The 60,948-nt window shown below is 36.5% G+C and overlaps 1 protein-coding gene across 6 annotated transcripts; it reads left to right on the top strand.

The window, feature by feature from the left end:
• The first annotated feature begins 13,092 nt into the window (after positions 1-13,092).
• LOC126753427 (Krueppel homolog 1) lies at positions 13,093-41,438 on the top strand. 6 transcript variants are annotated; one of them, XM_050464861.1, is made up of 5 exons: positions 13,093-13,247; positions 14,825-15,050; positions 36,055-36,722; positions 36,808-38,372; positions 39,565-41,438. In XM_050464861.1, exons 3-5 carry the CDS (start codon positions 36,069-36,071, stop codon positions 39,932-39,934), a joined length of 2,589 nt encoding a protein of 862 aa, XP_050320818.1. In that variant the 5' UTR covers positions 13,093-13,247; positions 14,825-15,050; positions 36,055-36,068; the 3' UTR covers positions 39,935-41,438. The 6 variants fall into 6 exon arrangements, with proteins under 6 accessions (XP_050320818.1, XP_050320819.1, XP_050320820.1 ...); XM_050464863.1 differs by having other exon boundaries at positions 13,094-13,208; XM_050464864.1 differs by having other exon boundaries at positions 13,099-13,176.
• Positions 41,439-60,948: the final 19,510 nt, after the last annotated feature.

Genomic DNA, 60,948 nt, shown 5'->3' on the forward strand with positions numbered 1-60,948 from the left:
AAGGATCTCGCGCAGCTTTCTTCGTTACGACGTCGTTCGACCAACATCTCCGCTTTCGCAGCATCCCGGTTCTTTCCGCTAGTTACCCGCCTGTATATATTTACATATTTAACGTTTTTTAAAACCTGCTGTTTTCAACCTTTGATCATTTTATATATATGTACTATGTATATATGTATAATATGTATTTAACGTTTTTAAACTATTTCAATTTGTAATAATTCAGTTCAGTTAAACACATTTTGTTATAACAATTTTTAAGTGCATTTCGCAAAAAATAAAACCTTTATAACGATTTTATTGAATCTAGTGCGTTTTTCTTTTAAACAAAAAGTGTGAGTGGCCTATAAGGTGAGTTTTTGTACGTTAACTGTGGCATCAAAGAATTCTTCGTTAACTATGGCATCGAAGAATTCTCCGTTAACTGTGGCATAGAAGAATTCTTCGTTAACTGTGGCATCGAAGAATTCTTCGTTAACTGTGGCATCGAAGAATTCATCGTCCCTATGGTAAGCGAAAGAGGTAATCTGTTACTTTTCGTAGGACATCGCTGTGTTAATTTTCATCAGTCGGAGTAAGCGATACAATCATGCTGCATCGTTTACCTTGCTCGCTTACCAATGCCTACCATATCCCGCTGGGGTACAATTCATAAATACGAAAATTATATTTCAAATCGTAAGTAAGCATTTGTTCAAAATTCATGTTTGTAAGAATCATTTTAATACTTTATTAATTCAAAAAATAAAATACCAAGCCATAGTGCAAGTAAAATCAATTCAATTTTATGTATGTTCCCGTGTGACTTGACATAATTATCATAGCAATGCCGCGACTAAGACAATCGAATCTTTCCCGACAATACCGTAATGCAAGAAGGATATTAAAATTTTTAAATGAAAGGACTGTAGAATCACAAGAAATTGTCCGTTAAAAGCGCTGCGTTAGCATTGCTCGACTTCGGGCTTCTCAGTCATAATGCGAAATCATCGAGCGAACAACAGAGATCTACACGTGGATGATCTACGCCAGAGCCGCTCAAAATAATTCATGCCTATACTCGGAGTATAGGCAAGCAAATGCAGTCGAAACATGTACGCTATGACGCTAATTCTGCCAGCGTCAAAAATACACTCGAAATACAGGAGTTCAGTTTCAAATAAGCATATAGAGGACTTAATGAGAATCAAAACTTACGATCTTGAAGTCGATATGGAAAAAATCTTGGAAAGTTTAAAAAAATTAACAAACGTATTTGCTGTTTTTGTTGTTATTATTGTTGTTCTTAATTGCTTTTTTAATCAAAAACCATAATATTTTATTTTTTTCTAAATTTTTAATAACAAAATAAACAAATAGCACGATTTCACTCAGTGTACTAAGCAAGCGCACGCACACAATCATACGCTAGCAGATATCAAATGTGTGATTGTATGCGTTGGTAAATAAATTGCGCATTATTTTGAGCGGCTCTGATCTACGCCACACAAAAAGAGCTTTATCAAGTGCTGATTTGAATCGAGCAGCGTTTAGTTACGATTACAACACTAATTACCGCTCGTATCCTAGCAATGAAGCTTCCGGAGCATCGCCAGATTGGGCTGCCTTAGTGGAAAAATTAATTTGCCATTGTACTTACATGTCGAGATACTAGGTAGGTCAGAAGCACATCGTTCATATGACGCGTTGCAATATCCGCTGAGGTCTTGGCAAAAACAAGATTGCTTATTATTTTGATATCAAAATGATTAATCCATTATAAGTATAAATATCATAGACATGACTTACATTGTACATTGTTTGGTTTTGGTTCGTAATAAAAAACCAAGTAGGACAAATGACTGGCAACCGAATTAAAATCATTTATCTCTACCCCTATCTATCTAAAAAATTAGATACAAAATAATAAATCTCATTTTTTAATTTCGGGCAAAGAAACTACTAAAAAAACTAGCTCGATTATTACGAAAATCACATGATGATTCGCTAAAATTATTACAATTATTTGTTACGGTTTCGTCGATTGTTTCAGCAGTATTGCGTCGACATGTTCGTGAAATTAAACTAACTTTTATTAGGCTGAATCAAGCCAAACTGCGTTCTAAGGAGTATATCCATCTACATACCATCTAAGTATATCCACTAACTAGCAACAATCGTTATCCACTGTATCGGCGTGGATCACCAGATGATATTGGTCGAACTACCACAACAAAATTGAAAAGAATGGATTTCGTTGTCAAGAATAGTTGGATTGTTCCTATAGTTCTTGTTCTTATTTCCAAAACATTCAATACACATTGGGATCGGTTTTTGGCATCGAATGTTACAAAAGTTATCCGTTACTTTGCTTTACCCGGAGATGCTACGTAATTACATTTTGAATGCTTCATCGAAGAAGTTTCAATGAAGGAAGCAAGGTGAAGCGGTTCCAGGTTATCCGGATGTACTTTCTATTGATGCTCTTGGACGTATATATACAGTTCATGCTATTAATAATGAATATTTCTATTTGCGGTTGTTGTTAGTAAATAAGGGCGGCCAAAGTCATTTAAAATAGTACGGACTGTTAGTGGTATAATATTCCCAATATATCGTACTGCATATAAATAATTTAATTTACTAGAAAACGATACCCATTGGGATATGACAATCGTTGCAGAAATTATCTCTGCATCTCCAAGTCAGATAGGGACATTGTAAGCCACAATGATTTCGACATGCTTTCCATCGAAATCATATAGCCTGTGGCACAAATACAAGGATAATATGTCAGAACATATTTTACATCAAATTCGTATCACCTCCAGAAATGTATATTTTGATATTAATGAAGAGATATATAATCGGACTGCACTCTTGATCGAAGACATGTGATACGTCATGTCCAATAGTTTATTAGTCAGTTTAGGAATGCCAGCGCCAAATCGTGGAATGAATGATACATTAAATCGAAAATTGAAACTAGAACAAGAATATGAGAGCCGATTTTTAGATTTAACAGTTTAATTGAATGTATCCCTCTTGAATACCCAACAAAAGAAAGTTTATGATTATGGATGTACCATGATTCTATTGTCTAGTGATTCCCGCCAAACACTGCCAGTAATTCTATGATCAACGGGAAATAAACTGATACGCTAATATGAAGAAATTTTAACGGAAAGCAATCTTTTAAAGTTCGTGGTTTAAACCAGGAATATCCATTTAAGGGACGGAAGATCATATGCGTAGTTTATTCCTGCGCTTGATAATTAAACAGAAAATATCGTGTATTAAAACGGACTTAGCTGAAGGGTACGACCTCTACACTAGAATACATGAGCAATAAATAATCATTAAAATACTTAAATATTTTATTTGTATTTCATAAAAAAGGTCAATAAAATCCAAATCAGAGTCATGTGTAGAAGCTCCCGCAAGTGAGGAATGTTCTCTGATCGCCATTCACTTGGGAGTGGCCAGAAACAATTTTTTTACACATGGCTCAAGCAGCTCACTACTTCCGGTCTTTGACCAAGTATCCTCTGGGTAGCCTAAAAATATCCGTTTGAAGACGAGCTAAAGTGAGAAAGCGAAACATCCCCTCCACAGGGTTGTGCACCCCCAATGAAAAGGAACAAACAGCCTCGGATGAGAGACCTCCCTTTTGATGACGACCATGGCAAACGAATTAAAGATTATAATTTGAGGGCATGCACCTGAATTGTCCGGTCCTTTAATTGGGAAGGTGCCGCTGCCCAGCTGGTTGATGTCTTCGTTAGAGTGAAGTAGGTCCTTGTGACATTTACTACAATGGCCATATAAAGGAGTGAAAATTCGGTGTGGGATTCGTGGTGGGAGAGAGGCTCTGTCGCCGAGTACTGTTATTTACCCCGGTGTATGAACGTCTAGCCACAATCCGCATCAAAGCGAGCTTCTTCAACATATCGCTGATTTGCGTCCACGCCCCGACGGAAGAGAAGGACGATGTGACCAAAGATTACTTCTATGAGCGCTTGGAGCGCACTTATGAGAGCTGCCCCGCCAGGATGTCAAAATTATGCTTGGCGACTTTAATAGCAGGGTGGGGAAGGAAGGTATCTTTGGCGCAACAGACGGTAAATTCAGCCTCCACAAGGAAACATCCCCATTCGCCGGGGCCCGAAATAGTAGTATTAGTATTAGATTCCAGCATAAAAAAAATCACCAAGCTACCTGGCTGTCTCCTAACATCGACTAGGACCACTATCTTGTTGCAACCATGACTCGCACCCAGCAAATAACGCACGTCAACAAACACAAGGAAGGTTCGACGTCGAGAAGCTGCAAATACAACAGACAGCCGAACGTTTTTCTACTCGACTTGCACTCCTGCTCTCTGAGAGCATTCGACAACAACTTGGTATAAGGGAACTGTGGGACGGCATTTCAAGCTCCTTATTTACAGCTATAACCGAAACCATTGGTTCTGGGAAAATGTAAAAGAACAGCTGGTACGATGAGGAGTGTCGTTTCGCAGCGGAGAGAAAACAGACTGCTCACCTCACAACGGTGCAATTGACCACAACACGTGCGGGATGGGATAGATACCGAGAGTTGAAGAGGGAAGTGAGACGCATTTGCAGATAGAAAAAGAAAGACGCCGAAATACGTGAGTACGAAGAGCTTGATAAGCTGGCCGACGTGTGTAATGCTCGAAAATTCTACGAAAAAATGCGGCGGCTTACAGAAGGTTTCAAGACCGGAGCATACTCTTGTAGAACTCGACGATGGAGCAGACATTCCATTACCCGACCATGAAGAAGTTCGAATAGCAATTACCCGTCTGAAAAACAACAAAGCGGCGGGGGCCGAACACGGCGGCGAAAAATTGATAAAGAGCATGTATCAGCTTCTTTGTAGAATATGGTCGGACGAAAGCATGCCCAACGATTGGAATTTAAGCGTGCTCTGCCCAATCCACAAAAAAGGAGACCCCACAATCTGCGCCAACTACCGTGTAATAAGCTCCTCAACATCGCGTAGGAGGTTCTATCGAGCGCATTGTGTGAAAGATTTAAGCCCACCGTCAACGAACTGATTGGACCTTATCAGTATGGCTTTAGGCCTGTCAAATAAACAACTGTTCAGATATTCACCATGGGCCAAATCTTGGAAAAGACTCGTGAAAATAGAATGGACAATCACCACCTTTTTGTCGACTTAAAAGCTGCTTTTGACAGCACGAAAAAGAGGTGCCTATATGCAGTGATGTCTGAATTTGGTATCCCTGCAAAACTAATACGGCTGTGTAAACTAACGTTTACAATACCAAAAGCTCCGACAGGATCGGGAAGGACCTCTCCGAGCCGTTCGATACCAAACGAGGTTTCAGACGAGGCGACTCCCTATCATGCGAATTCTTCAATCTGCTCTTAGAGAAAATAATTTGAGCTGCAGAACTTAATCGGGCAGGTACACTCTTTTTTAAGAGTATACAGCTTCTGGCGTACGCCGATGATATTGACATCATTGGCCTCAATACCCGCGCCGTTAGTTCTGCTTTCTCCAGAATGAATAAGGGAGCGAAGCAAAGGGGTCTGTTGGTGAATGAGGGCAAGACGTAATATTTCCTGCCATCAAACCAACAGTCGTCGCACTCGCGACTAGGCTCTTCTAGGCTATCTTGGAACCAATATTAACAGCAACAACAATTTCAGCCTCGAAATCCAACGCAGAATAACTCTTGCTTACTTTGGACAGAGGACGCAATTGAGAAGTAAAGTCCTCTCTCGACGAACAAAAACCAAGCTCTATAAGTTACCCATTATTCCTGTCCTGCTATATGGTGGAGAGACATGGACGATGACAACATCTGACGAGTCGACGTTACAAGTTTTCGAGAGAAAAGTTCTGCGAAAGATTTGTGGCCCTTTGAGTGTTGGCGTCGGCGAATATCGCATTCGATGAAACGATGATACGAGATATACGACGACAATAACACAGTTCAGCCAATTAAAAGACAGTATGGACGAAAACACTCCTGCTCAGGAGAAGGACCTGGCTTCGCTTGGCATCTACAATTGGCGCCACCTTGCCAAAAGTAGGGCGCCTTTTGGATGTACAGGATTTGTCCGAAAAGTAATAGGACTGAGGCGTTTTAAAAAAATTTATTGAACCAATCGTTACAATTCTTTAAAAACTTTCAAAATATGCTCCTTCTGCGTCGATGCAGCGCTTCCAGCGCGATTACTAAGCACTGAATGCGTCACGGAAGGCATTATCCGGAATAGCCTTGAGAGCCGAAGTGCATGTTGCTTGAATCCCCTCTGTCCTCTCAAAATGCTTGCCTTTCATCGGCCTTTTTAAGCAAGGTAACAAAAAAAGTCCGGGGGGCCACATCTTGGCTGTAGTGCGGCTGCGGAAGCGTTGGAATACAGGCCTTGGTTAGTTAGCTGTTAACAAGAAAGGCGGTGTTAGCCAGAGCGTTATCGTGGTGCAACTTCCAATCGGCTGCGATGTCTTGTCGGACCCGATTGACCCTTCGTTTGAGTCTCTTGAGGATTCCACATAAAACTTGGCGTTAACGGTTTTTCCAGGAGGAACAAATTCATGGTGGGCGATGCCTTTGATGTCAAAAAAGACAATGAGAATCGTTTTCACTTGGGATTTGCTCATTCATCAGCGACCTCTTCCCGGCCCTCCAAAGAGGCCTGGTGCCTCCGCAACACCCCACTTCTTGCTAAAGCAATATCTGGGTAAGCCTGCTTGATAATATCAAGCGTCTCTGTTGCAGATTTACCGAGTTTCACACAGAATTTAATCGTGTACCTCTGCTTTAACGAACGCTGCATTTTCGCACTCAGAGAAACACATCGCGCGAAAATGTTTGTCCTGACTCTCCAGCTGCTCGGACACAACTGCCCAGCCGCCCGTTCATTAGCTAGAAACGCGCTCTATCGAATACAGTCGCGACGGAATAAGATCAGTCCTATTACTTTCCGGACAAACCCTATACAGGGCATGTGTAAATAAATAGTAAGATATTTTATAAGCAAATCTAATATGCAGTTACATAAGGAACTTTTTGTGGATTTCACTGGTGATTTATGGTTTTTTATTGCCTTAATAATTCAGTACAAGCTGTTGGAATTAGTGTGGGTTTTTAGGTTTCCCTATAATAAGTAGTTTTAATATCTTTCTTCTACCTACCTCACCTTACTTGCTTTTATTTTTTACATAAAAACATTTTTGATTTTTAAAAGTGGAAGTGTTTGAAAACAAATAATTAAAAATATTCCAGTATCATAAGTATTGAATGCCATAATTTTTAAGTAAAGTTAGCAAATTATTTACTTTCTCTTTTAAAAGTGAACTAGAATAGGAAGATTTCTAAGTCTTTTAAATCTAATCCACGGCATTATAATCATAAAGATTTCTGTAGTTTTTGATACAAAATTGTTTAATCTAGATATTTTCATTTGAATAGTCTCCACTAAGAGTCTTTTTTTCATTCTCTGAAAAAACTAACTATAATAATGTACATATGTACATACATAAGTATATGTATAAGTATGCCGAAAATTTTCCCAAATATAAGCGTTTTCAATAGGGCACTACAGAAGTTTAGCGATAGGGACAGCAAACGACGCCATATTCTTTCCGGCTTTTTTGACATTTCTCTTCAGTAAGGTTTGCCATTTCATCATGGAAAAATATACGATCCAACAACTGGTCAAATTATCAATATTTATTACCGAAATTCGAAGTCAGTGGCCTCAACTTTAAGAGCTACGTGCTTCGGTATGGATGGCATCATTCCAGTAGAGCTACAAAATACGCTGTGTCTATTCGGGTTGTGGCTTTTTGTTTGTTCGTGTGTGATTTTTATAGGATGCCTGTAGGTCAGTTATGTGCCGTACTCATGGAGAGAGGCTACGGTAGAAGTTTGGTCCTATTCTATGAGCAAGAAATAGTAAGACTTTGTTCATAATTTTAGCTTACTCTTCAAAATCTATGTCTTTCTCATCGAAGTATTCCCTTGGCCCCAATACACTTGTGCCCACGTTTTTTCCAATGCTTGAATCAGGTGTTAAAGTCAGTTTCTGGACGCCTTCAATACGCGTAGAGATTCTTCTTAATAGCTTGAATTGACTCAAAACGGTGAAGCAGACACTCCAATGGCGACCCTTGGACTCGTGCTTGACCTCGTCGCTGAAAACTGCGCGGCAAAATTGGCGGTGTGACTATTGGCGACATTAGAATTTACATATAGAACCTAGCTTCGTTAGTAATGGCGGTTTGGAAATATAAAAAAAAAAAATATATATATATAAAATATGGATGGAGTAAACAGATGTTAGTTGCGCGCAAAAATATATAATATTAATTGGAATATTCATTGGTCACAGTCCAGGCACGCTCCTGTAGAATGGAAATGTCTAGTATCTCTTTTGCACTTCAAACTTTGGGTGCTTCACGATATGAAATACTGGAAGATGTTTATTGTAATTCGCGACAAGTTTGGAATCCTGAAGGCTGACTACATCACATGAACAACGTAACAGCACTCAATCTGTCATTTTTAAAGACCAGAACTGGTTTATACGTGGCTCACAAACCTACCAGGCTTACCAACCTTACTTAATGTATACAAAAAGTAGATATTTCAACAAAAAGCTGGACATTTTGATGTGACAATTTCCGTTAAAAATTAGTGTTTTTCCACTATTAAGCCAAAATATGGCGAAAAAATCAAGGGAATTACATCATGTTTGGGTCATGAAAAGATTAGTTTATTCTGAAATGAAAAAATATTTTATTGTAAAAGATAAAAATAAAACTCAAAACTTGATTATTTAAGTTTTTCACAGACGTCTTCAGGTGATATGAAAATGGTGTAGATCCTTTCATAATATACAACTTTGTAATATAATTTTTGCCAATAGAACTCGTAGTTTTCTCGAAACAAAGAGTTTTTAACATTTAAAAATTCAACCACCCCTTTTCCTGTACGACCTCAAATCGGACTTTTGTCCTACCACCTGTATAATTTCTTTTTTTTTTTTGCTTTGAAGATTTTGTCTTCAAACAGGTATACACAATTCTCATTACCAAAATTACTACAAGTGAGACATAGTCAGTAAATTGGATAAAATCGGGTGAAAACTTGCCCTAGCCCTCATATAACTAATATCAGGATTTTCAAGCAACCGGTTGACTTTACACCTTATATACATACATATATGGTCAATATCTTCAATACCGATTTTCTGTTTGACGTTGTGCACAAGAACTTTGTATATAAAATCTATCCTTCTAAAATCTATTCCATCTCTCAAATATATCTCAGTTGAAGATGATTTTAATATAATTTTCGCTGAGGGCTGAGTTATATTATTATAAAATATAGTTATAATAATATAACTTTATAAAATATTAAATTCGATTGTAATTTTTTAAATAAACATATGCCAACCCCTGGAGGTATTACCCCGGCTTTAATCCTAGCTGCGAGAGTTTATGGTTATACGCGAACTTAGCCTTTCCATATTTGTTCGTAATAGGCTGGTACACTTTAAGAGCAATTTTGGTGCAAAATTTTAGTCGGAAAATATGTAGATTAAAACCCATTAGAGGGGAAGACCACGGCCATTTATTCAAGATGTTCTTCTCAGATGTGCGCCTTATAATGCAATCACCAATATACAGTTATATATCTTAATTTAATTCTTAGTTAGGGCACTTTACAGGTTTTCGATTAATGACGTTTTGTGAGAGTGGCAGAGCCCATCTACGAGCTCACTCGTACATTATTTGCTAAGACGAATACATGTGCCAAGTTTTTTCCTATATTTCAATTTTTACTCAAGTTACAGCTTTCACAGAAACAGTCGATCGTCCTGATAGCCGGACGATTTTCATAATTGGACAAATTTCATGAACACGACGTTCTCATTATTATTTTTATACAAAAACAATTTCTTCTTCCGGACATGAAAACGTTCCAATGATCGGACTTGGACCCTATTTTGGTAATATTTTGTTCAATTTATCTCTGATAACCGGGTAATGTGTAAATACAATACTCATTCATTCCTGGCTGAGATTAGCTCTCATTTATTTGCATCAATGGATTTATAGAGAGAACAGTTCGGTGAGCAGATAATTTTACGCCGATCTATTGGTTACCAAGATCGTGTGATATCACACCGTTAGACTTTTCTCTGTTGGGATATGTAAAGTCTAAAGTCCATACTGACAAACCCGCTTTGATTCAGGCTTTGGAGCAAAACATCATGTGTGTTATTCGCCAGTTACCAGTCCAAATGCTCGAACAAGTCATCGAAAGTTGGGCTCAACGGATATACCATCTGAGACATAGCCGCGGCAAACATTTGAAAGAATAAATACCAAAGAATGTTCTTTCGAATGATAATAAACATTCCCCATTAAATTTTTAGTTTAGGTGTTTTCTTTTTGAAATTAGAGAACCTCGATATGGATCACCCTTTATATATCAATATGTTGCAAGCGTATAATAAACAGTAAAATATTCGATCAAGAAACGAAATCTAAATTACGAGCCCATGTACATACATACATACAAGTAGATACTTACCCACAACTAGTGAAAATATGTATGTGTATGTATGTATGTGTATGTATGTATGTGTATATGTATATATGTATATACATACGTATATTAGTTATAAAGTACTCATAAACCCCGACATTGATCACACCCTCTTTCATTGTTCACCTTTATGCCGCCAATTGTAAATGTTTGCTGGCTGCAGCAATGTTGAAATGTAAACGAATATGTATGTACATGTGTATGTATCTAGATACTCAACCAGCCACGAACGCGTACGAGTGTGAGTTCTTTCTATAGTTCGTTTAATGCGACCGTGTCGGATGAGTATTTTTAGAATATGAAATCACTTGTCGAAAACCGTCACACTGCCTCAGCATAATATTGTGTTGAAAACTCGACACGGCCTCCACGTGCCCGAGTTCCACGCTGCTTAGCTGGCCAAGCTGCATAGCTGCAGCGCTGCCGCACCGGTCATTGGTATTTTTTCGTTGTTTGTTGCCACTGCTGTTGCATTTACTTTGGTGATGGAGTTGTTGTTTGCTTATGAGTGTGTGCAATTCGCTTTCAAAACCGACATGTGACGACGACAAATCCTGCTTCTTCTACACAAAGCAGTTGCTGTATGTTGTATCGTTTTGTTTTGTTGCAACCACTTGACATATGACTTGTGTACAAACTAGTGCTTACATCGCTTATATGTGTTTGTTTGTCTAAGACACTTTGCTAATTTCGCTTTCACTGTGGCGGTAATACAGAGTTCTTTGCTCGGCTGTGACAAACAATAGATTTTGGCAAACAAGCAGCAATGATAATGGCGGCTGTACAGACTTCGGCGTTTAAGCGACGCAACATTTAATTCAATACAGCCACCATGGCGCTAAAACCAGAGTTGTGGTAGTACCACTAAACGCCAGGAGATTACAGATACAAACATACATAAGTGCATAAATACTCTGCAATCAGGTAATGCTTCACATTATAACACTTTTCAATTAGATATTACTATATGACCTCTGGCATAATTTCCTGTTTATTTAGAAAATCGGTAGACTAGAGTAAATTTGTTTGTTGTCTGTTGTTGAGTCTAAATACTTAACGAAGGATTTGGGAATTTTGTTATATTTATAACCTGAAGAAAGAAACATGCTTTTTTGTGTTTGCAAATAAAGATCATAATTATAATATTGCATATGAATATATTTATACTCATTCAGTCCGATATCAAAAACTGAGTGACTAAATGGCTAAATCGACTCAGCGCGTCACGCAGATTATTTATGTATATGTAAGTGCATGGACCATGGAGGTATATACTCGCATATAGTCAACACCAAATCCCTGTGAACCATATATTGATAGTAACTATTAGGATTACCAATTTCTGAAAAATATCTCAAAAATAGCTATGACAGAATACCATCACAGGTTTGAACCATCACTCCGATTTATATTTAAAACTGAAAAAGCTCCATTTTGTCTAAGAATCTATATAAATATTTAATATTCCTTGACTAATATAACACAGAAACCAAATTAAGACGAAAAAGTCGCTTGCAAAAAAATCGTGTGTGCCGTTTTTGTACACATTTATAGTGTATTGTGCATGCGTGTACATACATATATACATATGTACATACCACATGTGTGTGTAGCGACGCTGTCGTATTCGTCAGCTTACTTATAACGCAATATCATAATAAAAATTTTATTGAGTAAGTAAAGAAGAACAGCGCCAACGACCACAACAGAAGCTTCAGCAACCAGACGATAATTTACTTTTGGGTGTGTATTAGGGTTGGTGATGACGTTGATTTTTGTATTGTATTTTGTCGGTGAACAGTCTCGTAGGGGCACTCTGTTTGCGTGTGGGGCCGGTTCAGCTGAAAGAACGACGCCTAAATACATACATACATACCACTTTGACGCACGAGAATAAAGTGATATTCATTTATTAAAATACAGACGCGAGTATGTGTCTGTGTAAACATGTACATAAGTATGTATGTATATGTTTATGTATGAGTGATTCAGGTACATACTAATAAATAAATGCTTATTTAAATACTTATTTTACGTACGTTACGCTTGTTTCAGTGAAGCAAATGCATGTGAGCTTTTCTACTCTTGTTCTAAGCATTGTGAATGTGTATGTATGTACATATATATGAATGTGTGTATCCAAACCTTCGTAAAAAGCAACAGGGTCGTATACGAAGGGGTGAGAGACGGTAGAAAGACTCTTTTTTTCTCTTTTGTGACTCCAACAGCTTGTGAAGAATCCCCAATTGTATGGACAAAATCGACGTAGACACCATGACCCTTGCAACTGGGATGTCAATATACCAGCGCATTCGCCGTCGCCTCCACCATCGCCATCATCAAAATAAACTTGAATTCGTCGACAACTGAGGTAACCGACTAAGCCGCCGCAAGCAGCGGCATCGACAGCGGCAGTGACAGTAGCAGCGCAGCGACAACAGCAGTGGCAGCGGTTAGACACAGAACAACTGTAACATTTTGCTAGCGTCGTTGGTATTACTGAATCAACTTGCAAGCGGTCCACAACGTATCCGCCGAGTAGACGTGCTCAAAGCTAAACACGAACTTTTCTTATAATTGTATATATTTACCTACATATGTATATCCATATGTATGTACATACATAATGCATTATAATAGAATGAGAAAGGTGAAGCGTAGTTTGAATTAAATTTAAACGAAAATTATAAGAATATGACGCTAAAAAGTGATCCAAAACGAAGTGAATGAACAAATTTATTTGAACAGAAACATTTTTGGCAACCAGTGAAAAGCATTCTGAACATAAATACATACATATACATATATGTATCTATGTACACGAGAACATTTAAACAAATCTAACACCTGGAAAAAATACAGATATTAAAATCATACAATTGTATGAATACACATACATACATATGTATATGAAAGTAAATAAGTATGTGAGAATATACAACTTTAAAGTTGATATGAACAAATACTTACGTAAACTAAAAATCATTCGAAGGGGAAATTTGAAATGAAATATGCCTGATAATCCGAAAAATTGCCAAAAAAAAAACATAATGTCATGTAAAAATAAAAACAGGCAGCGTGCAAAAAAACATTCTCTCTGGAAGTATGTATGTACATACATACATACATATGTATATGTATATGCATGTATAAAACATAATGTACCTGAAAACAAACATTTACACATGATATCGACTCAATGTATTTGTTAGTGTACGCACGCAACGCTGCCATAGCTAAAAACAGTGCGAATTTTAGTAGCTGCCGCTGTTTGCTGGTGTGCGTGCGCGCCGAATGGAACCTAGGTCAATATTGTTTCTAGTGCGACGAGAGAAATTATAAGCAGTCGACTTGCAGCAATGGCTAGATATGCTTATACATATGTATGTACATAAGTGAGCTTTTGGTGGGAGTTAAGGGAGCCACGATATCAACTATACAGCAAATAATATAAAATGTTTGACAAAGGGAAAAAGCTGCCGAGCCTAGAGGCTCTCAAACGCTTTCACTCATATTTACGCTAGTATATCGAGAAAAAGAGCGAAAGCAGTAAATTGGCAATGCAAAATTAATTAACGCTAATATAATAAGCTAAAATGACTTGTTCCTAAAATACCATTAGTGTTCTGACTGCTATAAACAGTCTAACTGTTGCTTTCGTTCTTTGTTTTTTTCCTAAAACCCCTTACTCGTAGATCAGCGGGGCACAATGCGCGTGTGCCGATGAAACATCTACCAACAATTTGTGTTAAACACAAATAAAAGCGTCGGAAACATCTCAACGCACTGTTTAAATACTCTCACATATACTCGTATACATATATGTATGCATATATTGTCAATGTATTTGGAAAAACGTGAATGCTGCTAACTTAATGCATAACGTATTGAGTGCCTTGGCAAGTTTAACCATACGCTTTATCTACAAAAACAACATTAATAAAAAGTACACACACACACATGTACACCTTTCCACATTATGAGCTACAATTTAGGTTCTAATCGGATCGTTGCTCATTCCGAAACAATTCCAAGACACACACTCGCCTAAATTGTACCGCTGAAAGCACGCTATATCCGAAATAGCGCATAACGCCCGCGCGACTTCAACTTAGTGCTAACTGAACCTGAAGTGAAACGAGCGAACAACTTTTGTTAATATTTTATTTTAGAATAATTTAACGTGTCTAGTACTAATAAGTAATATCTATGATTTGTGTATTTCAGTGTCATTGACGTTTCTGTTACTAAAAAGTTCAGAACGAAACAAATAAAGAAAACTTTTGGTGTAAATTTATAACACTCAAATTAATCAAATATATTTTAATAAGTAAACAATCTAAAAGCTATAAGCTGACGAGTATTTTACTTCGTGCATATGTGTTTTAAATAAGGAGCACAAACTTTTCAACCGGACAAAGAATCGAAATTGCACTAAAAAACGGCTTTTATGGTAAGTAAAGTAAGAGAAAGTGTTGTAATTTTTAAATATATATAGCTATGGACAAATATTTAGCGCACTTGAATTCATAATTACAAATATTGCTGTTACTTGTAATAGAGTGATATTTCCATAATTAGGAGATCAATACTGCTTTTCACGCCTCTTTAAATGAGTAGGAAAATAACCGTTATCTTTCTATTCAGATGTTGCTAATATGATTATGTTAAATTTCGCAATAAAACTATTGGACAATGATTTAGCGCACTTATAGTTTTCGGTCATTAGTTGTGTTTGATTGAACAAATAACCGCTCTCAGTTGTGAAGTTGTTAATAGTTAATTTTATTACAAATTGTAATTAAATGCCAAAAGAATAATACTGTTAATTTGAAAAAAAGAAGAATTATTTGGGACATTTACAAAAACAGTATAAACCAAGTAAAAAGAGTGAATATAGTGAACTGTTGCAGAAAAATGTTGTACAATGCAATCAAAAATGTTAAAAGTGACCCCAATCTGTTATCTCAAAACATAATTCGTAGAAAATGTGAAGCTGATCCTTTCAAATCCTCTCGCGCAATTATGGTCGAAGTCAATGCAGAATTGGGTTTAAACATGTCAAATGCGGAGACGTTTAAGTGAAAATATTTTGTTTGGGCGTGTGAGCATAAAAATACTACTACTGACGAAAAAGAATAAAGTATGTACGTTTGGCATTCGCTTATAGCTACAGATCAAAAGATTTAAATTTTTGGAAAATGATACTTTTTACGGATGAAACTGCACATTGGTCCTGATGGAAAAACATTTGTACATCAAGAGAGCAACCAAGAAGTCTATCCAAAATATACCAAAAAGACCATAAAGCACGGCGGAGGAAATTTAAAAGTTTTGTTTGTCGTTTTCCTGGCTTGGTCTTGGACCACTACTAAAGATAGAAGAGAACATGGATAAATTTGCATATCTTACTAAGGAATATAACGGAGCCTACACCTATGATGTTATGCCAGCAGATTGGATCTTTATGCACGATAACGATCCCCAGCATATTGGAAAAACTAGCTTAGGCAAGTAAATGGTCAATTTGTTGATTGGCCAGCGAAAGATCCAAATCTAAAGTCGATTGAAAACTTGTGGAATGAAGTCAAAGGAAAAATTGGGCAAAGAAAATTTAAGAATTGCAACGATCCTTGAGAAGGAGTGGAGGTAATAACCAGGATAAATATAATATCAAAGAATTTCACGCCACTTGTTAATAATATTTATTTTGTCTAATATAGCTTTTAAAGTGCCCTAAATACTTGTTCAAGTCAATTTTGACTCAAGAATGTATACTGAACCAAACACTGTTTATTAATTATAAAAAACTAAGTATTTTTACTAAAACTTAAAATTATTCAAAATAATTAGATAAAAAACTTTTGCGCAATATAACGGTTTTACTTTCTTTAACTGTAAGTGCGCTAAGTCTCTGTCCTGAGCTGTATGTATGCTATGATCAAATCGGAGTGTTGACGGCTGGCCGAAGCAAGTCTTTTTAATATCGAAGAGCTCTTACCTCGGGTCTGCCGCATGACATGATAGTCAATTGTGTCGAATGGGAAAGCTGTGGAAGATATAATAAGTCAATTCAAAAATTCATATGAGTTTCCGGACATGGTGTTCAATTGATAGTCATTCGAGTAAATTACACACGATGTGGAAAAACGCAACAGTCGGCTGGCAAGGTTATGTATTTTGGAAAGCGAATGGAAAAATTATTTTTTTGACAACCTTGAAGGACGAAGGACTATTACTTTGCATCATTCGAACTTTTGAAGAATGAAATTGCCCGATTTGAAAAAATGTAACTGCTCTCCCTGTAAGACAATATACCGTGTCACAAGTCGTTGAAAACGATGATCAAATTCATGAATTGGGCTTTGAATTGTTTCCGCATCCACCGTATTCTTCAGATCTGGCCCCAGCAAAAAGTGGGAGGATCGCTATATGTTGAATAAAAAAACGAATTTTGTGGTAGGCCGGGGTATTTTCAATTGGCCCCTCAAAGTGGCATGAGACATAGTCCGGTTAAAAGTTAGCTGAAAAATTTTTGGGTAAAGGTAAAGAGAGAAATTTTTATACTTAAATATATTATCTTGAACTTGTTAAGAAACATTTAAAGATTTATTAGAAGATGTTATACTCATTAATCGCAATTGATGATTATATATACAATTTTTGTAGCTAATTTGCGAAATGACAGAAACCGTTTTGTCGAACCAACTAAAAGGTGCTGAATCCCACAGGCAAATTTTCATCCATCTCATACGCTTGTTTAACAAAAGTGTACGTAACATATAGAAAATGTATGGTATAAGATGTGAGTTTACTGTTTTTGTTAATTACTTCTTCTCGGTAGTGTTTCAATATGAAAAAAAATGTTCTTCAAGATTTATATTAGTCTACCGTGTGAAGAAATTTTTCCACAACTTCGAAAACCTCACAGTGCAGAATTTGGCGTTTTTGAATTACTACAGCGAAGTGTGATGTTCAGTTCATAACAAGCTATAACACCTTATAATCAGGAATGGTCATCATTGTAATATTAATTTAATATTTGCCTTTTGCTTTTATGCGAGAATTTTTTTACTTTAACACTTCTTGGAACGGATGAAAAATAGGGTATAAAAGAAAAGCTATTCGACAAAGAACGTACAATACATACTTACATTTTTAAAGCTACTCAACCTAATTTCAAAATGGTTTCCAGACAAAAATAGGCGCTGCCCAACATATTTTGTTTTTGGTTATCTATTTTACTCACGTTATGATTTTTACGTTCTTTGTGTACATTTTTTATCAGAATAGCTCGCATTTGTCGCTTCAAGGCCACTTAAACGAGAAATAACGAAATATATAAAAACATATATTTTTGACATACATTCATACATAGTTATTCTGTATGTTTTCTTTGTAGTAGCAGGCAAATGTACGTGTGTATGCATATGTGTTCGCACAAGCTTACTGAATTTGCAAATCATTAAAGTATGTACATATGTACTATGTATATATGTATATGCATGTACGGGAATAAAGTCTGTGTACATCACTAGATCTTTGAAAAAAAAATATTCATATACATACTTACATATGTATGTATATATGTAAATTAAATGGGATATCAAGAATTACTACTTGTATTATGGTACACGTAATAATTATTCTATTATCATTTCTATTAACAAAGCAATTGTTGTCACCTTCAAGAAAGAACTTAACCAGTTTTTTCCAAAAATTCCAAATTATTAGCATTATAGGCCCCATAAAAATATTAATTTCGTCATAGTAGCACTAGCGAAGTTTAATAATTCAATTTTTCCAATCAAAGAGCTGTCCCTGTTCGAAAATGTTTTTGCCGTTATCACCTAAACTGATAACACCATGGTTCGATCGAAACAAACTTTTCGAATTGTTTAACTTAAAAATATATATGTATGTATGTACATACTATTTCAGCCGAAATTTTCAGCTTTGTAATAATTCGCAATCGGAAATTGAGATTGTGGACACATACTTCACCCTTTCCGATTTTGGCTTACAGAGGGGACAATGCCCCTGAAGTTTTCGCAGGAATTTTGGCCCAAAACTGTCAGACTAATCGTACTTCATTACGCTGTGCTAACTTGTATTATAAATAACATTCCACCATATCTCTTGCGTGACCCACAGATTATTTGATAAATCTCATGTTTGTCGGCGCACGTAGGGAATATCAATCAAGAGCTGCTATGGTAAAGTCTAATAAAATGTGTACGACATTTACGCTGTGCATATATGTACATGTGTATATATATATATATGTATGTATGTTGTAGAAGTACATATTGGTTTAAGATAAGAATAATTGTGAAATAATACTACTGGGTGTATTAATATCGACGGAATATTCAATAGTATTTCAGATTTAGATATAGATTTCACAACGAAGATCTGACCTTTAACATTTGAAGTTTTCTATATTGATATAAAAACAAAATATATATTTTTTTCTTTGTTTGTTTTGTAAATCAGTTTGATTAACCGTTGTTTTTATACTCTCTCAACATGTTTCTACAGAGGATAATAATTTTATTTACCTAACGATTGTTTGCATCACCGAAAACTAATCGACATTGTTATAGAGTTATGTATGCATATACTTATGTATAAATGATCAGGACGATGATCTGCCTGTCTGCCTGTTCGTCTATCTCTGCAAGCAATACCTTGACTGAAATTTGAGATATCGTGATAAAATTGTTTACATACGGTCGTTGGCGCTCCCACAAAATATCGTTAAACGAAAACCTACAAAGTTTTGAAACGAAGCTTCAAATTAAGTTACAAAACACTAATATGGATAACTATCCGATAATAAATATCAAATTTCACACCCGAGATGACGCGAAAGAGTTTTGTAGGACCAGTATCAAAATTGGACCTGACAGCTCCTACTTTTTAGTGAAATCCCATATGTTAAGACCTACTTGACCTATTGCAACATAATTTGGTTCATACATAGCATTATTTTGATATTTGTATAAATTTGAATTTGTGAAAATTGGCGATATCGAAAAAACCATACCCTCATATATCGTACTTTTAAATTCCATATGGTTCTTTCACTTTATATATGTATATGTACATAGGTTGCCTTTAATATTTCGGGATTTGTCAACCCTAGTGCTGCAATCTGACAACTCAAAACTTTTTCGTAAACTTTAACATTTTTAATGGTATAAAAAATCAGAACCTTTTGATATATGAGCGCTATTTGTGTTGTTTACAGTTACTTAAAATATTCATCTCAGTCAAAAGGTGGAGTTAAAATGCAAACATTTCCCCCCGATTATGTTGTACAACTTTCGACTTGGATTAACTCAGCAACAGTGGATTGATGGACTTAATTAAATTTTTGTCGATGAAGCTCCATTAAGGATCAGTTTTTATCGATGCTATGGTGAATTCAATCGAGGTCGTAGTTCCAAGATGAAACTATTGATGATGTGCGCAAACTGATAGAGCATGTATGCGAAACTGTAAATTCTAGGTGGTATACAATCCCTTTATTGTCAGTTCTCTTTCAAGAAATTATGAAAACCAATCACCGAGGTTGGATCACTCTTCACCACGACATTGCAAACTCTCACACATCGATTGAAAGAACAGCATTTTTGAGCACTCAAAAGATCGATTTAATGAGTTATCTTCCGAAGAGTCGTCGTATATTTCATACAGATCATCGTTCCATCGAATGCGATATTCGCCGTAGCCAACGCGCAAAGGACCATAAATCTTTCGCAGAACCTTTCTCTCGAAAACTCATAACGTCACTTCATCAGTTGTTATAATCGTCCATGCCTCTGCACCATATAGCAGGACGAGAATAATGAGTGACTTATAGAGTTTTGTTTGAGAGGGGACTTTACTGTTGGCAAGAGTTATTCTGTGTAGGATTTCGAGGCTGACATTGTTTGAGGTTTTTATGATAGACGAAATTATCTACAACTTCGAAGTTCTGACTGTTAACAATGACGAAAGTTTGTTTGATGACAGGAGATATTTCATCTTGCCCTCGTTCACTGTCAGACCCATCTGCTTCGCTTCCTTATCCATCCTGGAGAAAGCAGAACTAACGGCGCAGCTCGAATTATTTTAATTATTTTCTCCAAGAGCAGATTGAAGTAGCCGTGCGATAGGGAGGCGCCTTGTCTGAAACCTCGTTTGCTATCGAACGGCTTGGAGAGGTTCTTCCTGACCATGACGGAGCTTTTGGTATTGCTGAACGTCTGTTTACATAGCCGTATTAGTTTTGCGGGGATAGCAAATTCAGACATCGTGGCATAAAGGCAGCTCCTTTTCGTGCTGTCAAAAGCGGCTTTTAAATCGACAAAAAGGTGGTGAGTGTCTATTCTCTTCTCACGGGTCTTTTCCCAGATTTGGCGCGTATTGAACATCTGGTCGGTAGTTAATTTTCAGGTCTAAAGCCACACTGAAAAGGTCCAATCAGATTGTTAACGGTATGCGATGTTTAGGAGACTTATCCCACGGTATTTGCCGCAGATTGTGGGTCTTTGTGGATTGTGCAGAGCAGAGCAGAGGTCGGCAATCCATCGGCCCCCACCGCTTTGTTGTTCTTCGGACGGGCAATTGCTATTCGAACCTTTTCATGGTCGGTCAATAGAACATCTGTTCCATCGCCGTCGATTGCGAATGCATGTGGCTTCCCTCTTCAACTCTCGGTATCTATCCCATCCCGCACGTGTTGTGGTCTATCGTAACGTTGTGAGGTAGGCGTCTGTTTTCTCTACGCTGCGACATGGCACTCCTCGTCGTACCAGCTGTTGCTTTTTCCGAAAACTAATGGTTTCAGTTGCAGCTGTACGTAGGGAGTTTGAAATACCGTCCCACAGTTCCCTTATACCGAGTTGTTGACGAGTGCTCTCTGGGAATAGGAGTGCTAATCCTAATCGCCTCAGTCCTTGTCCCGTACATCGCAGTTATTGGACGACGGTGATGTCAGCCTTCACTCTAACGAGGACATTAACCAGCTGGGCAGTGGCACCTTCCCAATTAAGGGACCGGACATTCCAGGGCGGCTCTCATCCGAGGCTGTCGACTAGTTTTCATTGGTAGTGTTTTTAACGTAGCGGGTCCCAAACCCAGCGCACAAGCCTGTGGAGAGGATGTTTCACCTTCTCGATTTATCTCGCCTTCAAACGTATGTTCTTTTGCTACCCAGAGGATACTTGGTCTAGGACTGGAAGTCGTGAGCTGATGGGAGCCGGCATGAAAATTGGCCAATGGGTGTGGCACCGCCCACTTTTTAGTGAAACCACATATCTCGGGACTCGACCAAACGTTTTCGACTTTGCGAAAATGGACGAAACCAGACAAAACCACGCCTACTACTCAGTTTCTAGTGCAGACATTAAGAAGCAATTAATATTATATAACGGGATAAAACTTTGCACGAATAGTGTCTTTAGTGTGTGTCACCTTATGACCAAAATTTGTTTAAATCCAATAAAAACTATTGAAGCTCCTAGATACCGAATGTTTAGACTACGGTGCTTATACTTGACTTTTAATCGAAAATGTCGGTAAAAGTGTGGTATATATAACTGAAATTAAGAGATAATCCTTTACTTTTTATTTGTCAAAAATTGGTTGAACCGGACCAATACTTCCCTTTGCCCCCGTATACTTAATATAAAGATTTTAGAATATGTGAGTTATCCCAATGAAAGAGTGTTTTTTACTCATAACAATGTGCCTTTGGGCCTAAAATAGATAAATTTTACCGAAATCTTGGTCTAGCCCCCGTATAACTAATATCAGGATTTTCGGACATCCGGCTGACTTTATCTCTATATTATCTTAAAGTATTTTCTTGGCTTTGATTCCTGCAAGTTGCAAGATTGTAAAAGGTTCAGTTGCACCGGACCTTAGCCCTTCCTTACTTGTTTATTTTATTATAATGATCTCTAAAAATGTCTGGTTTTTTGTTGCTTATATTTTTTCCGTTTAAATTTAAAAAATATTATTACTAAAAACTTAATAAGCCCTTAAAATGCACATATGAATTTATTTAATTAATTAGTTTGCCCAATTAAGCGGGATTCCTATAATTTAACGAATTGCGCAATTATACGAGTTTTAGTTAATAGACTCCCCCGGTTACTTGGATCAAAACTGTTGCTGTTTTTGAAATGCAATTATCCGGGAGATACTGTATTATGCAGCATCATGTTGCAATAATATAATAATACAGGGTGGGCCAAAAGAAACCAAGGGGTGTAAAAGTTTAATAACTTTTTCGTTTATTAATTTTTTTTTTATTTTTTCTTTCAGATTATATCATATACAAAAGGGAAATTTTTTTACACTAAGTATGAAAAATGATGTATCATAAATGACCGCCGTTTTCAGCTATGCACTGATGGGCTCTTTTTAGAGCATTTTCCATAACATCTTTCAAAACTTGTGGCTGTAGCGTTCGAATTTCTGCACCAATGTTTGCCTTGAGTTCAAGGATTGTCTCTGGCTTGTTCACATACACTCGCTCCTTCAAATAACCCCAAAGAAAATAGTCGGGTGCTGTCAAATCTGGCGATCGCGCTGGCCAAATAATTTCCGAATTTCTGGAAATTATTCGCCCTCCAAAAATTTGACTTAAAAGTGCCATTGTGTCTCGGGCAGGACGTAAAAAATTTTCTATCATAAACCGATACCGCTCTCCATTTACGGTTACAGCACTTCCATCTTCATTCTCGAAGAAGTAAGGCCCAATGACATTTTCAGATGTGATCCCACACCATACTGTACACCTGATGGGGTGTAATTGGCATTGATGAATGGCTCTTGGATTTTGAGAACACCAGAACCTACAGTTCTGCTTATTAACAAAGCCATTCAAATGAAAATGAGCTTCATCACTCATAATCAAATTTTTTATAAAGTTGATTTCATTTCTGGCCAACTTTTGAAATTTAGCTGCAAAATTTAGACGTTGGCGATGATCTGCGGGTTTTAATTCTTGCACCATTTGCGCCGTAGTGACGTACGGGACATTCCTAGCTGAGCAGAACGCCTTCTGGCAGATGTTTCTGGTGCTTCGTTAACACTTTGCTGTACTCGTTCAATATTTTCCGCAGTGCGACTTAAACGTGGTCTACCGGTTCGAAGCGTTACGCTGCCATGTTGGTGATTACGATCAACTAAGCAACGAATCATTGCTTCAGAGGCCGAAATTCTGACGTTAAAATGTCGACGATATGCTCTTTGCGTTAAAATAATTGATCTCTGGTTTAAATAATAAAATTCTATTGTTCTGCTTCTCTGTTCAGTTGTGTACCTCTCCATTATAAATTCTCCAAGTGTTGTCTATATAATCTGTAAGAAAAAATAAAAAAAAATTAATAAACGAAAAAGTTATTAAACTTTTACACCCCTTGGTTTCTTTTGGCCCACCCTGTACATGGCTGATAAGCAATTGCTGTTTGCTTTCTATTATTTTCATATTCAAAACCTAAACTTACATATACATATATGTACATATGTATATAAATCAACTAACGCTTACCTTATAAGAAACTCTGCCGAAGTTTGATTCGGCTGGCCCAATAGTACCCAAAATTGTAATGTTGCGTTGGGCATAGCTCAATTATATTCATACATATGTATGTATGTACATACATACATCTACGCAAACACCGTATATGTACATACCTTAACATCTTTTTAATCCTCCATTCTTTATTTGCCGAATTTTCGTTTTGCCGTTCATTGACCCTTACTAAAAAAGAGGTTGCGGTAGCTGTTCTGCCGTTGCTGTAACATACAACCACACAGCGCGAAAACAAGTATCATGACGTGAAACTCAGCCTTTAAGCATGAGTGCTGCTTATTTCTCTCAATGTTATACCTATATTTAACCATTTAACGGGCTTTTTCAATAATCTAAAAAATCATAAATATATCAACAAGTGCATATTCTTTTGGAATTATATATAGTATGTATATATGTATATAATATACACCAATTGGGGAGTCATAAAATGATGGAATAATTTCCATAACAAGTAGGAAAGGGCTAAGTTCAGGTGTAATCGAACCCAACGCTTAAGAAATTCCTTCAGGTGCTGGCAAAATTTAACATTGAACAAGTTAGAAAGGCTAAGCAAGGGCACAAACCTTATATCGTAATTTATATAGGGTCTAGGGCAATTTCGATTTTATACACTTTAGGCACAAAGATGCAGCGTTATTAGAAAAACCCGTTCCCTCAATTTTGTCGATGACGCTAAATAAAATATTGATTTGATTCACCCATTTTTGACTTACATGTTTATTATTATTAGAAAACGATTCCATCAAAATTTGTATAATATATCGCACAGATTGACCGATCTTTTCGTTTGCAATTGAAACTTTGAAACAATCATTAGGTGAACGAAACTATTATACTATGTAGCAATATGTTGCAAAAGTATACAAATCGAGTACTTATATAGAAAAAAAGTCTATATGACAAGATACCTTCCCAAAATTTAGGATATATTTTTATGCAGTGCAGCGCTACAATATTCATTCCTATTCAGGATATAAAAACATGCTTACATTAACACTGCAATGAATCAATCCTGACCATATCTGGTACACACAACAAACTACTTCATTTAGTTGAATTTATTATACTTGCACAAGACCACGTCATACACGACTACCTAAGTTGGCCACATTTTTGGAAAAAAAATAGTTAAGTGACTACAAAGTTACCATCGTAATATTTTTCCAATTAAACTGTGTTGCCGAACGATTACGAAAAAGGCGATACTCAGCTTTCTACAGAATATACTGCCCAAATTGTTTACCTGACCTGGGCGGGCTGTCACATGTAAATTGTATATCTAAAGCCGCGAAGTAATTCTCTTTTAAATTTACACATATTTTAAATTTACAAATTTTTTTTTTTTTTTTGTTTTAATTGCGCTCATTATCATGAAAATTAACAGGGTTTAATTTCTCACCTGGCAAGAACAACAGACAGTTGTATACAATGTTGTCGAGTACAGCATTTTGTTAGAAAATGCGTGCCTGTGAGCACTCATACTTATACATAAGTATCTGCAAACTTATGCACATTCGCTTACATTGGGTTTGCATTGAAAAACACACAAAAAATTATGTCTACAGCTGACGACAGCGCTGCTGAGAAAGTTCTCCGCAGACTATGCCGACGTCAACCGATTCAACAGAGCGTCGTTGAATAAAATGTAAGTTGTGCAAAAAAGTGCAAAACTTGGCTACGGCTACTACAACGTTGGCGAATATAACAGCTTTGAACTTGAACTACACGTGGAGGCAGTGCAACGGTTTTCAACTGCATGCTGCTCAAAGTGCATGTGTGCTTAGGTCCGTGCAGTTTTGTCTGGGAGGCATTGTACGAGTTTTCAACAGACGAACTGCGCCAAATGCATACGAAGCAAAACGAAGTATAGAAACAATGAATAACTGCGGCGCAGGAACGCACAGAACGGAGAGTAATTTCAGATATAAATGCACAGGCATATGTACATTTGTACATACATATGTATATGCAAATTTGCCGGTATGTGTACTTACAAGAGAGTTTTACATTTTTTGCGAAAATTCCCATTTAACATATTTTTTTAAACTTCTCATCAAGCACACTTAATGGCCTATCTTAGACACATACACACAATTTTTAGTCTAGTGAGATGACATTCATCTTCAAACGCTTGAAACGTGATTTAGAAATCAGCCGTCTGAAGAATATCTCTAGGGATAAGTTTGAACAACGAAGTTCATTGATAGTGATTCGAGATGTGATAAGTTTCAATATGAATAAATAAGGTTTTGTTATTATACTAGTATGGATGAGTAAGTGAGCGTTTAAGACCGAATTAATACCAGAAGTTTAGTGGCCTGAAATCGCTGAGTGGTATATAATGAGACTATTTCGAAAATGATATACAAATGTATGTACATATTCCCTTCTCAGATAAGATTATTCATTAAAAAATAATTTAGTTTACTTTTGAACTAATTTTATTTTATTCCGAATGTCAAATATGCGATTAAAAAAAAAAACAAAAATAAGTTAACTTCCGTTGTACCGAAAATACAAATACAAAAAAGGCCTTACAAGAACTTTAATCGGTCAGTTTGTATGGCAGCTATATGTACAGAGACTCGATCTGAACAATTTTTTCCAATATTACATCATTGCTTTGGACAATAACACATGCCAAATTTCCGATTTTAATTCCGGTGTTTCCGTTAGTATGATATTTATGTATGTATATGCTATACAAGTATTTCGCCCGATCCGACAAATGAGCAGCTTGACTAGTTCACATACATACATACATATAAGTACAAACAGACGGACAAACAGACAAACAGACTGACGCACCTGATCATTTATATACATACATATGTACATACATATGTACATACATTCATACTTTATATCCTCTCTGACGTTTCCTTTTGGGTATTACAAAACATAGTAGCAAATACGATTTACCCCGTTCAGGATATATGTACATATGTACATACATACATACATATAATTGTTAAGAACATGTTTGATAACTAATGTCAGGAATGAAATGGAGAATTGCGCATGACTTTTCTACTGCTGGCGCTTCCGTTCCTTTGTGTCATTTAGCAAAATACTTAATGTTTTATTATTTACGGAAAACTTATTAATCTTTAACCAATAATGGTGTAAAACCTTTTAATTGACAATAAAAGTTTACCTTAACTGGTGATAGAAAGTTCCAAAGGATTTGAGTGATCACGAAAGATTTTTCGTGTGAGCAGCACATCAGTTTTATACCGTTTTGTGAGCAATAACTGACTGAGCGAATCAAGCTGGTTATTTATCTGGGAAACATTTACTTATTTAGATTGAAAAGGAGATAAGGGGCTATACCAGTGTAAAACATGAAAAATTAGGCGATTTTCGTGAATTTTTTTAAGAGAAAGTACGCAATTGAATATTTAGAACTTCTTTAAACGTAATAAGGTATATTTTCAGCTATATTTTAAGTTTTTTTTTTTTTACAAAAGTGTTGAAAAATAACGGAGTTATGGACTGTCTTCGGAGGTGCCAAAAAAAAGAGTGCCCCAACTGCTGGCATGAAACAAAAAAATTAAAAAAGTTTATTAAACTTAAGGATATTTCCTATACAATGACCTATGATCTTTGAAAAATTTCAAAAATTAACAACATGGCGTAATTTTGAAAAAAAAAATAGTTTTTTTAGTTAAAAAATGATCGTTTTTTAATGCCAAATTGACAATTTTCAAACAATCAAAAAGATCGTAGGTCATTGAATAGTAAATGTATTCAACAATACAATTTGAAGTCGATCGGTTAATTTCTCTTTGAGTTATGATGCCAGCAATTTTGAAAAATGTCGTTTCGAAAAAAAACGCGTTTAAAGTTTCACTTATGTATGCATATATTTGTACCAGCGACTGCTCTTTAGAACGCTGCCATCTATTCAACTATTCAAGATACGACCTTGCCGATTTCACAGGATTTCCACAGATTGTAGAAATATAAACTATCGAAAAAGCAAATAATTTTTTTGAAAGTGTTACACTGGTATAGACCCTTAAATAAAACTTCAGCTGAGTTTGGCTCAAGTTCAGAATCCCAAAAAAGAGTTTGTTTGATGTGAATTTTAAATGCTTTAACTTCAATTTAATGGAAATACATACGAACGTAGCGGTATATGATCGCAAACGTCACATGTCCGCATTCAATAAAGTGTGAATAGACTATGGCCACAAGCAGAAACTAAAGTAAATAATGTAAGTTAGACAAGAAGCTTTCAGGGTTTTATATTGAAGTATGCACATGAATTTACATTTAGTGTGTGTACACAGTACTCAATTCCAAAAATAGAAAAAGAGCTTCGAAATTCATAAGTACGTTTTTCTTAATTTTTATATGCGTATCTATATACATATGTATGTATATATCCATAAGTATATGGATCCGTGCACAAATTACACAAGTGTTCATTGACCTCTTGCTGAAGAACAAAGTTGAACGCGATGATAATAATGACTAGCTGTATCCCCATACATAAATATGTACATATACACGTCCAAAAGTCTGCCAGTCAACACACCCATTGTTAGAGGGTGACGCCACATAGCCAATGTGTACTTAAATATAACTGTGTATATGTAAGCACTTATAAAGCTATGTATGCGCATATGCACATGTATGTGTGTTTGTTTGTATGCATTTCAATTGGTAAATTTAAGCGCTCCTAACCATTTCTATCTTTGGCCTAATAATGTATCACTTTCGTTGCAACCAGTCGAACTCACTAACATTACCCCGTACTGTCGAAATTAGGAACAACAGCCATCGAAAATATCATCACCTGTTATTACTTACACTGTTCATATTCATGCATATGTACTACATTAAAATACAAAAACACTAAAGCTCAGATACGTTGATAATGTGTAGATATATATACATACATATATGTATAAGTAGAAGCCGGTTTCAGTGCTATCCCAACAAAGTAACGGTAATGTAACGCTCTTACTCTTGGTGGACAGGTAGATATTATAAGCGGCAAATGAACCCGATCACTACACATCTATAAGCCAACAATAATTTAAACATACTTACATTCAAATTTCCATATGTATGTATACATACATACCATATGCATATGTACATAACTTACATACATACATACATATATACGTACAAGAAAAAAACACTCGTGTTAACGGACTAATGAACTTGCCAAGCTCCAATTTGTGATCGACAACAACTTCGTATATCCATACGTGCCATATGTATGTACATATGTATATACATATTTTATATATGTATATATGTACATATACATATGTATATATTTAAGTATGTACATTAGTCAGTATACATATACATACATATGTATGCATGCTTACGATAAATGTGTGTGTATATTCGTAATAAAAATATAATAAGAAGTACGAATGCCGACCGCCCATCAAACTTTTAGTTGTCCCCCAATCACGATTTCATGAACACTGCATGAACACACTATGTTCCGTTTTCTTCGCTTTAGCTCTGCCTTTTTAATTTTTTTTCGTGCGCGGCAATGTTAATGAACTTTTGTGCTACTTTTTTATTATTAAACAAAGCTAAAGAAATATACTACATAGCTACCGAAAAGTAATGTTGTATGTACATATGTATGAGTGTACTATATACATATGTATGTATGTATGTACATGCGTGTGGAAAAATTAAGAAAAAAGGGCGAGCAATATTCACATTTGAACATAATCATGCACAAATATACATAGTATCTTTGCATAGGGTTTATTGAGCTTTTTATAAATCTATGAATGTAGAACATACCATATAGTACAATGGAGTATGTGTGTGCATACCCACATAGTATATATGTACATATGTAAATTTAAGCGTGATTAATCTTAAAACGTTTTAAATTTTGTTTACTTACATACGCACAGGCGAATGGATATTTTAAATGTGCCCAGCACTATGGTATTCTCATAATTCTCCAAAATGACATTATCCAATCGAAAGTTTAAATAGTTTACCAAATTTGTGAATCAAGGCATACACCACGAAAGATAAATTCACCTATTTTATTAAATTCTCTGTTATTGTAGATTTGTAGCAAAAATACGTAGTCCTAATCTACTTGCAATGGACTCATCACAAAATGTACGCTCAGGCGCTTAATTTCCACTCCCGCAATATTTTAGTCGAGAAATAATTGTGTTTATAAAACTTCGTCGTGGTCGGACACAAGCCAGTAAGAACCATACAACTATTTTAGACTGATGTGTACAACATACAGTATTGTATTTAAGGTAACGGAGTTATTTCACCCATTTTGGGATCAAACTAAAATATGCTCAAATAAATGATACATTCAATTTCATTAAAATATGTATGTATCTTACACATGGACCTATAAATATACATATACTTATGCATGTATGTAAATATAATGCATAAAAAAATTATAAGAATTCCATTTCGTATGAAATACTTGTATTCCGTATATGGGGTTGGAAAGGTTGTGGACAGATTTCGATAATTTTACCTTAGATGCGCAGCAATTTGATTACCTGTTATATAGGAACGATACAAACGGCTCACCCAACTTTGTATACATATTTAGATCCATCTATTCGAAGGCAAATTTTAAAATAAAAACTCTACATTCAAAAACTTTCAATTTTTCATACCAATGTGTGCTTTACGAAAAAAACTCTCAATTTATTTTAACAAATATAAGTTGTATTTCACATTTGCCAGCATGTTATGTCAACAATAGCACCCGTGATCCATACATGTGTAGGCTAATTGGCAAAAGGGTTTCTTCATATCAGAAATACATTCATATCAGCTATAATTAAAAAAATAATATTTTTTTATTTAAGAATTGGAAAGATTTGCTAATAATGCGATATGAAAAATACTTTAACGACGAAGCAAAGAAAGCAATAGTTATGTCAGAATAAACGCTTTGCTTCTCTTTGTCGACTGCTGCTTGGCAAAGCGTAAAAAGATGAGAGTTGCCCAACATTTTGCTTCACCTTGCTGCGCAAAACATACAATCGAACTTTTCTGTCAAAACAAATGTCTGACGCAAAGCGAAGCAGCTAATATAAGTACATTTTTATATTAGTAATTACATTTTGTGTCTAACACTTGTATTAGTATGGTGGCGGATGTGATTCCCCCTAAATGCGCCAAAGAAAATCGCTAGTAAAACATTACAACTCTGTAAATACGCTACGAACGTCGTGTAATTCATTTGCTTACGAATTAGAAATGCCAGTCTCAATTGAGAAAGCTTTGTGTTTGAGCGTTTTCTACTAAAATTACCTCACGCACAAAAATAGTCTGTAAGAATGTCACTCACGCGCCATGTTATGCTATGCCTTCCATTACCACACATAAAGTGTGAGCATCACATAGAACTGTGTATCAGACATGTAGACTTACTTACATGCGTTCATTGGAAAAAGAAAACTGCGTAGCTTTATCTAATTTCAAAGTTGTTGGGTTTTTCTCCTCAGCTTATGATTCGGGGGAAATTCTTCTTGTACATTGCGCTTTGGTAAGTCCCGTTGTTTTTATTGCGTATTACATACATATGTGCACCCATACCTATATATTTAAATATTTGACGTATGTGTTTGTATCAATGTATTCTGTAGACGGTGGTGGTGGAAGTTCTTGTTTGGTGAGGCATGGTGGTAGAAAGCATAATTTTCGGCTGCTCACCCACCAGTCTGCGGCCTACTATCTAACGTTGAACTTGGCAATCGCAGCAAACGAAACGGCCATGTGGAAAGCTACAGCGGATACTCTGAAATAAGAAAAGAGACACAAAAAAAAATATATGTAGGAAAAACATAAATCGTGACTGAAGCTATGATTCTTCTAAATCGGATGTTATATGGATAAATTTTAATAAAATGTTTTAAAAATGGCCGATGTAAAGAATCGTAAATCTAATGTACACATGAAATATATATTAAAGACGCTTAAAAGAATGCAAAAAAATACGCAGAATGACAGTTTTTGCAGCTATTCTAAAAGTGACTTTAAAGGTTTAAAAAAAGTTTTGAAAATATTCAAAAAACAAGCGTTGAAAACAAACAGCGGAAAGAGAATGAAGTTGGTGGTTTAAAGTTTTCAATAATGAAAGTGAATAAAATGCAAATAAAAGAAAATAGGATTGTATAAAACAATAATAATAATAAAGGATAGGATAGCAATATAATTAATTAATCGCATACAAATAATTAAGCGAAACCAAATGTACAAAATGTCAAGCCAAATATAAAAAATAGTAAAAACTACATTGTCACAAAATAGTGTGTGAAAATGCCAAAAAAAAAAATCAATCTTACGAGCTTAGAAAAATATAAATTAACTAAGCGAAAACCTCTAAACATGAAGTAAAAACAAAAATATTAAAAAAGGAATGGTACAAATAAAAATATGAATATGCGAAATGTGGAAAGTGGAAAGTGGCAAAGCAATGCACTGTTAAATTCGTTACCGTAAAGAACAGTAAGAATACATGCACTCCATATGTACATATGTACATATGTATGTAAGTAATGCACAGGCGATATAATAGAAAATCGGCACGTTTGGACACTATAAAGATATGTAATTTTAAACCCCAATTCTAACTCCAACCAACTACCTTGATACTGTTCTAAGACTGAAACGGAAAATAGGAATGACTGATTTATGAAATAATTCGTGAAACCAATGACTGATCTGAAGACTGCAATTGCTAGCGAGGCGAATAAACATTTATAACGATTATTTAGATAAGAAAGCATCAGCTTTCAACACCATTCATTGGTATTGAGAAATTATTCATATGTACCATACATCCATACATAAACATAGATTGTTCGTAGATCAAACAGATCATCGAACTACGCGTTAATAACATAATGGCACAACGCAACAACAATGGCAAAAGCGCCAACAACGGCAACAATTGGCGTTCAAAGCAAAACTGGATTAAAGATGTGCTCTCCAAGTCGGGCACAGAGTTAATGGAGATAACGACAACGACAGCGCCAATGAAGAAAACGCCTAATGGAAGTCAAAAGATCATGAGCAGACGAGTAAGGAATAAAAAGAACACTGTAGATTCCTCAGCCAACGTTGCTAAAAAAGGTGCGTTTCCCAATATACATTTTTACAAACAGCATAAAACATATGTATGCACATACAAATCTGCATGTATGTGTGTAAATTGTTTTCGCTTTCCTTCCGTCAAAGTTGTTAAAAGCTCCAACATTTGTCACCGGTATACGCGAGCTAGAACACTCTCTGACACAAACATTTATTTGTGCTTGTATTAAGTTGAAGAGAAAAAATCTACATGTATTCATATATTTACACATGTGTGCATTGGAAAAGCTCTCTTTATTTATTAACAAAACTGAGCTTTTGCCATGAACAACCGGTAATCGGAAAACCCCCACAATGCCTGATAGCAAAAGCATCACTGGTTAAGCGGGGTTGTTTCCCTAAGTCCTTACACACATATGTATGTACGTGCACTCCTAAACATATTAACTATTAGAAATATGTATTATATTTGAGCCCAAATAATAACGAATCACTTTCTATTACGTGCCGTCGCCAAAGAAAGGAAGAAAAAACAAATAATTTGAACGCGTCCTTATGTATATTTTAACTTAACGCTTGTATACATACATACGTATGTAGGTTCACATGTAGACATGACGGAGCTTTTTGAAAGTGAAAGGTACTCATGCCGCCGGGGCATTCGCCATAAGGGTGGCTTTTCCGATTGCTTCAATCTACACATTTTCCAACCTCACCATCGTTGACTGTCGCCGTACACACGCAAGCGTACAAACATATCTACATACATATGTACATATGTATGTATGTGGGTTATTGAATTTGCACTTTGCTTTTGCTTTATTTTGCTATGGCGTTGAGGGCCATGGTTTCATTTGGATATTGTTGATGGTGGCAGTGCCGTTGTGAAATAGTGTATGCATTAACGATGCCAGGGTGGGTATGAAAGCAAAAGTGCTTCTATGTATGTGAATGTGTTTCAAGTGCATAGCTTTTGTGTTCGAATTTATGATGCGTTGAGATATGTACACATATACATACATTTATGTGAGTGAACCAAAGCTAGTGCTTATCGTATTCACTGCATTGCGCATGCCTTTAGTTCTCAAGAAGTTGATTACTTCATCAGTACATTGCGCTGCTGCAAACCAAATAACAGGTCAATTGCAAGTCCTCGGCCTACCACAGTAAAACCCTTTTTTTCGTTTTTTTTACTTTCGATACTATTTTTGTATTACGATTTATCCTTTGCTTCAAAATAGGCCTCAGTTCCTGCGATCACTTCTTCATTCGACTCAAATTTCTTCCAAGCGAGCATTCTTTTGAGACCTGAGAACTGGAAATAGTCGGCAATTCCGTCTTTCAAACGGTCCAATACCGCTATGTAATAGTCGTCTTTTGTAGACTGTTTTGGTGTTTTCGTGGATACAAAGTTTTTGCTTCAACTGTATTTTTTTCCTCCAAAAATAATATTTTATCAACATGCGATATTCCTTTTTGTCCATTTTTTTTCACAATAATATAAGTTGCTTCACTCAAAATGATATAATTCACAATCTAATAATCCGACAGCTATAAAATTTATACCCGGGCCTTTTAAAAGTTAGGGCTAACTAAAATCATATTTATGTTCGGAATCAAGCGCTTACATGGAAAACTGTTTCATTTGACCAGGTATCTCTTTGAAATTTTGCATGGATTATTGTCTAAGGCAATAATGCTATCTACGAGGAAAATGTTTAGTTTGGCCCAATATAGCTGCAAAGTATCTTCACCAAATATCCAAAAAAAATGTTTCAACTATAGCATAAAAAACTGCGCTATATAAACTATAGAAGAAGTAAGGAAAAGATAAGTACGGGTGCAGTTGAACATTTTATACACTTCGTTTCGTTGCTAAACAGACGCACCCATTGCAGAATAGTGATATATGAACGGCTGATTCGGTCAATTTATTCTAAATGACTATTGTGCATGGGTATTGTGAATTGGCGCACCTTTTGCATTCATTCTTAACAGAAAAAACTGTAACAAATCTTTATAATTTAAATAGAAATTATAAAATCTATTTAAAATTTACATTCCTCAACAATTTAACGTCAAAATATGTATTTAAATAAAATTACAGCTAGAACAGGGTTGCAATTATTTTTTTAAGTGTCATTGAACACAAAAAAAAAAGCTTTTGGTCTGACATACTTTACAGTCCTTGCTAATATTTTTCTGCGTGGGTTTTTTGTTGTGCCGTTGCATTAGGTGGAAAAATCTGCAATTCGTGCACCGTGCAAGGGTTTTGCAAGAGCAAAAGAATCCCCTAATTATATTTTTGTGAAATACTGAAATAATATGTTCCCATTTCAAAAATGAACAATATACCGAATAGGGCTTCAAAAATTGTCTGAATGCCATAAACCCCAACCAAGCGGGAAATTATAGTGTGAGTATTTCAAATTGGTATAAGCGTTGACATGCTTGTATTGCTTCAGAAATCTATTTTAAAGTCTATAATAAAGATCTGTATAGATTATCTTTTTATATGGCATATGGACACTTAGAGTACCAAATCCGGACCAAGACGGTTTACTACAAAAAAATAATGGTGGAATCTACCACATCCTTTCTTCATTATTTTTTATCAAGATAAAAATATACAAGACCGAAGCTTTTGCGAAATCAGACATCGTTTTCCTTTTGATTTATTCTGCCAATAAACATAGTTTTACTCTACAAATGTATATGCTAATATTTAAAATTATCCCTTAATTATATCTAACATCTACTTATTTCGTTTGCTCTTCTCTTGCAGAGACACCAAATAAAATGGTATATCACCAATCTTCACCACTGGTTATTAAGACAGAGAAGCTTAATCAAGCCCAATTCTGCACCCCTCTACAGACAAGAACAGAATTAAGTTCTGTTACAACAACAAGAATCTTAGAAGCACATCAACTGCAGCACGGCGCTCCGGTTCTATATAGCAACAACAGCAATGTTACAACAATGCAGCAGCAACAGCCATTAGCGTCAACATCATTACCTCATACAAGTATTATACCCATAAATGTGACACAAATGACTGCAGCGAATATAAGTTTACCTGCCAATATCAAAGCAGAACCGAATATCGGCATATATGGAACTGCCGTACCTGCCAGAACCACAAATGCCCCCGCTACGACGTTGCAAGTAAATGGCAGTGGCAACGTAAACCGCAAACTAACTGTCAATAAGCCAAAATTTAAATGCGAACAATGTGGAATGACCTTCGGTAGTAAATCGGCACACACCTCACACACCAAATCTCATGCGAAAAGCAAAGATTTAGCTGGTGTTTCCGCGGCAGAGTCTACCAGACGGGCAGAAATCAGCGAAACTATTACGCCAGCGGGTATACCAAAGATGCCAAATATGACAGGTGATCCATATCAATGTAATGTTTGTCAAAAAACATTTGCGGTGCCCGCTAGGCTGGTAAGTTCAGTTCAATAAAAACTTCGAATTTTATTTCAGCTAACATACGAATATAGTACATGTACGCCTTTCTACATAACTTTAGATCCGTCATTATCGGACGCATACTGGCGAACGGCCCTTCGAATGTGAGTTTTGCCATAAACTATTCAGTGTAAAGGAGAATCTACAAGTTCATCGCCGCATACACACCAAAGAACGGCCGTATAAATGTGATGTCTGCGACCGAGCTTTCGAACACTCGGGTAAATTGCATCGCCACATGCGCATCCACACCGGCGAACGGCCGCATAAATGCTCTGTCTGCGAGAAAACATTTATACAATCTGGGCAACTGGTTATACATATGCGTACACATACCGGCGAGAAGCCCTATAAATGTCCCGTTGAGGGTTGCGGTAAGGGCTTTACCTGCTCCAAACAACTGAAAGTGCATTCACGTACTCATACCGGCGAAAAACCTTATCATTGCGATATATGTTACCGCGATTTTGGCTACAATCATGTACTCAAACTACATCGCGTACAGCACTATGGATCCAAATGCTATAAATGTACAATTTGCGATAGGACTTTTGGGAGCAAAAAGGAAATGGAAGCGCATATTAAGGGTCATGCCAAAGAGTTACCAGATAACGAGGATGGAGTTGCAGCTGGTGTTGTTATTGCCGACAACACCAGCAACTCAGCATCTAGCAGTTCGAGTGGCGAAGTATCATCAACACCGCCTTCGCCTTCATCAGCTACTCCGTCCGATGTCGCGCCTGTTAAACCGCGCAAAACCAAGCGTAGTCGCGTTCAATCCATAAAAAAATCTACTTCTAACACGCCTAACCATCCATCGCCACGCTCCACATTATCGCCAAGCTCATCACTTGCATCTACATCTCGTCTTTCAGATGGTGTGCCCGAATCCATGCCCACATCGCCACAAACACCACAAACACTGGAAATCGACCATCAGAGCCGCGATAGTGGAGTAGATAGTGCCAGCAATAATCGTCAATTATCCATCTCTTTAGCCGCTATTAATTCGACTGACAACAATGCACAACATACCTTTACTTATATAATTGAAGATCTACCAACAGATCTAAGTAAACAACCTACACCAGAATTACAACAAACAACAACCACGAAATTGTATCCAACACAAAATTCATTAAACTATCATCAGCAAACAGTTCCACCAAACTACAGTTATCACCATCTACAGCAACAGAGCATAGATTTCGATCAGTCTGAACTCGAACCGCCGACTATCAATCCGGCTTTACTGGAAGCTGCATCTATTGTGAGGCGACGTGATATGTTAGATTCTCCACGTGAAGAGGAAGTTACGTTTGGGGGAATACCGTTTAAGCAGACACGACACACGGAAAACCAAAACCAATTTCAACCACAACATAGAAGCCATGATCATAAATATCAAGAGCAAATGAATGAGCCCGTTTACGATATTGAGCGCTCTAACTTGATAGCGTCTCCCATGCCAACGTCATCGTTCGCATCACATCAACTTTCCATTAGTCATGATTTATCGCAATACGATGACACACGAGAGGCCAACGAGTTGATTGAGCATTACAAACGAGGAGAGCTTGCGCGACATGGTCTTCACAAGGGATACGCACCAGTGCCTAAGTATGAGTAAGTACAACCAATAGCAGTGAGAAATATATACCCTCATTTAAAAGTCCGCATGTCGTATTTGAAAAACTCGAGCTTTTCGTGTCTCCACATGGGAAATTATTTTGGATCCAGTGGAGATGATTGAGGACTTCGTCCGCTCACAATTTTCCACAAAAAAAAAAAGATCTCTTCTTAACATTCTTTGTACTCTTTCAACATGTTGCTACAGAGCATAACAGTTTTGTTCACCTAACGGGTGTATATATCAACTAAAACTATTCGAAATAGATATGGGCTTATATATGTATACGCATATAAATGATCAGGATGACGAGATGATGGATTCGGGTGGCTGCCTGTCCGTCGATGCTAGCTGCAGCTTGAGTAAAAATTAAGATAGCTTGATGAAACTTCGTTCACATGTTTCTTGGAATCATAAGAATCCATTGCCACCTATACCTAATATAAAGTTTTTCGAGCTTGCTGGTCACTTTAAGTTGTATATATCGGCCAATATATTAATTACCTCAATATATATTCTAAAATAGATATAATTGGGTGAAAACTTTACCTCGCCCTCATATAACTATTTTCAGGATTTTCGGACATCCGGCTGACTTTGCTCCATATGATTAGTGATTGTATGTGAGGTACATTGATGAAACCCAGAGAACATTTTTTTAGTTTGTGCATGAGATAAAATCGGATCCATACTAACAAATCTTATATTGGGGGTGCACCCCAACTTAGCCCTTTCTTATTTGTTAATATTAAGTTTATGTCACTCCATAAGGTATTTTTTCAGCTTTGATCATTGCAAGTTGCAAGTGTTTCAGTTACACCCGAACCGACTTGTTTGTTTGTTTTTTTTGTTTCGTAAGATCCTCCTCATATGGTGAATTATATATGTATGTATATTTTATAGATAACTATACTTTTTTTAACTCGCAATAGCAGATACGATACCACCATTGGCATTAAGCTGTACTCGTATCAGAAGCAATACATTTTTCGATTACTTACACATATGGCACACTAACTACAAAAGAGTCACAACTTGAAATATTTGCAAATGTTCAGAAGGCATAGGACTCAATTAACACAAAAGTATAGCTAACGATGATTTTTTCAGTTATTAGTCTTTTATAGTTAGTGTGCGATATCTCTCTAACGCCAAACTCAAAATAACTTTTTCGTTTTCCTTGAATAGGCCTTCGCTACTCAACAACGAGATTGTGCGTCAAGTGGAAGCTGCAATAGCGCCATTACGTTCCTCGACTGAATCGCCAGAACGTTCATCATCACCCGAGAGCGACTCCATGATGATGGCCGATCGTGATGTAATGACACTACCGTTGCGCAAACGTAAACTTTACATGCACGAAGGATCACCAATCGAATCGACAGCTATAAATGTGCCCACACGTGAAATGGAAAAGACACTTGGCCATATTGGTCTAGCCTCGGGCAGTGTTGAACCAAACCATGTCACCATCGACGCGGTAGCCAATGCTAACCATGAAACCGGCGCAAAGGTGATGCGTATGAATTCAGTTATACAATTCGCCAAAGCTTCATAACTTCAAATGATCGCAAGTGACTTCAAATGATTACGCAAAAAAGAACTGTTTCATTTGAGAAAACAATTAAAGACTGTTAAGCAAATTTTATATTTACATAATGTAGCGGAAATAAATAAATGGAATAAGCTGCGCTATACAATAAGTGATCCGTACACATCGGACCTTCATATACAAACAATCTTAAGAGTATACTTGTATGCATTAATACAGCCTACAAACAATATACGTATATATGTATGTGGGTGTTAATACTTAGTTCGGAATATTTGTTAGCATTGATTTTGCCAAAAGTATTATTTTAGATACTGATATATTAGTTAATGATTTATAGCATTGAACTGTGTGTGTGAATATGAATGCCTACATGCAGACTTAAATGTGTTTCGAAGTAAATTTTAACTAGAGATAAAACCTACAAATTCATTATAAACAAGAACGAGCTCGCGATTGAATAGAAGTGGCATTATACTTGTAATTATTATCATTAAATACTTAGTTTAATTTATGTTAAAAATTAAGAACATTCAAAGTATAGTATACACATTCACACATATGCATATAAGTAAAAATATAACTTTAACTTTTGAATACATACATATAGGTATTGATTTTTAAATTATTTTATGGCAATTGTAAATTTATTATTTTGTTTTAGTTAGCTTTTGTGTGAGAAACACAACTTGTTTTTTGGCAATGAGTAATTAATGGCCAAGGGCGTTCGGTTGCATACATTTGTACGAAATTACTAAGTACTCTATTCCTTGGTTTGTGCTTCTAGTTCTGTTTACAACTCACTTAACTACTCTACTCGCTCTGCTTGAGCTTTCTTTTTCTGCAAGTTGTTTGTTAGTTTCGTCACAATCTATGTTTTGTCGCATCGAAGATGGCTATAATGAAATATGCATGGGATTTTTTAAAAGGAAATGAACTAAAAAATAACTTTATTTGCATGCATACATATAAGGTATTATATTGTTTGCCGACTTATAAATGATAATACATCCCAATGAGGTATAATAACTACCAGAAGGCCATAACCTTAGTCGACATGCAAGACTAATAGTAAATTATATAATTCTAATTATGCATTAAACTCACATGGATGCAATATTTATTGAATGGAAGCAATTATGCATAGTTTATATTTTGTTATGTTAACAAGTTACGTTTTTAAACCAATAGGAGGTATTTTATACAAAAATATTAAGTAAAAATTTACTATCAATTGAAATAAATAATTGTCAAATCCACAAAATAATAAATATTGAAGACCATATTGGTTGGAAAATGGAAATTACATATGTACATATGTATGCAATATAGCATACCATATATGAAAGTAGATTGGCTTATGTCAAAATAATTATGAAATAAATACACATATATGCGAACTTTAACGATTGTACCATTTACATATACATGAAGTAATATAGCAAATATAAGAAAACCCGATTCGTTCGGAAAAATATGCAAATGTGTTGCATATGTATATTTACAACCATTCATACTTTTTTAATACAAATAAAGATATTTCGCAAAGAAGTATTTGTAGGAAGGCTAGAAATTACAAATGTGTATCCATCAATAAAAAGTATCTAAACAAACGAAAACTTTTTACAAGAACTTTTTATATGTGTTTACATTTCCAGCCACATAATCATCTACATACTTTCATACATATGTTACATACAGATTGTACCAATAACCTATAAATAAATTAAAATAAAAAACTTGAAACATATTAATTATGATTTTCTTTCTTACAAATTTTTCGTATTACCGATTGTTATTATTGACAAGTACTCCTAATGAAAATACGTGTCTTTTAATTTTAATTTGAAATATCAAATTGTATTCTATCATTAGCTTTTTGATATTTTTTATTTAGATGGAGATCAGATTTTCATCTAGCTTGAATCTTCTAAATTTGTTTTATAAGTCATAAAGTTAGTATTTTCTCGCCGCTCTCTCATTTTAGGTACATATATAAAACCGACATATAGAAGTGTTCTGTAGGCTGCGAAAGGTGTTAAGCAATTGTTATGCCTTTATAAATGCTGTTTGGTGGTATCCCAAGCAATATTTACAAATGAAAAACTTAAGGCGATAACAATGAAATTACAAGTCAGGAAAGATTAAGTTTAACATTTTGTACTCACGTAACTTGTAAGGATTAAAGTGGGAAAATATTTTTAGTCTTTTAAGATGGGGTAATTCTCATCTAAAAATAATCTTATATTGCGAGACATATCAAGGAAATCAGATTATAATAGAAAAATATAATCGGTTAACATTCATATACCTAAACCCCATCTCCTTACGACTTTAAAGAGTAGCAAAGTCTGTAAACTCTAAACGTCTAATGAAAGTGTATAAGTTAAAAAACTTTTAGTTTGTTTTAATAAAAAAATGTTTTATGGAGCTATGCTCCTTAATAAAATTCATCTTAGAAAAGTTACAATTAATTGTACTTAACGCTACGCCTACGTTTGCAGCAGTGTCGCAGTCTCAGCGATTTGGTTGGAGTCGTATAGTATTACATTGCACCGTATGATGTTAGCAATCATATGATACTGTTTACATGTGTGGAGTACTAACTAGTCCCCCCTGAAATTCAAACGTGCTCGTTTGGATCTTTGGCTGTATTGAAAATTTGGTTGAGTCCGTCTATTGCCGGTTGCGATAGCTTAATTGGTTCATCTTCTTCGTATTTCTCTTTTTAATTTGTTTTCCGAAAGTTAAGGCGATCACTATAAGAATGGCAATTCAGATTATGCTGCATTGCACGTTTTGCTCTATTTGCTGCTTCTAACAAGCTTTTTCATTTCTTCTTTTGTATTGTTGAAGTTTAGCGGTTTAGCATCTCCAGCGAGAGGAATTCTTCTTTTTGATTAGTGCGAATGGCGGTTATATGATGGCTGGTAATGGTTTATTTGATGTTATTTCTTGGTTGTAGAGTTTTTTACTGTTGATATTAATGGTTACCAGGGGCGTACCAGGGGAGTCCCTTTGAAATGCCGACTCATTTCAAGAATTTGCCGATTTAATGTATATGTTTATATATATATATATAAAATAAGGATATCTTCATTTCTGATAAGTTATTACGGAGAAGCTTGACAACATAATAGCATAATTCATTATTTTATTCTCAAATAAGTATTGTACATATTAGTATAATCATCATTTAATATGTTTCTCTTGATATTAAATACAAAGAACGTTCACATGAAGCTGACGTGACAGGAGCGGTCATTATGTAATGAACAATTTTGTACGCAGAAGGAATGACCTTTCTCAATTTGTACGCTATTATAGAAATGTCATCGAAAGATTTACACTCTTTACATGAATCAAAAAGAATTTGTGTTTCAGCAAAAATACAATCTAGATCTTCACTGAAGAATTTAGGTTCCAATTGCACAACAAATTGTATAGATTCTATTGTAATATTACTTCTGTTAGCTGGAATCCTGAACATCTCTTGAATGGGTTTGAAGGTTGACATAGTTTCTTGCAAATTATCTTGAATACAATTTGTGAAATTTTCGAGGACATTTTTGAATTCTTTTCTATAAAATGTCTGGAAATCAAAATTACAAGCAGTTGCTGGATTATCGTCATATTTCTTCGGAGCACGGCGTGTTCTGTGGTGTTTCGAAAAGTCATTTTCAGGGTTGATCTGACACTTTTCAGCAAATGCAACTGAACTCGCTAGCAATGCGTTAATTTGTGAATCGTCATTCATTTGTTGGAATGACGCTGATGTACGTCAGCAATAATGCGTCAATGACGTTCAATTTCTCGGCTTCCAAACTTTCTGTCAAATTTTTTACTTTAAACATTACATTTAAAAAAAAAAATAACGAGCTAATAAAATCAAAATCCAGAATTTTTTTAAGCAGACCAGAAGCTAATTTACGCGTATTGTTATCAAAATTTTCTGAATCTTTTTGAATAACTTCCAAAGCGTTAACAATACCTTCGAAAGAAATCCACACAGCTTTTACTGTTTCAGCCCGAGCAGTCCATCGTGTTATTGACAGGTTTTTCAGTTGCAATGCATTCTCAATATCATTTAATTCTTTTCGCAAACTAAGAAAACGTTTCGTACTTCCAGAAAAAAAACGTATAGTGTTTTAATAATCCTCGTGGAAATTACGAAAAGGTGTCTTTTTAAGATTGCTTCCGCAATTATAGAGCTATTTATTGCGTTTTACTGAAGTTAGAATTTTCATAAATGCCGGCTAGTGAATTCGCAATGGATATGACGTAAAAATTAATGTGCAGTAATATATTTTGATGAAAATCTTAAAAATATTCAATAAGTTTTGACAACAATCACAACAGACAGCCGAACGATTTTCTACTCGGCTTGCACTCCTGCTCTCTGAGAGCACTAGTCAACAACTCGGTATAAGGGAATTGTGGGACGGCATTTCAAATTCCTTACGTACAGCTGCAACCGAAACCATTGGTTTTCGGAAAGTGCAAAAGAACAGCTGGTACGACGAGGAGTGCCGTGACGCAGCGGAGAGAAAACAGACTGCCTACCTCGCAACGTTACGATCGACCACAACACGTGCGGGATGGGATAGATTCCGAGAATTGAAGAGGGAAGCGAGACGCATTTGCAGACAGAAGAAGAAAGAGGCCGAAATGCGTGAGTACGAAGAGCTTGATAAGCTGGCCGACAGGGGTAATGCTCGAAAATTCTACGAAAAAATGAGGCGGCTTACAGAAGGTTTCAAGACCGGAGCATACTCTTGTAGAACCCCCAAAGGTGATCTAGTCACTGATGCCCAGAGCATAGTTAAATTATGGAGGGAACACTTCTCCAGCCTGCTGAATGGCAGTGAACGCACAACACCAGGAGAAGGAGAACCTGATTCCCCAATCGATGACGATGGAGCAGACGTTCCATTACCCGACCATAAAGAAGTTCGAATAGCAATTGCCCGCCGCAAGAACAACAAAGCGGCAGGGGCCGACGGACTACCGGCCGAGCTATTCAAACACGGCGGCGAAAAACTAATCGGGAGCATGCATCAGCTTCTTTGTAAAATATGGTCGGACGAAAGCATGCCCAACGATTGGAATTTAAGTGTGCTAAGCCCAATCCATAAAAAAGGAGACCCCACAATCTGCGCCAACTACCGTGGGATTAGCCTCCTCAACATCGCATATAAGGTTCTATCGAGCGTATTGTGTGAAAGATTAAAGCCCACGAAGCCAAACGAGGTTTCAGACAAGGCGATTCCCTATCATCCGACTGCTTCTGGAGAAAATAGTTCGAGCTGCAGAACTAAATAGAGAAGGTACCATCTTCTATAAGAGTGTACAACTCCTGGCGTATGCCGATGATATTGATATCATCGGCCTCAACACCCGCGCCGTTAGTTCGGCTTTCTCCAGGCTGGACAAGGAAGCAAAAGAAATGGGTCTGGCAGTGAACGAGGGCAAGACGAAATATCTCCTGTCATCGAATAAACAATCGTCGCACTCGCGACTTGGCACTCACGTCACTGTTGACAGTCATAACTTTGAAGTTTTAGATAATTTCGTCTATCTTGGAACCAGCGTAAACAACACCAACAGTGTCAGCCTGGAAATCCAACGCAGAATAACTGTTGCCAACAGGTGCTACTTCGGACTGAGTAGGCAATTGAGAAGCAAAGTCCTCTCACGACAAACAAAAACCAAACTCTATAAGTCACTCATAATTCCCGTCCTGCTGTATGGTGCAGAGTCTTGGACGATGTCAACAACGGATGAGTCGACGTTGCGAGTTTTCGAGAGAAAAGTTCTGCGAAAGATTTATGGTCCTTTGCGCGTTGGGCACGGCGAATATCGCATTCGATGGAACGATGAGCTGTACGAGATATACGACGACATTGACATAGTTCAGCGAATTAAAAGACAGCGGCTACGCTGGCTAGGTCATGTTGTCCGGATGGACGAAAACACTCCAGCTTTGAAAGTATTCGACGCAGTACCCGCCGGGGGAAGCAGAGGAAGAGGAAGACCTCCACTCCGTTGGAAGGACCAAGTGAAGAAGGACCTGGCTTCACTTGGAATATCCAATTGGCGGCACGTAGCGAAAAGAAGGAACTCGGCTAACTCGGCTATAATCGCGTAAGCGGTGTCTACGCCAATTAAGAAGAAGAAGAATTCTATAAGTCATGTTCTCGAATGCTGAGAAAACGAGGAATATCGCCGTTTAGTCCTCTAATGAATGTGTCGAGGGCATTGTCCATATATGTATGAATTAGTTAAAGTTTGTATGGATTCGTCGCTTAAGTCGAGATATGAAATTTTTTCTGATATTAGGGAAAGGTATTGGTAAACTTTTTGATAGAAGGTCGGAATTTCGACGTGGCGCTGGACCAGAGTGGTCATCTGGTATTCGAGGATACCCATGTATGTCCCTTTTATCCGAGTAATGTATCATGAGGCATTTGTCAGTATCGCCAATTATTGTATGTCTAATCGTATTAAATATTGCGAAGTACTTAGGAGTATTCTTGACTGCATCATACGCTTTAATTCTGTCAACACTTTCCTCTCCTGGTCGTCCCGAAAATTCTCTAAGACATTTCACAATGTCTGGGATTTTGTCTAGTTCGTTTATATTGTTTGCGTTCAGTGTGACGATGTGTTCGGTTTCGGTAAAGTCGTCTACGATCTTTGTATTCATTCGTTCGAGCACCTCTCGAACTATCCTCGTTATTATAATGGGGCTAGGGGTGGGAGTTCCCTGCTTTCCATAGGATTTTTTGGACGCTCCGGGGTTATCTCGGATTCTATTTTCTCGGATGATACTTTGGTCCCTCGACGTTTGTTGAATCCCACGTGGTATTGCTTTTGCAGCCGCTCGTCCGCACAGAAATTATTATTTGTTTCTCACTCGCGTAGCCTTACTTTTTTATTTTCAGTCGATGTCGCTACTTTCGCGCTCTGGTCCCTGCTCGGGCGCCAGTTAAAAAACTTAAAAAAAAAAAAAATATTTTATGGAGCTATGCTCCTTTATTGAATTTCAGCTTAGAGCTAAAAGTGACAATTAATTGTACTTAACGCTAAACCTACGTTTGCCGCTGCAACGGGTGTGGTATTCGCTGACGTTGCGTTCCCACAGGTTTGCTCTAAACATGTCGCAGTCTTAGCGATTTGGTTGGAGTCATATAGTATTACATGGCATCGAATGATGTTAGCGCATCATACAGGGTTTGCTCGGAAAGTAATAGGACTGAGTCGATTAAAAAAAAAATTTATTGAATCAATCATTACAATTTCAAAATAGACTCCTTCGATTTCTAAAAGCATCGATGGCGTCACGGAAGACTTTTTCCAAAATAGCCTTGAGAGCCGAGGTGTATGCTGCTTGGCCTTTCATCGGCCTTTTGAGGCAAGGAAATAAAAAAATCCGAGCTACATCTGGCTGCTGCGGAAGCGTTGGGATGCCGGCCTTGTTTAGGTAGCTGTTCACAAGAAAGGCGGTGTGAGCAGGGGCGTTGTTGTGGTGAAACTTCCAATAGGCTGCGATGTCTTGTCAGACTCGATTGACTCTTCGTTTGAGTCTCTTGAGAACTTCAACACAAAACTTCGCGTCGACGGTTTGGCCAGGAGGAACAAATTCATGGTGGACGAAGCCTTTGATGTCTAAAAAGACAATGAGCATTGTTTTCACTTTGGACTTACTCATTCTTCGGCGACCTCTTCCCGGCCCTCCAAAACGGCCTGGTGCCACCGAAACACACCACATCCTCCTTGGTCATATCAAACGTTTCTATCTCAGATTTACCGAGTTTCACACAGAATTTAATCGTGTACCTCTGCTTTAACGAATGCTGCATTTTCGGCTTACACTATTCACAGAAACACGGCGCGGGAAAATGTTTGTCCTGACTCTCCAGATGCTCGGAGACAACTGATCAGCCGCCCTCTAATCTAGATTAGAGGGCGTATCTAGCTAACGAACGTATCCAGTCGGTGCAAGAACGTTCCAAAATACATGGGCGACGGAAGAAAATCAATCCTATTACTCTCCGGACAAACCCTCCAATAAAAAAGTGTTGTGGCTTATTGCTTACTTTATGCAGCACATATTTCCGACTTAATTTATTTTTCAAATTTCTTTTTACGTAACTAAAATATTCGAAAACAGAAATTATTGCATATATTTTAGTCACTGCTTACTTTGTGCAAAAATTTCTATGCGTTCATCAACGTTCCGCATTACAACTGTAATTTCCTCTTTCATGCCTTTTTTTGTTTCTGAAATGTGATTATACAACGTTTAAATCTAATTTTAAAACCTGAATTGTCAACTGCTGTGATTATTAAAATGGGTCGAACGACGGTGAAGCCACGAAAAGTGGTGGTTCATCATTTCAAAACTACAGCCAATTTCAGCCAACAATTGCTGAAATGGTGATCATTAAAGCCTGTACAGTACAAAAAAAAATATCTGGCGTTTTATTCTTGAGAATCGAATACGCATTAAAAGTAGGAAAGCACCGAACAAGATATTTGGTAACAGCGCTGAGTGCTATATAGTGCGCAAGATAAAGGCTAATCCGAGACTTTCCGCATCGAAACTGGCTTCTGAAATTGAAGCTGAAGCCGAGTTTCTCGAAAAAAGCCTTTTATCAGACCCAAAAACAAGCAATGCAGACTCAGCTTTGGCAAAGAATATATTTCTACATAAGTCCCTAGAATACTGAAACTAAGATATATTTTCTAACGAAGCGAGATTCTATATCTTACGTTTGGAAGGTAGGACAAATGTTTGGTTTTATCCATAGTTTGGCTCATAAAAACTTAATTGCCGACATTAGCTGACGGCATACAGCCGTGTGCATGTCGATTCTTAGCTTCTAACTCCGTATTAAGCTTAGGCCATACCAAAGACTTTCCATCGGAACCAAAGAGGTTGAATTTGCTTTCGTCGACAAAAATAACGTATTCCCAATACGTTTTATATACATATCTTTATTAATATAGCCTTCAACAAATTGAAACCTGGAATTTTTGTTACGCTCACTAATAAGCGATTTGTTTCGTGTTGTCCGACCACGAATTTCGTGACTTTTCGTAGAATTTCAGGAATACATGACCTACCAAGCACTGTTTCGACCTCTTTTGTCAAGTCTGGAGCACTTAGACATAGCTGGTTCTTTTCTAATATTCCTTAATATTCACTTTCCATCGGCTTCTGTGAAAGTTTGATTAGGGCCTCACGACCTTTATCAACCAATATATTTTCACGAACACAACGTTGGATTATGTATTAGACGGTCGAAATACTTAAGTATGTAAATCTATAATTTCAGCAATTTTTTCTGCGTTTTTCCATCTTTGTAATGTGCAATGATGATGAAGCCATGTGTAGAAGCTCACGCAAGAGAAAAATGAGCGTCATTCACTTGGGAGTGACCAGAAACGATAGTTTCCGATAAGGACATGCTCCTTATCAGCTTCTGTGTAAAATATGGCCGGACGAAAGCATGCCCAACGATTGGAATTTAGGTGTGCTCTGCCCAATCTACAAAAAGGGAGACCCCACTATCTGCGCCAACATGGCAAATCAACAACTAAACCCATATATTCACCATGCGCCAAATCTTGGAAAAAACCCGTTTAAAGAGAATCGACACACACCACCTCTTCTGTTTTTGACAGCACGAAAAGGAGCTGCCTTTATGCCGCCATGTCTGGATTTTTTTTTCAATAAACCAATAAACAATAAGTAATAAAATCTTTATTCTATTTAAAAACTAGACAAGCTCGAGCAAGTGATTGAGCTATTTTAGTGATACGCAGTATCTCTTCTTTTTGACGAGTTTCATCGCAGCAATGTATTAGCCAATGGGTTTGGGTGATCTCGCATATATTCCATTCTGCTGTCCTCTAGTTCTTTTTTACCATAGGAATACCAAGATCTTTATGGATACTATGGCGAAGAAGTGATTTTTCTAAGTATTTTCGATTGGAACCTTTGTATTACATATATGAGTTAATATTAGTTGCACTGGTACTGATCACACATCCAAATCGGCTAAGCTAAGGCTAAGTTTGGAATTATTATTTAAGAGCTAATTTAAATTTGCAGCTCTTATGTTCATTCAAGTTATTTTACTAGATATATGTATGTATGTTTTCTCCACGTGAGTCTTCTATTGTTGCATTGATTACGGCTCACTAAAGTTGTGTCATCCGTCTAAAATACCGCTCTGTAGTACACCAGCCCTTATCTGCACTACATCGGATATGAAATATCATATTTTAACCATAACATGTCTATTTTCTAAATAAGACTCTAATGTTTAAACAGTTTTGTTTTTATTTAATGTTTTTAATCTCATATACCAGGCCTTCATGCCACACCTTCAAACTCCAGAGCCACGTCTAGAAATATAGCTGAGCCTCTGTACTCAAATGCTTTTCTTATTTCATTAGTAATTCTATTTACTTGCTCTATCGTACTACAGGGTTTGTCCGGAAAGTAATAGGAATCGCGAATGTACTTCGGAGCGTGCGCGTACCGACTGGATTCGGCAGAGGGTGTTCCTAACGAACGAGCGGCTGGTCAGTTGTATTTCGCGCGTCGTGATTCTGGGAGTGGCGCAAGTCGAAAATGCAGCGTTCGTTAGAGCAGAGGTACGCGATTAAATTCTGTGTGAAATTCGGTAAATCTGCGACAGAGACGTTTGATATGATCTAGCAGGCTTACCCAGATGTTGCTTAAGTAAGAAGTGGTGTGTTTCGTTGGCACCAGGTCTTTTTGGAGGGCCAGGAAGAGGTTGCTAGATGTTAAATTTATCAAAATCTATGGTTCATGACATTGTGACGGAACACTTGAAAATGATCATGGTGTGCGCAAAGATGGTCCCAAAAGTGCTCACTGACTACCAGAAATTGCGACGAATGGGAGTGTGCCAAGAAAATCTGACATGTGTGGAAGTGACCCCTAATTTTTGAAAAACGTCATCATAGGTGACGAGTCATGGATCTTTTAGTATGATCCCGAGACAAAGAGGGGTTCCAAGCAGCACGCACCAGTGCTGCATCGACGCATAAGCAGCCTATTTTGAAAGTCTTTAAAGAATTTTAACGATTGGTTCAATAAATTTTTCCAAATCGACTTAGTCTTATTACTTTCAGGACAAACCATGTATGTTTAGCGCGAAACCCGAATTGGTGCGTTGGTACCTAAATTCAAATCTTTAAGACAGGATAGAAGACTGATTGGACTGTATGAAGACGGCTGTCTTAAGTCTTTCCCAGGTTTTTCTATAAAGATGATCTGCGACTTTTTCCATGAAATTGGATATTATCTGAAATTAAAAATTGCATTGAAGAGCAAAGAGAGCACCTTTACAGCAATATTAAGAAAATCAATTATCATTTTTGGGGTAATATTGTCATGTCTTGGCGACTTTTTTGGATTAAGTTCTTTTATGATTCTAAAAATTTCGGAAGGCGAAGTCTAAAACGACTCGAGCGACTGTCTTGACTGGTAGTTTCATGAACTTTAGGTCTTTCCAAAGGGAATTTTGCTTGCTTGAATTTGGACTCAGTTTCTTTATACATATATATTTTTAATTTGCGTACGGCAGATTTCAATTGAAGCTGAGTGGTAGGGGAGCGATTTATCTGCCATTCCCGTCTTGCACGCCTTTTTCATTTACAACCTTTCTCTATTACTGATTTTTCTGAGAACAAGGGGCGAAAAGTTCTTGTATGGCGTTGCTAATTCTAATTTTACTATTCTAATGCGTGGTTTAATCGTTTTCCAACCAACACTGCTGTTCCATCATGTACCTTTCCATCTAGGTGGTTTATATCTATTGTTATTTTGTATCTATATTATTTTACCATTCCATAAACAAATGTTCGATATGCTAATTTTTTACTTAGCATTACACCTTACGTTTTACACCGTTACCATTCCATATACAAATGTTCGATACGCTCATTTTTTACTTTAAAAAAGTTGTCAACATGTGGTTTTGTGCTTTGATTATCTCTTGAGTCATATTTCGCATTGTAGACATAAAATATGTCATACATTGAGTAAAGTTGAAAATTATAGTTTCAACGCTTCCATTTGGTTGGTTTTGGGGACATTTCTACAGTGTTGCCTTTCCCCACGTTTGCATAGCTACCTTGTGTACAGTGGCGGATTAAGAGTATCCGAGGTCGTAAGCACGGAGCCTGTGTAGGCCCTCTATTGCTTAAATGGAAATGGAAGGAATGGAGTATAAAATTAAAGTACATCAAAATAAATGAAAAATGAAAGTACATCAAAATAGAAAGTGTAGTAGGTATAATTTAAAACTTAAAACATTTTTTCCTTGCCTTAATCAGAGCAAACTCCGAAATTACATCGTCGAAATTTATCTGACGAAGTATGTCTGCCTCAATACACATTAATGCTAAAGAATTAAGCTTGTCTGAACGGATTTTTGTTCTTTGCGGGTTTTTTAATCTTTTTAGTTGTGAGAAGGATCGTTTAGCAGAGCAGTTAGTAATCATTAAGCTGTGGAGACGACCCGATAAAGAATGATACAAATTGGAACACGTTTTATGATCTAATCCTTCTTCTTGGAGTCCTTTACTGGTGTGATGAAAAACTTGTAGAATATCATTCCACAAAGTGAGCATAAATATAAACTCAAAATCCTGCATTTTGTTTGAAATATTTTGTGATTCTAACCTGGTCTCACCTTTTGGTTTGTGTCCTCCGCAATTTCATCTAAAGCATCCAAAATTTTCGGATAGGATTGTAACATTGCACTCGTAGCTACAGCAAAAAAATTGTATGTCAACTGCACAATTGAAAAAAAATCAATCAACAGCACTACGACCAATAAAGTTTAGAGTAGTATGTGCAGCGCATGGTATAAATACAGCATATTTATTATGCTCTAAAATTTTTTGCTGCATCATCAAGACTCATCATGTCCCCTAAAGGCCAAAGCACGTTCTGCAAGCGTTTGTATAACTGCAATAACTCGTTGCAATACATTTTGCCAATATTTTCTTACTTCTTTCACTTGTGCCTCTAGATTTTTGGTGATCCCTAGATCTTGTCTTCGACTCAAATAAGTTAGCATAAAGTCCTTATGAGCTGAACTATTTTCATGGTGCTCAATTGCAATTACGTTGCGCCAATAACTAAATCCGTCAGCTGCAAATTGGCTCGGCGCTGTGGCGATGGATTTGTTGCAAACAAGGCAATACAAAGATCTTTTTGTTTTTGAATACAGTAACCATTCCCGGTTATATTTTTTTTCACCGTTGGCTTTTTTACCGAAAAATAGTCGTGGTGTGCAAAAACGAACACTTTTACCACTAGCATTTGTACGGCGCGATTCATAAAATGGGCCCTGAAAGTGCTGACAATTTTCTGGACCGTGGTCAATAGGATAGCAAATATCTTCCTCAGAAAATTCCGTCCACAGCCCAGCATCTGTCTTTTTATTCGAATTCACGAGTTCAATTTTTGAAACTTCAGGAATCGCAACAATAACAGGTTCAGATTTATCGGAAACAGGAACAGGTGTTTTAATTTCGCTATTTATTTCATCGTCTGTAGTACTGTTTTTATCAAGAAAGCAGATGATAAAGATTGAGATTCTTGACATTCATTATTATCTTTACCAGATTCTAAATGATTGGTTGGAAAAAAAGATTTCATTTTTTACTCTTTGAAAAAATGATGTAAATCTCATAATTTCCGAGATATTTCCGTGTGAAGTTATAAAATCAAAAAATACGATACTCAGTAGGTAAGTAGTAGTCGGTTACCGACTGTCGGTACTTATTGCGCCGGCGACTGATGTGCTGAACACATTGAGCGCGACACGACATGGCCATAGGTAACTTGATCAGATTCTCTTTTCTTGCTCTCTCGCTTGTCAGCTGGCAGGGCACCCTGATCTGTTTTTTAAGCTGGCAACAAAACACAATCAGGGTGCCGTCAACCAGCAGTTAGTGAAAAAGGCGGGATGCCAGAATAATAGCGGTAAAATGAACTGTCAAAATCAGTTCGTTGTTAAAATTCGTTGGAAGTCGGTTGTGATTATTTATTATTATTTATTATTATTAATTTAGTGCAGCTTTGCAGTAAAAAAAGTGGGTAAGTTCATTACGGAGTTAAGAAGAAGTAATGTGAATGTTTTTTAAAAGATATTTTTGTGTCTTATAGGAAATATGCCGCAATCGAAAAAATGTATAATGGGGTGCAGAGGACAGCAACGTTTTTTCAACTTCCCAAATCAGGAGAAGGATGAAGCCAGGTAAGAAGTTTGATACTTATTTGTAAGTTTTGTAGTAATTAATATTTATTTGTTAATAAGTGGTTAAATATGTAGTTGTATAAATAAATAATAGTAGACACGATGTAATTATTATAGTAATTTCTTTGTTTTAGATTTTAAGCTAATTTTACTTAATTCTAATTAGTTTTACTATATATTATAAAATATTATTTGAAAGAAAGCATGATGTAGATACTAGTCATCTTTTGGTTTTAGTCTTTAACTCAATTTAACTTAATTTCTATTAGTTTTAATATGAGTTGTATTAGGCTCTTAAATGTTGGTTGTTGTAAATCGCGTTTGTTGGTTGAAACATGTAGCAATAAATAATCAAATATTTTAATTAAGGCTTTAAGGTTATGGGTTATTTATTTTGTTTATTAGATTTAAAATTTGGCTGAATCTTTTTGGTGTGGGGCAAAATAGGCCTAAATTTATGTACGCCTGTGAGCGCCATTTCTCCAGAGAAATGAGGATGGAAAAAAAGTTGATGTCCTTTGAAGTACCGAATATTAATTTACCAAATGTACCTGCACCCAGTCTTCAAGGTAACCAAATTTTGGCTCCCAATTCTCCGATAGAAATGGGAGCAGACGATTTTTACCCACAATTGGTGGAAGAAAACGCGCTTCAGTGTCACGATACGAGCGATCTAAATTTGCTCGCATCTGTGGCAGAAGAGGCTCAAATAGAAATGAGGGATAGTGTCTTTGATCATGCGGATCAAGACATTAGTTTAATGACATCATTTGAAGATGAAAACTATGTAGACAGGGGGAGTCAAACAAATTTGAGTCTGACAGCTGTAACTAATAAAGACCACAAACTGGTTGAGGAGAATAGGAATTTGAAGGCTAGATTAGAAGAAAAAGATAGAAAGATTAGTTACTTGCAGTACCAGTTGTCAGACCTTTCGCTGAAATATGCAAATTTAAAAAAAAAATTAAAAGACACGGAAGAGGGGTTCAATTCTACTATGCATTTATGTAGCCAGCTTCCCCCATAGATTAGAGCCATAGTAATTCGCTGAAATATGCAAATTTAAAAAAAAAATTAAAAGACAAGGAAGAGGGGTTCAATTCTACTATGCATTTATGTAGCCAGCTTCCCCCACAGATTAGAGCCATAGTAGAAAATAGTTTAAAAAATAATAATAGGCACCCTAAAGGTCGTAGATACGACAGCTATTTCAAAACCTTAGCTTAGGGTGTATACTTTCTGTCTCCCTTAGCTTATAGACACCTAAAGTCTCTCCTTAGATTTCCCGAAGAGAGAACACTTGATGAGTTCGTTTCAGAATGGCCCCGTGACCCAGGTTGTAATAACAGTACTCTCAAGTGTTTAGAGTTGAGAAGCCGGGGCTTTACAACTCAACAAAAATATGTGTCCATTTTATGTGATGAAATGGCTCTGAAGAGTCATATGCAATACTTGCCAAAGTATGATAAAATTGTAGGATTAGAAGATTATGGCGATGAAAATCGAACTTGTAGAATAGGTACCAGTGCAATGACTCTTTTGGTTCAAGGTATCGGTGGCGAGCCTTGGACCCATCCTCTAGCTTATTTCATTGTCCATGGTTCCTGTAAAGGTGATGTTGCCAAAAAATATATTTTTCAGGCCATTACCCAATTGCAGAATATAGGTCTCATACCTTGCCATTTTGTTTGTGATCAGGGGTCAAATTTTCTCAATTTAGCTCGAGTGTTAGGAGTTTCTGAAGCGCGTCCCTATTTTCAGGTAAATGGCAAGGAAGTATACTTTTTCAATGATTGTCCCCATCTTATAAAGAGTGTTAGGAATTGTTTAGAAAACTTTAAAAATAGAGTTAGTTTTAAATCGCGATTCCCAAAATCCTGTCCGGTGTGCACCCAAGCTTACCGATGCGCACCTTTTTCCCAACAATTTTCAGAAAATGAGTGTTAAACTAGCTACTCAAGTTTTCAGCGACATTGTCGCTTCCGGTATGCTCGCAGTTTATAGTGCAGGGCGTTTGACTTCCCCATCTCATACTTTTTCCAATACCGCGGAATATATTTTGTTCATAAATAAGTTATTTGACATATTCAACAGTCGGAATTTTGATGCAATTTTACCGTGTAAACAAGTTTTTTCGGGCACCCCAGAGCAAACACAATTTCTTCGTGAGGCTGCCAACCTCTTGAAAACAATTAGGATAAAAGATGAAGCAGGGTCTGACATAACCAATAATTTTAATTACACTCAGTCCTTTTTTTACGCGACCTCTTTTTACGCTATTTCACTTTAACGCGGTTATTTTTGCAGCGCAAATTCCTTTTTTTACGCGAATTTCTCACTTTAAGTCGATTGCTTTTTTTCGTTTTTTGCTTGGTCTTAAACTTGCAGCAGAACGTGCACGAATTTTTCAAAAAAGAATTGAGTGTATGCATGTTAAGATATAAAGAACTACATCGGAATTTATTGGGTCTAAAAAGAAGCATTCAAACAAAATTAACTGAGTTTATGGTGCAAACTCAGTCGGAGACGCTAAGTCAATCAGAACATCATTCCATAGTTCTTACTATTGATTCTGATACAAATTCTAGTGATATCAGTGCCGGCCATCAAAATAAGCGGTTAAAATAATTTAAACTACGGATAATGACAGTGATTAAACAGCATTCAACGGTTTTTTTTCAATAAATCTACCTATTTTCTACTTTCTTCTCTTTTATATACGGTTTTTGTTTTGTATTTTTTATTTTGTTATGAATGAATAAATCATAAGTCTGAAATTTGAAACTTATTGTATTGCTTTTGAATATTTTTTTGCGCGTATATTTTGTTATACGCGATATTTTTTATATTCGGATCCAATTCGTCAGTTAATATTGGAAAACTAACCATTTTTACGCGATTTTTTTTTTACGCGATTAGTGGCAGAACCGAAAATCGCGTAAAAAAAGGACTGAGTGTATATAAATGGTTGGAAAACAAACATATTAAAAAAACTAGTTTGGAACGTTTGTGGCGCTTTTTGTCACACGCAGGCTTCACTCACCTACAGACGAGACGGCTTTGTCAGGATAGTTTAGAGCATTATTTTGGACAGATTAGAAGAGGGGGTGGCAGAAGTGTAAGAATAACACCTTACATGTTCTGTAATTTGTTTAGGAAGTCATGGGGATTGCGACATGCAAACATAGTTATAAGTGGAAACTGTGAACCGATAGCTCAGAACGAACACTTTTCTCCAGATTTATCAAACCAAATTCTCCAAAGTGTGTGCAATGATAATTTAGTCCAAGATTTATCTTGGCAAGAATTTCAGGGTTTACCTCGACTAGAACACGAATTTAATAGGCTAAGGTTAGACCATCAGGCAGAATTAGAGGATGTAGAAGTAGATTTTCTTAAAGCAAATGCATATGCATACTTTTGCGGTTATCTTTATTTAAAAGTTTTTAAGACACACACTTGTACCCAACCATTACCTTATTTAGGAGAAGAAGAGGTTTCACCTGATTTTTATTTCATTCAGCAGAGGCAAATTGACAGGTGTAATTTAATTAAACCACCCCAGAGATTTTTAGAATATGTTATGGAGTTAGAAGATATTTTTAATAGAGAATTTGAATCCACCTGTCACAGAATAGGAGTAGGCCAAATTTTATTCGATAGAATGAAGCATGTCAGACCCTTTATCTGCTGCAACAACTGTGACTCAAATGTAGTTTTAACTCTTTTTGTTAGGACGAGAATATTCTTCCTCGTAAAGTTTTTTAATAGAGATCTTACTAGGCCCAATTTTAGAACTAAAATTCTTTGTGTTTCTCATCTGTAGGATAGGCTGGCAAAACTGTATCATTTTATTTTTAATTTTCTCGGAATTTTTTTAAACCCTTGTTTCTTTTTTTTTGCCTCTTAATATTAATATATTCTTAATTCTGTATTAAATTTTGTATTGGAGACTGGGTGCAGATTGCTTTTTAAAAATTGTTGTACTTCTTTTTTTAAATTGAGTATTTTTAGTTTATATTTAGACACAGAAAATTACTGTGCAATTCTTTTGAATTAAATAACCATTATTTATATTGTTACTTGTGATAATATGTGATGAAATGAAGTCTTTTGCTTATTTTTTAATTATGTTTCTTTTTGAAATATTTATATTTTTATTTATTGTTATGAATTATTGTTTTCATGTGAATTATGATATGGCTTTATTTATTTTTTTGTATTCATTTTAAATTGTTACTCAATTATTTCTTTAATTTTGTTTTTTTTTTTGAATTGCTACTTTAAGTACAATTTTGGTTTATGTATGTATATATTTGTATTTATTTATATATTATTTATGTATATATATATATTTGTATTTATTTGTATATATGGGTGATATAGGCCTACTGGGGAACCGAGCACCCAAAAATAATATCGGTAACGCGCTATTTGCATACCTCAGTGGTAGTGTGGAAACTGCAAAATATCCAAAAGTTCTTTATAAAATGCCCAAGCTAATATTTTTCAGCAGTGGCATCATTGGCAAATGTTATAAAAAATGCGGGTTTTGACAGCTCTCTCTCGAACCAAAGAGTCTCTCATCAAGTTATCTATGACATGGCAGCACGACAGTGAGCTGAAAATGGCGTCGTAAATCCTACTACATGAACATTTGTAAGAAGGCAGTGACATAACAATGGCCGGCATGTACACAAAACAACGCAGTTGTCCATTTTGCATGTATGTACACAATTTCGTTGTGGCCATACTAATACCTTTCACTTCAATGTAATTTGGGGTAGGGGCAGGGCTCTGCGGGGGTGTATGAAGGGTCACTCCCGGACTGCTCGCGCCTTGTGCTTTCGGATAAATTTATTGTGGATGAATCTCGATAAACAGCCTTAACACCACCAACAATGTCAGCCTGGAAATCCAACGAAGGATTGCTCTTGTCAACAGGTGCTACTTCGGACTGAGTAGGCAATTGAAAAGTAAAGTCCACTCTCGACGAACAAAAGCTAAACTCTATAAGTCACTCATAATTCCCGTCCTGCTGTATGGTGCAGAGGCTTGGGCGATGACAACAACCGTTGAGTCGACGTTACGAGTTTTCGAGAGAAAAATTCTGCGAAAGATTTATGGTCCTTTGCGCATTGGCCACGGCGAATATCGCATTCGATGGAACGATGAGCTGTACGAGATATACGAGGACATTGACATAGTTCAGCGAATTAAAAGACAGCGGCTACGCTGGCTAGGTCATGTTGTCCGGATGGATGAAAACACTCCAGCTCTGAAAGTATTCGACGCAGTACCCGCCGGGGGAAGCAGAGGAAGAGGAAGACCTCTACTCCGTTGGAAGGACCAAGTGGAGAAGGACCTGACTTCGCTTGAAATCTCCAATTGGCGCCACGTAGCGAAAAGAAGAAACGACTGGCGCGCTGTTGTTAACTCGGCTATAATCTCGTAAGCGGTGTCTACGCCAATTAAGAAGAAGAAGAATCTCGATAAAATGTAGGTATAAAATGAAACGCCAGCAGAGGATGGAGGCCTCTGGAGAACAGAGGCCCCAAGCACGTGCTTGTAGTGCTTATAAGTTAATCCGCCACTGCTTGTGTAGCATTCTCTTTAGGATTTATTGGTTCTAGAATATGGACAGGAATTTCAATAATTTGGTTCCGAAAGACAATTTTGTTTTTAAGTCTTTATATACAGGGCAACCCATATAGTTTGCAGTGTGATTACCCCCACAGTTACTACATTTTTATACTCTCGCAACAAAGTTGCTAAGGAGAGTATTATAGTTTTGTTCACATAACGGTTGTTTGTAAGTCCTAAAACTAAAAGAGTCAGATATAGGGTTATATATACCAAAGTGATCAGGGTGACGAGTAGAGTCGAAATCCGGATGTCTGTCTGTCCGTCCGTCCGTCTGTCCGTCCGTCCGTCCGTGCAAGCTGTAACTTGAGTAAAAATTGAGATATTATGATGAAACTTGGTACACGTATTCCTTGGCTCCATAAGAAGGTTAAGTTCGAAGATGGGCAAAATCGGCCAACTGCCACGCCCACAAAATGGCGGAAACCGAAAACCTATAAAGTGTCATAACTAACTAAGATATTGAAGTGAAATTTGGCACAAAGGATCGCATTAGGGAGGGGCATATTTGGACGCAATTTTTTTGGAAAAGTGGGCGTGGCCCCGCCCCCTACTAAGTTTTTTGTACATAGCTCGGAAACTACTATAGCTATGTCAACCAAACTCTACAGAGTCGTTTTCTTCAGGCATTTCCATATACAGTTCAAAAATGGAAGAAATCGGATAATAACCACGCCCACCTCCCATACAAAGGTTATGTTGAAAATCACTAAAAGTGTGTTAACCGACTAACAAAAAACGTCAGAAACACTAAATTTTACGGAAGAAATGGCAGAAGGAAGCTGCACCCAGGCTTTTTTTTTTAAATTTAAAATGGGCGTGGCATCGCCCACTTATGGACCAAAACCATATCTCAGGAACTACTCTACCGATTTCAATGAAATTCGGTGTATAATATTTTCTTAACACCCTAATGACATGTACGAAATATGGGTGAAATTGGTTCACAACCACGCCTTCTTCCATTTTTCCGCTATTTTGAATTCCATCTGATGCCTTCTCTGTATAATATATAGTACATTAGGAAATGAAAATACAATTCAATACTCAAAGTACACAAATTGA

This window comes from Bactrocera neohumeralis, chromosome 3 (assembly GCF_024586455.1).
Source record: "Bactrocera neohumeralis isolate Rockhampton chromosome 3, APGP_CSIRO_Bneo_wtdbg2-racon-allhic-juicebox.fasta_v2, whole genome shotgun sequence".
NCBI classification, from domain to species: Eukaryota; Metazoa; Arthropoda; class Insecta; order Diptera; family Tephritidae; genus Bactrocera; species Bactrocera neohumeralis.

Coding starts and splice junctions, on each gene's coding strand:
- LOC126753427 (XM_050464860.1), top strand. CDS start 33,083: ATGGCACAACGCAACAACAATGGCAAAAGCGCCAACAACGGCAACAAT. Junction 33,312..36,054: donor AGCCAACGTTGCTAAAAAAG/GTGCGTTTCCCA, acceptor CTTCTCTTGCAG/AGACACCAAATAAAATGGTA. Junction 38,373..39,564: donor GCACCAGTGCCTAAGTATGA/GTAAGTACAACC, acceptor TTCCTTGAATAG/GCCTTCGCTACTCAACAACG.